Genomic DNA, 72,089 nt, shown 5'->3' on the forward strand with positions numbered 1-72,089 from the left:
GTAATATGATGTCCCCGAAAACCAGGGGCGCACCTAAATTATGTTTTCTGCACGTGCCAATAAGAGCTTTTGACCACTTCAGGGCACCTTGCATCTATTTATGCACCTCAGGTGCCTACTTGGTTTTCAGTTTCACTGCTATATTGTGCCTCGCAAAATACCAAATGCTAATTTGGTTCACCTGCCGTTCTAGCCAACTAGATCAACTGTGCTAACAGCTCGAATTTTTTAAATGACAGCAAGCCCATATCCCCCAAACTCAATGGCAGCGTCCTTTTTCCTTCTGCCAATCTATTTCATTTGTTAGCCCAGACTAGACCTCTCGTGAGTCATTAAAGCTCCTTGAAAAACCAATTGATTCAATATTACCAGGAGAGCCTGAAAAAATATAACTAGATGTGGCAATACCCACATCTTGGACATTACTACTCTGCCCAACGGGGAATGAAGGAGACCCTTCCGGTTTCACATTGATGATCAAATCGAGGCGACTGCTCGACCTAGATTGCCTTGTGTCAACTGTTCATCCCTGGGATATACCCGTACTACCAGGAATTTAAAAGAGTTGGGGGACTAATTTATCTCAGTATCCATGTCCACCAATGGATAGTCTACTGAAGACATATGCAGAGGAAAAAGGTTAGACTTATCCCAATTCACCTTCAAACCCAAAGCACCCCCAAAACAAAATCTGATAGTAATGACATTACTTCTGGGAGACTGATACTTGGAGCTCAGAGATATAGTAAAGCATCATCCACATATAGGGAAGAAATCTGTGATTCGTTCGATAATTCTCCATTGGTATGCTATTTTCTGGAGTACACATTCCAGCAGCTCTATTGCCAGGGAGAAAATGAGTGTGTAGAGCGGACAACACTGGTGTATGCCCCTGTAAACCTCTACCCCTCCCAAAAGGTCACTACAGTTTTAAACACTTGCAATGTGCTCGGTATGCAACAATTGTACTCATTTCAAAAAGCTTTCCCCCCAATACCATGTGATCTAGCACATCGAACAGGAAGGATGAGGATAAAATATCAAAGGCCTTTTTTTTATTTCCAATGATACACCCATTGGGACCAGCTGAGACCTAGGGGTCCTGTCCATTATGTGAAACAGGCGCTTCAGGTTCATGTGCGTTTGTCACCCAGGAATAAATTCACACTGGTCCAAGTGCACCAAGAAGTTGGCCAGGGGTGCCAGCCTATTGACCTGTAATTTACCTAGCATTTAGTTCTCTGTCTTGAGAAGGGACAGCGGTCCATATAACTGCGCGTCTAGTGTGTCACATCCTTGCTTCAGAGCACCACTATGACGTTTGAGTAGACTCAGGCAAGACCTTTCTTTGAACCCCATCCTGATATATTAGCAGTGATTTAGGAACTAACTGAGCCCCATATGTCAAATAGAATTCAATTGGTAAGCCATCTGTTCCAGATGACCCCCCCCCACCGGGCCAGAATTATCAATTACTGTGTTAATTTCTTGTGTTTTTATGGTAGAGTCTAATAATTCCCTCTGAATAGCATTTAGTGTGGGTAAGGTCAAGCCCAGCACAAAATCACTCACTCTTCCCTTAGCAATATCCATCAGAACAGAATATAATGATTTGTAGAAGGCCATGAGTGCTTCACTAATTAAGTTGTGTGAGTGTAGTATGTGACTGCCATCCATTCTTATGCAACAGAGCAGAGGTCTGTCTAAGGTCCAATGTAACAACCAGGCCAACTTCTTACCCGCTTTTTCACTTTCTGCTTGTTGACGAGTCAGGTATTCCTTGCACTTACCACAATTCAAGCTGTTTTGTGTATTCTTTTGGCATCTCAGCCTTATGCTTAATGAGGTCATGGTTACTTGATGAGGTCAGCGTAGTTCATCAATGTGTTTTCAAGATCCTTGAGTACCCCTACTGGATCCACTGTCTGGACCATAAAAGTCTGTTTACCCCCATATGCTGTTTTAAGGTACAGTCCTCTAATGACCACTTGAAATTAGTCTCACACCATGGAACCATTATTAATCAATCCTTTATTCTCCCAAAAGGAGTGCCTAACATGGGTACCCACCTATTCCATGAACACTACATCTAAAAGGTATTCAGAACCCCACTTTGGGCATTCTGGGTCAAAACCCTTTTAGGTTCAGGTTTAACAACAATGGGCTATGATCGGAGAGAATGCGGCCCAGATACTCTGCTTGGCACAGATCCCAATTACTGTGTAGCCAGAACAGAAATATGTCTAGCCGTGTATAAACAACATGCACCAGTGAATAAAAGGAGAACTCAATGCTCTGGGGATGTTAAGGGCCTCAAGAATTCATCTAAATTCCTCTCTTTTGTCCAGTGCCCAAAGTACAATGCCAAGGACCTAACATGTGAGCATTACAGCAGCGGAGTGAATCTGTCTGTTACCACAACCATAACCATGTTTTAAACCCCTCCTAACAGGGAATATGTGTCTCGCAACAAAAACATATGAGGATGACGGGTCTCCAGGAATAGTATCTGATTAACATTTGCTGCATTAAAACTCATCACTGTCCAGGTGTCCCCTCCAGCTCCCCAGCCGCAACAACAAACCTTCAGGGCCTCATTTATGAAAAGTGACGCATCGCTGCGAGAAAACAGCGATGCATCACTTTTCATTGCGCCCTCCTTGCGACACCAATGATGCGTCATATTTACAGTATGACGCATCATGTCGCAAGGAGTTACAGATGCGCTAGTATTTCTGACGTATCTGTAGGCGCAAAAATGAGGCATTGCTGAAGTGTGTCACAAAAGTGGCGCAACTCCAGCAATGGGTCATTACACATGGGCAAGTCCCATGTTCAATGTGCCTCCGTCAGTCTTATGCCTGCCATGAGGCAGGCGTTAGATATTGATGCATTTGCATCCTAGAAGTGGTGCAGTGAAATCTTATAGATTTCAATGCGTCACTTCTACGACCCTTTCTTGCGTTGGAATGACCCCCCTGCATAAATTATACCTGGTGCAGGTATAATATGGCGCAGGGGTTTACAAAGTGATGCCACTTTGTAAATATGGTCCAACAAGGCAAATTTTTTACACCACTGGTGCGTCACAAAAAGGGACGCACTTGCGGCGCAAAAGTGACGCAAGGGTTCATAAATAAGCCCTGCAGTGTTTATCTATGTAGGTTCCATTCTGAACATCACTTCTGATGAGATCCATATCAGTGCGTCTCTTGTAAACTACAAGTATGCAGTAAAATACAGCTGACTGTTCCATTTGCTATGCAATTTCATTAGCTCTGCAGATGTAAGATGTGTTGCCTGCAAACATGCAACCTGGAACTCCCTACAGCACAGAAAACTAACACTCTTTGATGTTTCAATGGTGTGCCCAACCCTCTAACATTCCAAGTTACATATATTGAGTATGCAGAGAAATGATCACCTAAGCTAAGTGTTGACGAATAGTGTGGTGTGTGTAGTCGCACTCAAAGTCTTATGAAATTATTTATCTGGATCCCTTTCTATTGAACAAAAATTACTAGCAGTTTATATTCTTAGATGCAAAATGTTCCCTCCCCCCTGGAAGGGGTTTGGAGAACTACCCCACCAACCCAAACAAACATCACAAGAAACTGCCCTCATCTCCTCTCGTATTGCAAGCATATTGTGTGTAGGTGCAAATGTAAGTATAATCTGCAGAACATGTGCTTCAGACCGGCACATAATTAATGTAGCAAGAAAGGCAAAATAATGAACTGTGAACTCCTCCCCTGGCACCAAGAGCCAGGACCCCCACCCACTCTAAAGTAGAAAATCAGCAGACCCTCCTATGGCAGACAGTGGTACATTATTGAAACATAGAAACCTGTGATATTTGCAGTTAGTGAGAAGTCTGTTAAGTCAATAGGTCAGCAGATATTGGAGTGAGGACCGGGGTACCAGCCCACTCCTCACCTAAAGACATCTCATCTGCATCCGACTCCATCACAGTCAAATGGTTTGCTGACATGGATTGGGTTCTGGACCCATCCTAAAGAACTTTTTCAAGAGACGGTCCCTTCTACTCACAGCGTGCTTAACTGTCGGCTTGCCATTGGAGTATTGCCTGGCTTGTTTTCTCTTAGAATCTATTCTGTGTCCCATTCTGGAGCACAAATTACAGATACCATGATCAATACCCTTGGCATCCAGCTAGGAACACACTTCTTCCAGGGCATTAAAGAAAAACATGTTGTCATTGTCTGTTATTCTGACCCTAGCAGGGAACAACAAAGCAAATTGAATGTCATGGTTATGTTATAGTGCCTTGACGTTTTGAAATGCAATACGCTGCCGCTGAACCAATGGGGTAAAGTGAGGGAAAAATGGATTATTATGTTTTCATAGACCCACAGACCTTGTTCACGGCCCCTCTACAATAGGTGGTCTTGGTCCCTGTAATTCAGTAATTTTACCATCAATGGATGAGGAGATGCTCCAGGAAGCAATTGTCGGACAGAAATTCTGTGTGTCCATTCCGCCACAAAATGCAGAGGTGTAACTCTCTCGTAAACCTTTTGAAGCAGCAATTGTTGTGTGAAAGTCTCAGGGGCAGTAGTTTCAGCCTTTAACCAAAACCCAACCAAGCACATATTACTGCGGCAAGAGCATCCTTCGGTGTCTTCAACTTTGCTGTGTAGTTATTCTACCTCTTGTGAGAGATTCTTAACCTAAGACTGCAACTCCAAGATGGTTGGGCACAATGAGGATAAGATGATTTATTCACCGTCACTCTTTCAGTGATATTTTTATGATCCATGCGTATCAATTTGGCGTAAATGGCTAAACCATCAATTTTGCCTTTTAGCACTGATTTAGTGTCCCTTAATCGTTTGGTGAATGTCACTGAATTTATTTTAATATACTTTGAGGGTGGTATCCACTGATCTTGGTGGTACATCTGCCAAAATAGGCGAATGGGACCATCCCTCCTTTGAACCATCAATTGGGTGAGATTTAGTGGACTTCAGCTTCAACTTGTGAAGGGCCAGCAAGAGTTAATCCACGAGGCAAATAAAGCCCTCATATTCGCACTTGTTTGGATTAAAGATCCATTAATCTGGCCCAATTTTCAAATCGAGCATAGGGCAAGGAAACAAGAATAAGAGGCAACAAAATGGAATTAACAGTTCCCGTAACAGGCATTCTCCCACATACCATCCAGACTCAGATGTGTACTATAACACATTCTTGTGCTTGGTAATTAATGCACCATTGGATCCATCTCTGTGCCTCAACAATACACCCTAAAAAGCTGAGCCACCAGTGTTCCAGCACCCATCCTCTGCGTTGACAAATTTTTGAGGTCTAGGATCACAAGCTGCCCCAGAGGGCAGTTACAAGGTCTCCTCAGGTTCCCCTAAGCCTTATGCACTGGGACAGACAAAGGTATTAACAGAGTGAGGGGAGGAGCATCTACAGCATTTAAACTCCTCACCTCAATTGCACCCTCGTGCAAATCAGGATCCGCTGTGTTGCAATATCGCGGACGTGCACAGCACCTCCAGGCTGAGTGCTAGGAATGGGCCTCAGGAAAGTCAGTCGGGCCACCACTAGGGGTCGACAACCCCAGTCAGCCATCAACAATGATTTGGGTTTAAGAATAACAGGCTCGAGCTTTGCGGTCAGTACTTTTTCCACAAGGTGCCTTAAACAAAGGGACCTTGTCAAGGAGGAAGAGTGTCTACTTAAGGGGAATAGGGACTTTTTTCTTTTATCCTTTCGGTACCTATGTGCAGATGCCCCCAGGTCTTCTTTGATCGTTATGATTATAGTGCCTTGATGCCTACTGGCCTTTGTCATGCTTTAGAAATTTCTATTCTATTCTATTCTATTCTAGGCAGAGGACAATGCAATGGGATGGGGGTAAGAGAGGGGAAGTACTGTGGTATAGCACGTGATAACTGTTTACCCACTGCCCCTTCTAGTCCTCCCACGAACCTTTATGGTTAAAAATGTACAACTTTTTGCACGAGCCATAGAAAACCATGGTAGGTGGTTGAAAATATAAAAAGTGAACAATTATCTAATATGAAAAATGAATAAAGGCAAAACAAAGAGGTGATCAGATGTTGCAGGACTGTTAATAAAAATTAAAACAAGAAAAAGAAAGACATTTAAGGAAAGACATTAGCAATAATTTGCAAAGCATCTACAAAAACAAATCCTGAGGAATTTTGTACTGATGTTGTGGCAGGAGCCAATGACTCCAAAAGAAACTTAGGAGCACATATCTTGACTGCCTTGTGGGCCAAACACTGGGAGATCAACACATCGTAGGTAAATTACACCTGGTCCAACAGTCAAGGTTTGGAACACTTCACAATTATTTACTCAATAAAGCCTGGATCTGAGCACCTTATCACAGGAATGTTTCTGAGACTTTCTAAATTGATAGCAACTACTTTAAAGCATGATATGGAAAAGCCTAGTTAGGAGCTCAGAATTTCCCTGAGCCAAAGCAGAACAGTGTATGATAGTCCCCATCTAAAAAAAGTGAAAAGAATACCAGAGTCCTTGCACCAAACAGGCCTCCTTGACATTGGCATGAAGATTTTCATTCTTTATAAGAAGAAGGAAATGTCATCATCTTTGGAAGCAAGAGTGAGCATGTAATTTAAAGTGACTACTGACATCAGTGTTAATAGCTACAGTTTGGAATCAAAACATATCCAAATTGTGTTTAGCATCGGAAATACTGTTTCATACATTTTAAAGGTGACAGATTTGCTTGATGTCTTACTCCTTCACAAATATATGTGTGTGAGCCAGTCTGTTTTTTGACAAATAATAGTGAGAGGCATACAGATTTTACTGAATCACAAACAGGAATGTGTATACATTGGTGATGGAGTGACACATAGCCTAAACAATTCCTCAATGTCCTTTGTCATGCCATATGATAAGCCTATGACATCATATGCCTACAAGAGATCTGGTGTGTTAGCCCGGTTCACGTGGAAGGATATTCCTCTCACTTCCTGGCAGCTACAAGATCACAAGCTGGGCGAGGAAAAGGGGGATTACAAACACTCATTTCTAATAAAAATGTTGCAACCGTGGGCCCCAACTCACAATTTTTGTGGTTAAGTAAAAAGGTGGTCAAAGACCTAATAATTGTACATTTTTACAAGAATGTTTTTTTGTTCTTCACGAGGTAATGCGGTAGCTGCTCTTGACCATGGTTTAGAATTATTTTTTATCTCCAATTCATACGGAGTATGTTTTAATATGGGCTGGCGATTATAATTTACAGGCATGTGGAGCACCCAACACCAAGCCATGTGGTCTCATTTATGAGGGAGAGGAAATTGATCACTTTTATCATATAAACTATGGGGAAGCACTTAACCAGATGATCGCCAAATATGATTTTCAACTTCCTAGGGGGGCTGTGGTCTAAATGGGGCTCTAGACCCAACATTTATAGGAAGAAATCTATACTCCATTATAGACAACTTGTTAGGATCTGCTCCTGCCATTTGTTTGTGTGGCAATCTTAGTGTTGTACCCTCTTTATTTAGTGATCATAATCTGCTAAAATTATCCTTTTTCTTCTGGGGCAAAAGGAATTATGTATCTGATTTAGTAAATTGCATTAACCCGGCTGGGACAAATGGTGTTAGAATTAAATGGTCGGGTGTTGACCCATGTCTGATAATGAGGAAAATAGTAGTTTCCAATCAAAGGGAAATAAAATACTGTCTCCAGGAAGAAATCATCCCACCATTAGTGACTGAGAATGTTTGCACCATTACAAAATCGATTAAATCAATTTTAACAAAGACCCCTGAGCCTGTATGTAATAAAAAGAAGGGGTGGTTCAACGGCCGCTTGCACTAAAGCCCTACAGGGTGTGAAGCAACCCCTGTCTAAATCACCACAAGACCTACTAACCATTTGAACCATACAGCGTGAGTACGAAATAGCTTTATCCTCCCGGAAGATGATACTTAAGGCTGAGGCATGGGAAAATGTGGTTATCGGTGCAAAAACTAAGAATAATAAACTTTTTTAGGAGACAGTAAATGCTCCCTACTTGATGAGTGATAACATTCCCGAATTTTATTCTTTTGTTTCTTCAGATTTATGGGTGAAACTCTTCTCAGAAATATTTAACAGTAATGGGGAGATGATGACAGTGCATGAAAGGGTGTTAGGAGGGGGAAGAAAATCCCTTTTGAACATCACGAATGAGGAAGTCATTGAGGTAATCCAGGCGAGTGCCAGGGGACGGGCCCCAGGGCCGGATGGTGTCCCAGCTGATGTGTTCAAGTCGGCCCCTATTTTATGGGGACCCATCCTAACTAAAGTGTGTAATTCAGCTGCTAAAGACACAATTCCTAAGACATGGTGGGAAGCGATCATCATACCCATATTTAAAAAAGGGGATAAAGCGGACCCTAGAAATTATTGCCCAATTTCACTTTTAGATACTGCCTTGAAAGTGATGAGCAGGGTCCCGCTGCTAAGACTTGAGGAATGGGCAATTGAATACTCGGTTTTAACCCTGGCGCAGTTTGGGGTCAGAAAGCGAATAGGGACCATTAAGCAATGCACACACTTAGCGTTACTTATCGGCAAATGTACCAGGGCAAAGGCAGGCACCATATATTTGTGCTTTGCCGATCTAAGCAGTGCATTTGACCTGGTGGACCATAATTTGCTCCTGCCAACCCTAATCTCGATGGGAGCACCAAGGGCGATTGTTGGGCTTCTCTCTCTCATTTGTATGAGAACCTAATTAGCCACGTCAGTTTTTTGCCCCCTGGGGGGAATGTTCCAATATTATTCTCCATATTTATTAATGGAAAAGATAATCATTTGCAGACAGTACAGGCCAATGTTCTCATGGTGGAAGGTTGTCCGATACCTGTTTTATTATATGCAGACAACGCTGTACTCTTAGCCAGGACTCTGGTAGTTCTCCAGAGATTGATGGACGCTTTCTCAGCCTTCATGATACAAAGGAAAATGGTTATAAATAAATCTAAAACATATACTATGATTTGTGGGCCCAAACCTTAACCTCCCAAAACCTTTTTTTAATGAAAATAGCTCTATCAATACCGTTAATTTATTTTGCTATATTGGTATTTTATTCACCGATAACGGCTCTTGGTCCCAACACATTTTGAATACCAGAGCCAAATGGAGCAGGGCAACTCAGGACATTTTTAAATTTTCCTCCAAATTGGGGAATCGGCCAACTTACAAGATGGTAGCTATGTATAAAGTTAAAGGAGCAAGTACAGCTCTTTACGAGGCAGGGCTTTGGGGCCAGGCAAAAAGCAAGGACCTGCAAACACAAGAAAATTCTTTCCTGAAATGTTTGTTATATTTACCACCATCTGCTTCAAACTCTATTGCATACTATGAGGTGGGTCTTCCATTTTTAGAAGATCTCTTATTGGCCAGACCACTGTTACTGTGGGGCTCAATTTGGAAAAGGGAAGAAACTGCTTTTCCAAATCGAATATTTTCGATTGTCTTAAACTGAACTATGCATTAAAAATTCCATGGCTACTATATATCAATTCCAGCTTAGAAAATATGTACAAAATATCAGTATGGTCGGAAACATCAAAAACATTGTCCCATTCAAATAATGAGATCATAGACACCTACCTACAATATAGGTTGGATCTGAGATTTAAGGCTGAGAGGAATAAATCTACTGTTGCCTTGTACAAATCGTATAACCTAGAGGTGTGTGCCAATAATTATTTGTCATATGTGACCTACCCTTAGCACCGCTTGGTGCTAATAAGACTAAGATGTGGCCTCGTTCATCACCTCACAGCCTTCCCAAAAATGAGGACTCATCCATCTAAAGAGATACCATGCCAGTGCGATAACAAAAGTAAACAGAGCACATTGCACTTTGTGTTGTTTTGTATTTTTTATCAGAATTTTAGATGTTTTTATCTAAAACTATTTTTTGTCACCCATAATATTAGGTCACACAAAGTAGCTATGAAATTCTTGGTGACATTAGGTGACCCCCTGACATGTTATAGTGTTGCCCAGTTCATTTTGAAAGCAATTGACATGAGTAAACTATCAGAATATAGTAGAAAAGAACTGATATGATCTAATTAAACCTATAGTTGATTATTTTTTTATGCCATAATAATGTTTTGCTTATTTTGATGCCATTAATGTGAGAATGTCTCATGACTCATTAGGCAACCGTTGAAATGCATCAAGGTGTAATATGTTGCATATTGTGATCTATATGTGAATCCTTGAAGTAAGTATTTTATATGAATTAGTATATGTAATAATTACTGTGATGTTCTACTAATTTTTGACAGTGAAAGCCAGCATATAAAGTGAAACATTTTCACTAAGATACAATAAACGTCAAATAACGAATTCCGGATCTCCGGAAGACCCATGTCCCCCCGCCATTCTCAAAAACTTCCCCGAAATTATAAGCCCTAAACTCACCGATATTTTTAATACAATGTTCCGATCCACTACTTTTCCTTCCATCTGGAAAAAAGCCATTGTCAAACCTCTTATCAAAAAAAGCTCACTTGATCCGACGATAGTTGCCAATTATCGTCCTATCGCCTGTCTCCCACTCCCTGCCAAAATTGTGGAAAAAATAATGAATACACAAATTTCAGATTTTATAGATCAAAACAACTGCCTGGACGAAACACAATTTGGCTTCCGGAAGGGACACGGGACGGAAACTGCGCTTATTAAAGCCACAGAGGAAATCAGGAAGTCTCTGGACAGTGGAGGATCAGCAGTGCTCATTCTGCTGGACCTGTCTGCGGCCTTCGACACGGTCGATCACTCCACTTTGATCGACCGTGTCGAAACGGCAGGCATCACGGGTGCAGCGAAAGAACTCATTGCCTCATTCCTCACCGATCGAGTTCAATCCGTTGCCTTTGGCAACTTCAACTCACCTCCCTTCACTCTTCCTTGTGGTGTTCCCCAGGGGTCCTCGCTAAGTCCCACATTATTCAACATCTATGTGTCAGACTTAGCGAGGACCATAAAAATCCATCACCTGGCAGTTACATCCTACGCCGACGACACCCAGATTGTCCTAGCCATAAACAAAAACGGAGATGAAGTGTCCGCCAACTTTAATCTGGGAATGCTGGCAATAAGTAATTGGATGGCAAGAAACTGCCTGAAATTAAACTCCGATAAAACGGAGGTGATGCTGTTTGGCAATCTCTCCCCTGCTTGGTCTCCCACATGGTGGCCTGATGCCCTGGGACCCCCCCCTTCCCCTGTGACCAAGGCAAGAAATCTCGGAGTTATACTGGACACCAAACTCACCTTCATGCACCACGTCAACACGGTAGTATCCTCCTCATTCTACACCTTGAGAATGATAAAAAAACTCCTACCTTATCTTCCCATGAATATGACAAAAACGTTGATTAGCGCACTCATCATGGCCCGCATTGATTATTGTAATGGTCTGCTAGTCAATGCTCAAGAAGGTGTTCTAAAGAAATTACAACTGGTGCAAAATGCGGCGGCCAGATTGATTACGGGATGTCCTAAGTATGCCCCCATTTCTGGGACACTCCGAGAGCTTCACTGGCTGCCTGTAAAGAAGAGAACTAAGTTCAAGGCCCTCTGTATTGCCTTTAAAGCAATTCATGGTCAAGGTCCAGCGTATTTGAAAGATTCCTTCTGTCCTTACAAACCTGCTAGATCCCTAAGATCCTCAACCGCTGGACTCATGCAGGTTCCCAGGACTAAGAAAGTCTCCTGGGGAGACAGATCTTTCATAGTTACCACTTCTAAACTATGGAACAGTCTTCCACATTTCATCAAAGCCTCCACATCTCTTCTCTCTTTCCGCAAGCAGATTAAATCCTGGCTGTTCACGCAATAACTCCTCATGGACCAGTTCTCTCTCTCAGCGCCGAGACACCCACGGGTAATTGAGCGCTTAATAAATCGCCTAAAATAAATAAATAAATAACTAGAGGTATTTAGGAGTGAAATGCGGAAATGTGTTTTACTCTGTGCTGAAGTGTATTAGAAATGTTTCAAGGGCTATGGATTTCCAATCTACCCAAATATTTGTTTCAGATTGTCTTCAACACCATAGGTATCTACATAGTATGTGATACATTGCTAAGCTACTTCAGTGTAGACCTGGGAGAAATTTGCTGAGTCCGCGTAGCTAAGTGACAAAATAATCTGCTGCACTCTGTGGAGTTATGCAGGAGAGGCAGGTTTCTCAATGTGAGCTGTAGCAACCTGCCGTCACCGCCTGTGTTGGGAAATCTCACTGGGTGTGGCATTGGATTTTCCTCACTTGCACTCGCCAACTTAAACATTGGCGAGCCTCGAGAGAGGAAAAACTCCATTCCGCTCAACTCCCCTGAGTTTTTCTGAACATTGTGCCCTATGCGTAGCACAGAGTGGGAAAAACTTTGCAAACGGAGGGGAGTGCAATGAAGACAGCCAGTGACTCAACATCTTCTTTGGAGACCTCCTCCAGCGAGCACTCCCTAGTAGTGGCGGACCTTACTGCATCTGTTACACCTGTATCCTTTTCCGCCACCCAGAGTACCATCTCCACCCTCCCTCTTGGTCCCCCCCTCCCAAGTTAGCTAAACCCACCATCTATGACAGGGGTGATATTTCCTTAGTTCAAGACACCTCACCCCCTGACCCTGTCCCCCCAGCTGTGCTGAGTGAGGAGGCTATTGACCACCTCAAGAACATCTCTGTAGGCCGGACTGCACTACTGAATGTCATTCAGGGGTTAGTTGCCAATTGCAACAAATAGTAGTCCACCTGGAAGGCATTCACAGTGCTATGTCTGTCCTACAGAGGTATTTTCAAGGGCTAGTCTTCTCACTGACCACAGCATCCCAACCATCCCAATCTTGTGCCCAACCTCCTGCCTTGTCCCCATCCAAATTCATCGAGACACAAGCAGCACACCCACACAGAAACACAAATACCACAAAAAACACAGGTGTCCATCTGAATAGACAGACACTCATCCAAACAGATAGACTCCACCACCAGCACAACCACAGACACTACAGCTACACCCATATGCACTACCTCCACCACCACGCTTGGAGCACGGAGTTCAACGTGTGACAGATCCTTGGGAGTCTGCTGCTCTTTGATACTGATTTACCAGCTGCAAAGGTGGACAAAATGCCTGTGTGCACATAGCATGGAATATTAATTCATACGAGAGCCACTGAGTGCCGAGCGCGTAGTTTCAAATACACAAGATGAGGGAGGGCTCCATACACCATGGCACCCAACACGGAGGTGAGAAAGAGAGAGGCTGTGTATCCACACTTTGCGGCACAGTGCATGAAAGCGCAATGGGACTGACCCTTCCAATAAGAAGATTTACACTTCAAACATATGCCTTACTCTGTAAGTAACCCTTGACCACTGTGTGACTTCTGTAGTTCTATGACAGCAGCATGGCAATGGGAGTAAGAGGAGAGAGAGTCTATGGCAATGTTGCTGCAACAATTATTTGCATTTTTCACATGGCTCACAAGAAATATCTATCCGTGAAAAAAGGTGTTATTATCTCATCAAGACGAAGCCATAGCAGACTCATATATGATTCCATTAACACTATCCCCAGCCAGCAAATCTGATGGCTGCAGGAATTGTGGGATGATTTCCAAGTCGAACTTGTATATAGAATAAAATCGACCTGAATGTCCTTTCTGGGTTTTGATTAACTGCCCTCTTCAAAGTAATTAGAAGATATTGTATGTATTGTCAACTACCGAAGGCTTAGATACTCACTGATTTTTGTGGCTTGACAACATTGTTTCCTTATAAACCTGTGCCTTCTAGCATAGGGGATTACTTAAGGTTTTGGCGAGGACAATGTGCATTTACACAAATGGGATTATCCTGGGTAAAGATTTACTCTGTCCACTTGCTAAACTCTGTAGAATTTGTAAGAGTTTTTCAGCAACTCTGCAAAGTTCTGTGGAGTGAAAATCTGCGAGCTCTGCCCAGACCAAACCACCACCAGCACACCCCCAGACACTCCACCTACCATCACAGCCATATCCACCTCCACAAGCACACCCATATACTCTGCAGCCACTACCACACTCACATGCACTACCACCACAAGCACACCTCCAGACACTGCACTCACCACCACAGTCATATCCACCATCACAAGCATAGCCCAAACAACGCACCCACCACCTCCACATCAATCACCACAAGCACACCTTCAGACACTGCACCCACCACCATAGCCACGTGCAACACAAGCACACCCAGCACCTCCACAGCATACACACCCACAAAACAGAAATGCCCACACTCACCCAAACAACACACACCAACAAAGCAATCTCCACTTAAATGTGCTTGAGGTACACCAAACCCACAGACACATGGACACTCAACAGACACATACACAACAGACACTTCAAATCCCTCTACCCCCCAACCACAACTCCCTCCTAAACATCCTACCAATTTTCCCTGTGAGAGTCCTCTGTTTGCCCTTGCCCTGACCCCTGCCACATCCAACCCCACTCCTCCCAAATGCACACCTACCCCTTCCACCCCAACCCATCCATATCTCAGCCCTCAAAATACGGGAACCCCCCCTACTACCCCCAAGGTATCCCTAAAACATGCAAAGGCCCCATCCCAAAACCAAGACCACCCCTCACAAACCCACCCATTCCAAAACCCAAGACCACCTCTGCCTAACCCAACCCACCTTCTTTGAGGTGCCTGCTCTAGCTACCCCTTACCGGGGAGGTTCCCCTGGAAATGCAATTGGAGGCAAGCTGAATGCATTGGCACACCTGTGCACAGGACTTGCTGGACTGGCATTTGCCTTGTTTTAAAAAAGTGGAGAGAATTATCTCATTGTAAATAAATCACAATTTTTCTTTTCTCCAAGTTTGTACTGGTATTCATTTTCCTTTGTAAATTTTTGATTCCTAGCAATATTTCAGTGTAAAAGTGCTACATATTTTTCTTTTGCATGATAGCAAGAACTACCATAATACTATTTTAATGTCTACTATGTTAAGTGCATACACTGGTTCACATGGTATGTGATGATCATTTGAATTTAGGTGCAGCCATTCAAAATAGTAGTGGACACTTGCACCAACAAATAGATGTTGACACATTATTTAAGAATATTTTAATACAGGTGTGTTTGTTTTTCAGTATGTACACACAAGCATTGCACCTTCAAATATAATGTGCAAATTGAAATTGCATACAACACAGTAATTGTGCTAGGCAAGGGGAAATGGTACATGAATGATTATGTGGAGTAATTCAAATTTGGGACTGTCAATGATTTTTCAGGTAATCTATGAGGTGAGGGGTTACAGCGTGTCTAGTGCAATTTCTACATGATGTTACATTGCACCAATTCCAATGATGCTTGATGCCTATGTTTTTATTGTGACAATTTTCGAATTTATTTAAACACACATGTATGGTGAGTTTTTGATTGTTGATTTGACATCCTTTTTTGTACAAGGGTCCTTTTTTGGAAGGCAGCAGGCACCAAATTTATGAACACAATGTGGTTATACAGGTATGTTGCTTTAAATTTCTAAAACGTCAACATTAGAGTCATATGCATTGCACAATGGTTTGCTATTTTTTGTGTGAGTAATTTAAAAATGCACAAGTCCTGAGCAAATGTGAACATCCAAGTGTAAAGGTAACAGGTAATGGGGGAGGTTATCTTTGGTTCCGGTGACAACAGTGTTGATTTGCATCATTATGAGCAAGCAGAGGCAGGATGTGTAGGATCAGGCCCAAAGTGGTACAGTAAGTGGGAAGGTGTGTAAAGGAGAGTTTGTGCCTTATATGCGTTCCATCCCACCAACTCAGGTGTGGAGCCTTTCCCGCCACATTTGCGTCGGCAGGAAAGCACATCGTCACTGGCCCAGCAGACAAAGTGGCTGTACCACCACCCAAAAAAAACAAATGTCCTTTTCCAAATTTTCGCCAGAACTCCTTAGGAATCACTATATTATATAGGAACAGGCGGACCAATCTAGAATGAGTGTTTGCGCAGGTTACCAAATGTACACAACTTCTTATTTGAGTCCAATTTATATACAAAGGCTAAGTCACATATAACCCAATACCAAAATTCGATATATATTATATTTTATTGTTATTATTGATTGTTGAATTACTAATACATTTCTGAAAACAATTGATGCGGTTAAAAACACATGGTCACATTATTTATAAAAGCATATTTACTAAAAGTTCAGAAATCACAAAACGTATATGCACAAATTATTACACTTAAAACATAAAAATGTATTAACAAACAAATTGTTTACATTAAACCAAGAATTCAAAACCTGAATTTTAATATAACAACACTAAAGTGAAACCTAATTTAAAAAAAAAGCATAAATATTAAAATTTCAATAATTTTACATTCAGAAATACTTTATTAAAAAGGATAAAATTAAAACAAATTACACATGAACAATATTACACATAACAAACTTAAACAATTAAAAACTTTAAATTACTCCCCTCTCTATTAGGTATTAATCCAACTTCCTGCTCCTGAAAGAATTATGCAATAAATACAAACAATTTTAAAACAAATCCAATAGACCAAAACAAAAACAATACATAAACTACACTTAAAAAATGTGACATTATAATAATATAAAACACAAAGATTTTTCACAACAATATTAAAAAATACTAACAAAATGATAGTCTGAAATATAATTTTGACATCATAACACTCGTAATTCATGATCTTCTTTCCACAATAACCTATTACATTGAAATGCTAGCAGTATGGTACCAATAATTCACGTTTTGTCTGTACCTGCCCTTACCTTAGATTCCCTTTCATTGCACTCTGTTTTCATGCTTCATAGGGCTGAAGTGATAAATTCACTTAAATACAAAAAAAGGATATTTATATGATGAAATATCTCTAAAGATGATAGGTTTTCCATACTGTTTAGCTACCTATAACATCCCTGTTTCTCTTTGCCACTTGACGCTTCGGTTACAGGTCCTTCATATATCTGTGATCCTTGCACAGTAGCTCATTAACCAAGTTGGTGCAATTAAGAATGTTCATATTACAATACATCGGTTTCTACAGGCTTCTTAAATTATCTGCAATGAATGCATATTTGACTCTGGCCTTTACTTTTGTTTTGTGGTTTACCTCAATTGTGCTGTTTTCTGGTCTCTTGTTGCATGTATATGGTTGTTATGTCTACTGAAATAAGTGACCTGGCCTTGAAGTATCACTCAATCTTGTCTTTCTTTTGCCAGGTGTAACTGTGAGGGTTTGAAATGGCGGGACTACTAGCGTAGATAAAAATGCTCCTCTTTCAGGTAAGTATGGCAGCTCATACTCAACAAATGTCTTTCCATTTGGTCATAACTATCTGTAAAGGTATGTGGGGATTGAGTATGTTATTTATATAATAGGATTCAAAAAAGGCATATATTACATTTAAAAACTCACGCACAATACCAGGAAGAAACTAAGATGAGCACAAAATCTCTCCTGGGAGATATTTGCTGTGCACTCTAGTCTTCTTTGTGGCAAACTTTGTGTGAAATTTCACTCTAGTGAAATATACTAAATTTACCATAATCTGTATAGGTCGCTATTTGCAAATGTAAGTGTTAAAACATAAAAATCACACAGAGATTTACTGATAAAGTGCATTTGAAATTGAAATTACCAGCTTCACAGACAAGGAACATGTTTCACCTACCTCAAGATTTGTTTATCAGTTACCGTATTTATATATTTGTATGTCCATTCCTCCTTGTACAGAATGTAATGTAAATGACACAGCATGACTCCTTTATAAGTCATTCAATATTAAAAGCCAAATAACAAAGTTGACAAGAGTAAAGGTTCTTGGCCAGGATGCATCCAGAGTCCCAAACATTGTGGGTTTGGCAAAACATATTTTGAGACGTATTCACATTCATCCTAGAAAGATCCTAAAACCATTGGGCCCGATTCACAGAACTAATCTGAGACAAAATCCTAAACTTACTACTTTTCGTATTCACAGAATGACTTACTACTTTTCGTATACACAGAATGCACTTACTACTTTTGGTTAAACTTACTACTTTTGGTTAAACCTACTAGTTTTGGTATTCACAGAAGGCATTTAGTAGTAGTACAGTTAGTTTACTACTACTAAATGCCTTCTGTGAATACCAAATGTAGTAAATTTAACCAAAAGTAGTAAGTTTAACCAAAAGTAATAGGTGCATTCTGTGAATACCAAAATTAGTAAATGTAGGATTTTGTCTCAGATTAGTTTTGTGAAATGGGCCCGTTGCAGTTATCTCATGGGCAAATGTTGGCCAGACTGCCCTTGATCCAGGACTGGGTATCAGCTCTGTTTCTCAAGCTCAACATTTCTAAGTTTGAATTCCTCTTCTTGGTTCCTCCCTCTCACAAACGGATTACCAATCATTTTACACAAATGACAGTGCCTCACAGTTTTCTGCTCTTACCAGGTTCCTTATCACTGCACACAAGCCTTACCTCCGTCTCAATGCACACCTCAATATACCATACCAATCGGTCTCACACAAACCATGGGTCTCATTTACAAGAGGCCAGCGCCACCGGAGCGTCACTTTTTATGACGCACCTGTGTCACAGGCCTCTCAATCATATCTATGAGGCAACGCAAAGCCACCCTGTGTGGTTTCACATGGCCTCATAGATATTGAGTAAGGCAAGGCTGCGTTAAGAGCTACCATGCCTTATTCTGCGTCAAAGAGACGTTCCATGGGAGTTGCTGTTGTTTTTCCCATGCAACACTCATGGGTTTTGACACATTGCCAGATTTACAAGGAGCTGGAAATGCATCAAAACAGTGCGCCTCTGCAGGAGAGGCGTTACGAGAAGAAATAACTTTATTTCTCCTCGTTTTTTCCTCTTTCTATGTGTGTTGCATAGAGAGAGGAAAACACCTCTTTTGATGTGATGTGAAGGTGTCCCGTCCTGCACAAAAACAATCACGCTGACAATGCAAGCACCCTTGCATCGTGCTGCAACAGTGGCTGCGTTTGCGCACAACACCAATTTGAGCACTGGCACAGGCAGAGAGGACAGAAATGCATTGTATTTAATGCATATGGTACATTCCTGCCCTTTCCTTTTGACGCAGGGCAGTGCAGCAAGGAGACATGGGGTGCTGCCCTACACTAACATGTAGTAAATGAGGCCCTTAATTTGTAACAAAATGACCTTGACTTTTGTATTATCTAGTGATTGGCAACTTTATTCATTTAAAAGATATCATCACTCAGAGTTACTCACATCCATATGACAACTCACTTCTACCACTTGTTCAAGCAATCAGACACCACACTCTGTGGATGAGGTGTGGCTCAGCGGCGGGGGCGACTGAGGCTGGATGCTGGGGATCAAGGTTCGGTCCCGGCGGCAAGTGCCCAGCACCATGTGACTCTGGGCAATAGCTCTCTCAATTGTTTGCGCTTTACAAATACTTGACGTTTACATTTACACTCTCAAATGTATTACTTTATTCTGAGTGGCCTTATAAATGAGTCGCATTTTTCCCCAGAGTTGTCAAACTTGGAGGTACCAGAAAATACTGCCCATTACCAAGCTGGACCCGAAGGTCCACTAAGAAATGCAGAATCTGTAATTACGGGTCCAATTCCCTTGGTGATTCCTCATTTTGTGTCGAACTTTCTCTACGGGTGAAAGTTAGAAGACCTGCAGGGTTTCCCACAGATCTCCTAATTCCGATCGGGTTGTTAACTGTTGTTACTGTTACAGACCCCTTCAGAATTCAGAGGCCACTCGCAAAGAGGGCCGAAGCAGGTAATCCAGTCTCTTCTACTGGAACCAGTTCGCAGCTTGATTTATCTATGTCCTCCTTTCCTCACCAACCCTATTTCATTTTCCACCTCATTTTTTTAAAATTATTATTTCTATTGGTATTTGCAAGTTACATGGTACATCTACTGACAGACATATAAATTGCATTGCTTGGTTACGTTCCCGTTGTTATCTCTAAACAAAACGAACATAGAACAAGACATATAACATAAAACCCAAGACGTCAGGTGGTCGCGGTTGGTGTAGACAGAAGCTGTAGGTCTGTTATGTGGGTAAGCGGAGCTTTGTTCTCATTGTGATCCATTGTTGGTACTGGGACCTTTGTGTCTATGGTGGTAATCGTTTGATTTGAAAAGTCTCTGCTCCTTAAGGGTGTCACAAAATCTTCGAATATTTCACAATTTTTATGGCAACCATAAGCTTCAGTATTTCCTCTAACTACAAAGTAAGTCGTTTTGTTTTTTCAGTTTGTACCATCTGTCAGGGGTGAGATTTGACCAATACAGCGAGAAGTGAAAAGTGCAGATTGGTGTCTCATCACTGGGTACTGGGCCTTTAAAAAAAATTCTCTTTGTGGCAAGTTTTCAGCAGTTCTAAATAGGAATCAAAATAACATTCAGGAAATACAGGTTGTATCCGGTTTCGCCTATGATTTAAATTACCTCCTAGCAGGTAGTGTTAGTTACTGAAAATTCAACTTTTTTACAGCTGCTGAAATGAAGTGCATTGCTGTTTCACATAAACATTAAATTGCACTGCAGAGACGATGCGTCTGTCAAGATAAGAATCATGTGTAGTAAGATTGGGAGCATTATAGATTTATGTATTTGAAGTACGGGATACATCTTCCATATTAAGTGGTAAATTTAATCAGAGCGTTTGTCACCATCCTAATTTCCATGCAAATATGTTCCATAATATTTTATAGCTTATAATGGCAGTAAAGAATACTCCTATATATGGATGGATATGCTTTCACACTAACAGAACACTGATTATTACTAATAGATTTCAAATGAAGTCTCCCAAACCCTACAATTTTGTTTTTTCCATATATTCAGCATACTGTAATCTTCCTAGTCCATTAGCACCCTTGGTAAATCTATGGGGTTCAAGACACACATTACCAACTCGATTATTTTGATAACAGGGACCAATTCATGTTTGTGCTATAAGCAGATGTAGATTAGTAATAACTGACGAGTTAAAGGAGGTTCCAGAGGTGACAGGTGGTGGGCAAGAATACAGTATTGCTCCCCTCTTGGATATTTCATAGGGTATTCTATATAAGTGTGTAATTATGTGACACACAACACAAACCTTTCTACAAGTAATAGAGCACTATACAGGACTGGAAGTGCATAAGGAAGCAGTAAGAGTTGGTGGGAATACAATGTGAAGGGCACAGGTTTGCATTGGAGAGGAGAAGGGTCCTCGGGGGAGGCGTACAGCGTGGTTTGTCACAAGGTGAGTAGCAGAGCTTGGGGTCAAGAGGGGTTGGGACAAGGAGGGAAAGAAGTGGGAACTCATGTGGGGTGGTCTGTAATCTGGTTAGTTAGTCTGAAAAGTGCTTCTTCAGGAGTCTTTCATGACTGTACATTTTATTAGCATTATTACCTAAGCTATTCGTTATAATAATTTAATCAAGTTTTTGGGAAACACTCCATATAATTTGAGTCGCAAAAACATGGTGGACTGCTGATGCAGTGTATGAATTCTAAGACCCTTACATGTACCCTTCTGGTTTAGGAAATGGTAAAGTCTTGGTAACAGGGAGCTGAGAAGAATCCTATAACTCTAACTGGGTGTAATATGAACTGCTTTCATCACATTACTTTTGAAAAGTCGGTGCAACCTGTTGCCTTGAGGAACCTGTTAGTTCTAGTTAGCTCGACCTTTTATGATTGGATCCTCCATGTTACATTGACTTCTTAGCGAGGAATCTGTGTTGTGCAAGGAATCAATGTGCCTATTGGACTCAAATCAAAATTGAAAAGTGTTGTAGAAAATAGTGATTTTTGGTATTCATTGGTTCAATTACTCTCCTTAACCCCTTCCGTGTGGAGGATGAAACGGTTCTGTCCTCCGCCAAGGGGGCCGTGTGCGGAGTATAGAACTGTTCCTTCCTCTGCACATGTCCAGGAAATCCCTCTGCTGTCTCCAGTCGAGGGATTTCCTTTTTGATTTTTCTGCCTCTGGAGCAGGGGAAAAAATTCTCCTGCCGCCCAAGGCATTTTTTTGGTGTAAAAACAAACTGCATTTATGTCATTACATTGAAAGTGAAATGAACCAAACGGCTCATTGGAAAAAAAAGGGTTCATTTTCGGTGGAAAAATGAGATGCATCCATGTTGCATTTTGGCCCGTTTACTGTTGTGGGCTCTAAGTTTACCCACACAAGTGAGGATCAATTTTTATTGGGAGACTTCTTGGGGGAATGCTGGGTGGAAGGAAGTTAAAGTTCCCTAGAGATTGCAGAATTTGTCATCACAGAAACATGAGGGAAATGTTTTTTGTTTTTTTGTAGTCAAGGTTTGAGATTTGCAAGGGATTCTGGGTAATAAATGTGGTTAGAGCCATATAAGTCAGCCCACCCTGGATAGCACTAGATGTCGAGTTTAAAAAAAATGTGCAGGTTGGCTAGGTTTCTATAGATGCCGGGTGAGCTAGGGTCCACAATCTAATACGTTTTATTACCAATTGTCTTTCTGTGCATTTGTGCCTTCCAAATGTAAGACAGTGTGTAAGAAAGACGTAATTTTGAGAAACACCCTCTAATTCACATGCTAGTATGGGTAAACAAAATTTCAGAGATGTGCAAATAACCACTGCTTCTAATCTACTTGACCAAACTGTAATGTACTTGACCTGTAAACTGGTCTCAAATTGTGTGATCATTGTCAATTTACCAGAATGGTCGATTAGGCCCTAAATATACCACGACCTGACAAAATCTGATTCCCCCTAGCAATGGGTGAGTAGATTTTTTGAGATCTGCTTCCAGCACCCCACACTGCGAAGGGAACGGGAGGGAGCCCCCATCCTGGGCTCCGTCCTCCGGCCCGCCATATGGCAAAGCACCCTGGACGGTGGTCCATTGGGCCCAGGGAGGCTTCCCTTGTATGGCCGGGGTCAGAAGCTCTGACAGGGTTCCTGGCAGGCCTTTGGTGAAGACCCCCCATCCTGGGGTCCATTCTCTGTACTACCATGCGGCAATGCTCCCGGTATGAGGTTCGTCGGGCCTAGGGAGGCTCCCCCTGCTTTGCCAAGGTAAAAAGCTCTGACCGGGGCCCCGGCAGGTGCTGGGATGGTGGCCCACAATCCTGGGCTCCTTCCTCAGGCCCGTCACATTGTAAAGCACCCGGTATGGGGTCCTGCAGGCCCAGGAGGCCTCCTCTGCGCTGCTGTGTCAAGGAGCTCCAACCAGGCCCCGGGCCCACTTGGCCCTAGGGTGGGCTCTACTACCCTGGGCTCCATCCTCTGCCCTGCTGCACCAGCAAAGGCCCAGAACAGGGGTCTATTGGGCTCGGGAAGGCCTCCCCGCTTCAACACCATGTTAAGGATGCTAAGGTGCAAGCAGGACCCGGATCGGAGCACCCCTCAGGCTCCGCTTGCAGCCCTGTGCCTGAGGTCCACCTGAGGCTCCGAGCACCCGGGCCTCAGAGTACCCTTCCCCTCCGAAGAGAAGCAGAAGCTCTTTTGCTAAGGCACAGCACAACCAGATGGCCATCCTACGAGCCCGGCCCTCTCGTAGCTCCAATCCCTTAGGGCATCTGGATCTGCACCATGTTTTCCAATGGGACGACCAGATGACCAATGCTTCTTTGAGCCCGTATAGGGTTCTAGGAGGTCAAGAATGTTTAAGCCTTTGGTCCCATCTGTCACACGGTGCGCAGGGATTGCAAGAAAGCAGTTATAGTTCCTCGGGCTTAATAAGGACAGGGTACTCTGAACCCCCTTGCAGTCTAGCCATTCTTAGCTAGGTGCCACCAGGGCCTGGCCAGTATGATGGGCTTGGATTCATACCTGCCTTCCAGAGAGCAGGCTGGGACCTGAAGCCGACATCCCCCCACAGAGCGGTCTGCCCCGGGAGAGTCCAGCCAACATCATATACCCCGATCGATTTGGCTTGCTTGGTCCATTTAGGGATGGAATGCTAAGCCAGACCCAGCTGTTGTTTTAAGAAAAGAGCTTCCACCTGGTCAGGTACAGACCTGTTTGAGGGCCTGACATTCACGGAGGCCCTTTCCCTACCCAGCAGAGGGAAGGCCGAGCAACCTTGACACCTTGTACCCCCAATGATCCGACCAGAGTGGAAGGGGTCGGGTGGTGCCTGGTCCAAGATGCTGCCAGGTGGTCTGGCCCCCTGCATGCCTCACCATTACCCTCCTCTGCCTAGCACACTTCTGCAGCAGCTCGGAATGACTGTTCTGTGGGGTGCCACCCAACCCAGCATCCCTGTGTCTCGCTCAGGCTGCACCTTGGCCCACCTTTCCCTTCTGCGGAGACAGCCGGTGCCCATGCAACTGCACCTATTACCCCAGCAAGCCGCCCAGGTGGATGGACTTTCCCATCAGGCTCCCGAGGGATGCAAAGGTCAGTGTGGGATTGGCATGTGGCTCCCAACCATGTCCAGCATGTGCAGATACCTGGTTGATCCTGCTAGTAGCATATGCTTGTTTCAAAGATTAAGCCATGAATGTGTGAGTACACACAGTCGGTACTTTAAAAATGCGAATGTCTCATTAAATCAGTTTTGTAAATACTTTTTTGCTTTCTTTATTAAGTATTTAATTGAAGATTCAAAACTAAAATCATCTTTTCACCTAAACTGGAAATAAAAGAACATTGCAAAACAAAAAGTTATGATTTATTTGATTGCTTCATCTGTTACTTGGAATACTGTGGTAATTCTACAGATAATGCATGCCGATGAACGCTGACCTCCTGGGATACATGCATTTATCAGACCAAGACCAATCCGGGCTCACACGGCCACTTTGGTGACTCTAGATAACCTCGGGCAAATCACACATCCCAGTTACGGCAACTATACATTCAGATGTCTGCTATATCAACTTTTGAAACACATTCCAAGTCTAAAACCTGCATGAGTCAGAGGGCTGAGTGAAACCCTGTAGAGCAATGAAGGTGAGGGCCAGCGCGTGCGGACTGAGGTGGGATCCCACTGCGAAGCCAGCTGTGGGTGCACCATCAGCCCATCTTGCCTGCTCTATCGAGGAGGTGGAACATGAACATGTGTGATAGGACCCGAAAGATGGTGAACTCTACCTGAGCTGGTCGAAGCTAGAAAAAACTGTGGTTGAGGTCCGTAGACGTCCTGACAAGCAAATCAGTTGCCCGATCTGGGTTTAGGGGTGAAAGACTAATCAAACTATCTAGTAGCTGGTTCCCTCTTAAATTTCCCTCAGTATAGCTGGCACATGGGGCCCCCAGTTTTATCTGGTAAAATGAATGATTCATGGTCTTGGGTGAAATTATCTCAACCTATTCTCAAACATTAAATGGGTAAGAAGCCCTGCTCCTTGGGGTGGAGCCGGGCATGAAATGCAAGTGCCGAGTGGGCCACTCCAGGTTAGCAGAACTGGTGCTGCTGGATGAACCAAACGGCGCGTTAAGGTGCCCAATGTCTTTGCACATCAGACTCCAGAAAATCTGTTGGTTGATAGAGACAGCAGGACGGTGGCCATAGAAGTCAGAATCCAATAAGGAGTTTGTAACAGCTCACCTGCTGAATCAACTAGCCCTGAAAATGGAGGTCGCTGGAGCGTTGGGCCCATTCCCAGCTGTTGTGGACACAGAGCTGTGGGGGCTAAGCTGAGAAGAATAGAAGGGCTGCTCCAGTACAAACGCCGCAGGTGCAGACTTTGGTGGTAGAGGCAAGTATGGGTCATCCCAGGCTATTTGGTCGCTGGGTAATTCCAGGTTATCTGGTCGCTGGGCTATCTGACAAGATGGCCAGTGAGCTGGCTGACCAGATGGACAGTGGGCCGGCCTGCAGGGCTAACTCCAACTTTTGTCTCCTCCCCGGGGTTCTGTAAGTCCCTACTTTGTGGGGGCTTAATACTCAAGGAAAATGGGCTTCCTTGGAAGGCCCATGGGAAGATGGTGTGGAATGGGCTGGACTTAATCCTCCTGGGCTCCAGGAAGGTGGAATGTACCCACCCAAGGCAGCACTGTATGGTGGTGACAGTCACTATCCAACCTATAAGTATCCGTTCTTAAATGTCGGGTGTGATCAGTTAGTAGAGAAAGGGGTTGTGGTCTTCACAATGACTCTGCACTGTTAAGTGCAGGGAAGTAAAAGTATCCTTTTCTTTAAATAGCCCTCACACACTCTAATAGTGCCTTGATTCATCATCGGGGTCACCCTGATTTCTAAAGGTCACGGTGGGCTCAACCATCTTCCTGGGAGCTCTTACAGTGAAAAGACCAGGGGGCTTAACTAGGGATTAAAAACCCTGCAACTTCTTCAAGGTATCTCTTTATTGATGGAGTATTCTGGGATGCTTAAAAAATACAATAGTTGTGGGTTTTTAGGATTTGATGATCCTATGAGCCTATGTCATACCAACATGTTTAGCCCTCCTCTAAGGCCTAGATAGATCTGGGACTTTAATCAGGGTAATGCAGTAATGCCTCCCTGGTTTGTTCAGCATATTACGCTACCCTTTAAATACACATCATGCATGCAGGCTTGTGAATGCTAGGAAAAAAAGTATACTTGCCCTCTTATTGTCCCATTGGGGTCCAACCCGTACGTATCTGATTTTTTGTGTCATGGGAGCAGGAGGGAGAGGGTTGCCATGTAGTAATACTTTAGTCAAGAAGCTTACCCTGGCTCTTTACCTATCCTGTTCCACGTTTCCCAACATGTGACTACAGGGCGACCCTCTCCCTCCAGCTCCCATACTACAATGAACAGACTGCTGTATTTCAAATAACCGGTAATGAATCAACAATTAGCCCACTCTACTTGAAGTCTTACATGAATGTTTATAGAAATAGGGCACTTCCCTTGAGTAGAGTACCACCTGGAAGAATGAATAATGCTATGATTACTTACTGGTACTCTACATTACTCCAGTATCTACTTCTTCATCCCATACCTTGCCTAAGGTGAACGCCACTTGAATATGGGTCTTATTTAGAATTTCATGGACTGGATACTCTGTCAAAATGTGACAGATATAATGATTGCCACATTACATGTACCATAAGGTATAATGCACTTAAAATAGAGTGGCTCGGACATCTACCACATTTGCGATGGTTACTCCATCAACCAAGCAATAATTAAGGTTCTATGTCAGTGAGTAGGCAAAGAAAAGGAGGTTTAGAGGGTAACAACAGTCTGTGACTGAAGTTGATGAGTACAGCAGTTCACTTTTAATCATATTTGGGAGCATGAACCCTTCATCTTACAGTTTAATGCAGCACAGTATGTAAAGAATGACCAGTTATTAATAGCCAAAGCAATTTCTCTCTGGAAGAATTCAGAATGTAGGTTAGCAATAAATCAACCCATTTAAGTTTGACCTCTCCATTGACTTTTAAAAAGAAACAACTAAAACATATCACCTTAACATTTGGTAAATTGAATTCTGGGAATTCATGGATTTATTATAACTGTTAAAAAATGTGTTAAGGAACTCCTTGTGAGTTTGCTGAAGAGGAAGCACAAATTTGTATAATTAAAAAAGTGGGAGGGTTCCAACCCATGAAGCTGTATACTACGTAGATTGTATCTCATACAAGCTGTATTAAACAAACATAGAAACTGTCTAATTCCAATTGCACTTGGCTGATCTAACAGACAATAAAACGGATTAGGACATGTGCACAAAGACCTTTTGTGATTGCAAACTCTACGATTTGCAAAGTTGCAGAGTTTGTAATTGCAAAAGGGCTTTGTACACCAGACAGATGGCCTTTTGCAGTAGGTACTGAATTTAATATAGTAAAGGTGGTGAAAGGGTCATCCTCTTGGTTCTATGACTTAACAATGCATGGATTTACAGCGCATGCCTTTACCACACATCCATTACCACACAATGCCTTTACCAGGCATTGACTTTACAATGTAACCATCACCATGTATATACCTTTACCAAGCATGCCTTTACAATGCAAAGTAAGTATATATATCAGCAAATTCAGATGTCGCTGGTGATGTAGGGTGCTCTATACAGGAGCTGCTCTCCACCTACACTTGGATACTACCCAGAGTTCTCTGCTACTTTTTTACATAATTTATGCAGCACTCTATGTCTGAAAGGGTATTGTTTTGATTTAGACTGGGTGCTCCCTTAAGTCTGGGTAAAGCTAACCCTCTCTGAAGAGCTATAATGCTAGCGAAACATGTGTCAGGGGTTGCTTTTATTCATCCCAGGTCAGCTTAGATGGTATTTTACCAATCTAAAGCTTTAATACTGTGCCTGGAGTGGTAAAAGTCTCTTGTCATTTTAAAGCTCTGCATGGATGGCACTATGGTAATCCAATACTTAAAGACTTTGCTGTAGAAATGGCAAAATTCTTTGTCCTTTCTATCTCAACGTGATGGCAATGTACAAATCCTATGCTTAAAAACTTTGATAGAAAAGCAGACATTTGAGGTGAGCACATACAGAGTGTAGCTGGTGTTATAGGGAGCCGAATACAGGAGCCGATCTTCATCTAAACTTGGGACTATCTGGATTTCTCTGCTTCTTTTTTGCAGATTTTATGCAGCACTCTATGCTTGAAATGTTATTGCTTTGACCTATATTGGGAGCTAAACCTCTCTGAATGGCTAGAATGATAGCAAAGGGAAACAGATGATGAGGCTAGGAAAGCCTCCAACCTGAGGTTGTAGGCTTTCCAACACTCATCATAATAAGGTCCTAAGTGTGTGAGTGACTACATGAGTGTCTCAGTGGGTGTATGTGTAGGTTTGTAAGTGGGTGTAAGAGAGGATAAGTGGTGCTATAAGTGGGTATAAGAGTGAGTATGTGAGTAGTTGTGTTAGTCTCTGATAGGGGTGGTCAGTAAACTCTCATCCGCTGTGAGAGTTTGCGAGTTTTGCCACTCCACGCTTTGCTTGGAATGAGGAGTTCGACAAAAACTCTGCCAACCGATCGCAAACCTGAGTTTACCGGTGCTCTCACCCCAAGACTTAATCCCCCAAGCAGTAGTGTGCCAGGAGGACTCTTTGCAGGGTTTTGAGGAAAGGGAAGGGGCTTCCGATGAGGTCTGAGCAGTCACGCTGTGAGGGACTTACTTGTGGCAACAATAGGATTTCTTGGCCCCCAACCACCCTCAGCAGCCAAGGGGACTTCATCCCCCAGCTAGTAGTACGCCAGGAGGCCCCTTTGCAGAGTGGTTGAGCAAGCGGGTGCGGCCTCCATTGAGATCCCAGCAAATCTGCTGTGTGGGACTTACTCTTGGCTACAACATATGGTACCTGGACCCCCAACGACCATCAGCAGTCAAGGGAACTTCTTCCCCCAACCAGTAGGCCCCTTTTAGGAGTTTTAGAAAGGGGGAGAGACCACCACCAAGGTCTCAGCAATCCTGTTGGGGGACTTACTTGTGGAAACAATAGGGGTTCTGGGCCCCGAATGACCTGCAGCTTTCAAGAAGACTTCATCCCCCAACCAGTAGTGGACCATGAGGCCCGTTTGCAGAGTGGTTGAGAAAGGGATTGGGGTCTCCCATGAGGCCTCAGCAATCCCACTGTGGCGGACTTTCTTGTGGCAACAATAGGGGTTCTTGACCTCCAATGACCCTCAGCAGTCAAGGGGACTCCAACCTGCAACCAGTGGTGCGCGATGAGCATCGGGAGGGGGCCCCATACGCCCCCCTCCTTTACATTTTACATGAGCTACCACGTCCACCCGGGACCGGGCCCTCATGGGGGCTAAATTGTAAAGAAACACAAGAGCCTTCATTTCTTTTTAAAAAACATTTCATCAGGAGCTGCGGATCCAGCACAACTCCCGCAGAAAAATCAAATGCTCTTTTGCTCCAAGCAGGGTCCCTGTTGGACCCCCCTCAGCTCATAGACCTAGGGGTCAGGGTATTTCTACCCTGGCCCTTCTATTTTTATTTTGCATTTTTTTTGTGGGACTTGTCTTCCTCAAAGGATCCGCATCCCCATATTCAATTTCTTGTTTTATTTCTCAAAATCTACAAAATGGATTTACGCCAAATACAAACAGGATTGATTCTGGACTAAGACTAATGTTTCTGCCAAATTTGGAGTAATTCCAAACAGCGGTTCTGGCTGTAGTTGTGTCTGAAAATCTCAATGGACATGAACATTGGAAAAACACTTTTTTTATCCTCCTTGTTCTCTGCCCCTGCTTGACAAAATAACCCTGAAACATTAGATGAGCAACAAGAATCACTGGGACACTATTTTTTTAAAACAATTGGTGAAGATTCGTCAAATGTTGCCAAAGATATAGGCAGGTCAAAAAAGGCTTTCCTTTGGAAACATGGTCCTAACTATAACTACCTGCTGGCAATCACCAGTAGGATATATATATATATATATATATATATATATATATATATATATATATATATATATATATATATATACAATCACTGGTTGCCTGCTATGGACGAGTCCACACAAGGAAGTAAGTATGCCATTTCTTTTATTGAAGGAAGCAGCAGGATAAACAGCAAAGTACCTCGCTGGAAAATGTTGCGCCGACCGACGCGTTTCGTGCTGGATTAGCACTTCATCATGGGCTCAGGCAAAACACACTGTGAGAAGGCACAGCTTTTTAAATGCAAATGTCCAAGTACCCACCCCAGTGGGCGCGGCCAAAGACCGTTGAATCCTGGTACTTGTGGTGCCTCATTGTTTACCAAGTGGGTTGTGCGCCTTCTCCACAGTCATTAAAATAAAGTTTTACCCCAGTGGGTTGCAGAGTACATCAGGGCTGCCACCCGCATCCGTTTGGACATTTGCATTTTAAAAGCTGTGCCTTCTCACAGTGTGTTTTGCCTGAGCCCATGATGAAGTGCTAATCCAGCACGAAACGCGTCGGGCGGCGCAACATTTTCCAGCGAGGCACTTTGCTGTTTATCCTGCTGCTTCCTTCAATAAAAGAAATGGCATACTTACTTCCTTGTGTGGACTCGTCCATAGCAGGCAACCAGTGATTGTATGTTTAGCGGCCCCGCCTGAGCCGCGGACGACGTCCCGCTGCACTCCATGCGGCCCTGCTGCCCCGCCCAAACGACGAGGCGGCGTTAAGGACAAGGAACCTGAATTGAAGGAGTAAACGGATGCGGGTGGCAGCCCTGATGTACTCTGCAACCCACTGGGGTAAAACTTTATTTTAATGACTGTGGAGAAGGCGCACAACCCACTTGGTAAACAATGAGGCACCACAAGTACCAGGATTCAACGGTCTTTGGCCGCGCCCACTGGGGTGGGTACTTGGACATTTGCATTTAAAAAGCTGTGCCTTCTCACAGTGTGTTTTGCCTGAGCCCATGATGAAGTGCTAATCCAGCACGAAACGCGTCGGGCGGCGCAACATTTTCCAGCGAGGCACTTTGCTGTTTATCCTGCTGCTTCCTTCAATAAAAGAAATGGCATACTTACTTCCTTGTGTGGACTCGTCCATAGCAGGCAACCAGTGATTGTATGTTTAGCGGCCCCGCCTGAGCCGCGGACGACGTCCCGCTGCACTCCATGCGGCCCTGCTGCCCCGCCCAAACGACGAGGCGGAGTTAAGGACAAGGAACCTGAATTGAAGGAGTAAACGGATGCGGGTGGCAGCCCTGATGTACTCTGCAACCCACTGGGGTAAAACTTTATTTTAATGACTGTGGAGAAGGCGCACAACCCACTTGGTAAACAATGAGGCACCACAAGTACCAGGATTCAACGGTCTTTGGCCGCGCCCACTGGGGTGGGTACTTGGACATTTGCATTTAAAAAGCTGTGCCTTCTCACAGTGTGTTTTGCCTGAGCCCATGATGAAGTGCTAATCCAGCACGAAACGCGTCGGGCGGCGCAACATTTTCCAGCGAGGCACTTTGCTGTTTATCCTGCTGCTTCCTTCAAGAAAAGAAATGGCATACTTACTTCCTTGTGTGAACTCGTCCATAGCAGGCAACCAGTGATTGTATATTTAGCGGCCTCGCCTGAGTCGCGGACGACGTCCCGCTGCACTCCATGCGGCCCTGCTGTCCCGCCCAAACGACGAGGCGGCGTTAAGGACAAGGAACCTGAATTGAAGGAGTAAACGGATGCGGGTGGCAGCCCTGATGTACTCTGCAACCCACTGGGGTAAAACTTTATTTTAATGACTGTGGAGAAGGCGCACAACCCACTTGGTAAACAATGAGGCACCACAAGTACCAGGATTCAACGGTCTTTGGCCGCGCCCACTGGGGTGGGTACTTGGACATTTGCATTTAAAAAGCTGTGCCTTCTCACAGTGTGTTTTGCCTGAGCCCATGATGAAGTGCTAATCCAGCACGAAACGCGTCGGGCGGCGCAACATTTTCCAGCGAGGCACTTTGCTGTTTATCCTGCTGCTTCCTTCAATAAAAGAAATGGCATACTTACTTCCTTGTGTGGACTCGTCCATAGCAGGCAACCAGTGATTGTATGTTTAGCGGCCCCGCCTGAGCCGCGGACGACGTCCCGCTGCACTCCATGCGGCCCTGCTGCCCCGCCCAAACGATGAGGCGGCGTTAAGGACAAGGAACCTGAATTGAAGGAGTAAACGGATGCGGGTGGCAGCCCTGATGTACTCTGCAACCCACTGGGGTAAAACTTTATTTTAATGACTGTGGAGAAGGCGCACAACCCACTTGGTAAACAATGAGGCACCACAAGTACCAGGATTCAACGGTCTTTGGCCGCGCCCACTGGGGTGGGTACTTGGACATTTGCATTTAAAAAGCTGTGCCTTCTCACAGTGTGTTTTGCCTGAGCCCATGATGAAGTGCTAATCCAGCACGAAACGCGTCGGGCGGCGCAACATTTTCCAGCGAGGCACTTTGCTGTTTATCCTGCTGCTTCCTTCAATAAAAGAAATGGCATACTTACTTCCTTGTGTGGACTCGTCCATAGCAGGCAACCAGTGATTGTATATATATATATATATATATATATATATATATATATATATATATATATATATATATATATATATATATATATACATATATATATATATATATATATATATATCTATATCTATCTATATATATATATATATATATATATATATAGATATAGATATATATATATAATTTTGCAAGTGCGCTCCTGAGCTTTCGGCAGGCAGCCTCAATCTTCCTCAGCCATCCAGCGATTCTAGCCTCAAGTGTTGCTCTGCAACCTGCATTTTCCTTAAATGTTCATCATGAGCCCGACGCGTTTCGAGGCAAATGCCTCCTCTTCATGGGGTCTTTGTCAACTGCAGCGAGCAGCACAGCCTCCCATATTCTGTCAAACTAGGTTGCGTTTGAGAGATGCCGCCTTGAGTAGGCGTGGTTTCAATGATTCACCATCAGGGTTGATGGTAGTTGTAGTTCGTAGGGTGACTGTTATGTATACCTTGAGTAGGTTGCCGGCTTTGTTGAGTGTTTTAAAACCAATTTTTATAGCCCTTGAGTAGGGGGAGAACGCAGGGAGCAGAGCAGTCGTGATACAGGAAGGTTGAACCAAGCAGCGATGCATGTGCGTCGCCGCGCTCTCTCCGCGTTGTTTGCCGTTTCTTCTTCAACCGGAGATGGTGCTCTGCCGCACGGCCAGGAACAGCCGTGTCCAATATCAAATTTAGCAAGTGCGCTCCTGCGCTTTCGGCAGGCAGCCTCAATCTTCCTCAGCCATGCAGAAATTCTTGCCTCAAGTGTTGCTCTGCAACCTGCATTTTCCTTAAATGTTCATCATGAGCCCGACGCGTTTCGAGGCAAACGCCTTCTCTTCATGGGGTCTTTGTCAACTGCAGCGAGCAGCACAGCCTCCCTTATTCTGTCAAACTGGGTTGCGTTTGAGAGATGCCGCCTTGAGTAGGCGTGGTTTCATTGATTCACCATCAGTGTTAATGGTAGTTGTAGTTCGTAGGGTGACTGTTATGTATACCTTGAGTAGGTTGCCGGCTTTGTTGAGTGTTTTAAAACCAATTTGTATAGCCCTTGAGTAGGGGGAGAACGCAGGGAGCAGAGCAGTCATGATACAGGAAGGTTGAACCAAGCAGCGATGCATGTGCGTCGCCGCGGTCTCACCGCGTTGTTTGCCATTTCTTCTTCAACTGGAGATGGTGCTCTGCCGCACGGCCAGGAACAGCCGTGTCCAATATTAAATTTAGCAAGTGCGCTCCTGCGCTTTCGGCAGGCAGCCTCAATCTTCCTCAGCCATCCAGCAATTCTTGCCTCAAGTGTTGCTCTACAACCTGCATTTTCCTTAAATGTTCATCATGAGCCCGACGCGTTTCGAGGCAAACGCCTCCTCTTCATGGGGTCTTTGTCAACTGCAGCGAGCAGCACAGCCTCCCTTATTCTGTCAAACTGGGTTGCGTTTGAGAGATGCTATAAAAATTGGTTTTAAAACACTCAACAAAGCCGGCAAGCTACTCAAGGTATACATAACAGTCACCCTACGAACTACAACTACCATCAACCCTGATGGTGAATCAATGAAACCACGCCTACTCAAGGCGGCATCTCTCAAACGCAACCCAGTTTGACAGAATAAGGGAGGCTGTGCTGCTAGCTGCAGTTGACAAAGACCCCATGAAGAGGAGGCGTTTGCCTCGAAACCCGTCGGGTATTTGCAAATCATGGCAAATTAGAGCAATGTTTCTTGCGCATCTTTTATTTCCAATCACCTGCCTTAGTGGGCGTGGCCTTTCCCAAAGCCTTCTGGTGAACGTAGTGCGCTAAGGTAATCCCATGTGGGTCTGCTCGCATCACTCATGCAGTTAAAACAAGGTTTTACCCATGTGGGTTTGTGCATTCACTTGCCGGTGTGCCTGCTCCGCTTTACAGAAGTCCAATGTGAACATCAGCTGGCACCCGTCCTGCACAAGCGCCAGCTCCTTCTTCCGTTAGTTGCAGCACCGGAATGGCGCCAGCACGGACCTGCTTTCAGGCAGTGGGCTTTAACTCCGCGGCTGGGCAACAGCCGATTATATTACAAACACGAGCAGGTTTAGCCCCAAGGAGAAACCACCAGAAGGTACGTCGTTCACGATTATTTATTGAACAACTTGCAAGCAGGCAGCCTTCAAATGTCATGCATCAATAGTTCAAATGCCAAACGCGTTTCGGGAGTCCTATTCTTCCCTTCATCAGTGGCAAATCATGGCGAATTAGAGCAATGTTTCTTGCGCATCTTCCAATCACCTGCCTTAGTGGGCGTGGCCTTTCCCAAAGCCTTCTGGTGAACGTAGTGCGCTAAGGTAATCCCATGTGGGTCTGCTCGCATCACTCATGCAGTTAAAACAAGGTTTTACCCATGTGGGTTTGTGCATTCACTTGCCGGTGTGCCTGCTCCGCTTTACAGAAGTCCAATGTGAACATCAGCTGGCACCCGTCCTGCACAAGCGCCAGCTCCTTCTTCCGTTAGTTGCAGCACCGGAATGGCGCCAGCACGGACCTGCTTTCAGGCAGTGGGCTTTAACTCCGCGGCTGGGCAACAGCCGATTATATTACAAACACGAGCAGGTTTAGCCCCAAGGAGAAACCACCAGAAGGTACGTCGTTCACGATTATTTATTGAACAACTTGCAAGCAGGCAGCCTTCAAATGTCATGCATCAATAGTTCAAATGCCAAACGCGTTTCGGGAGTCCTATTCTTCCCTTCATCAGTGGCAAATCATGGCGAATTAGAGCAATGTTTCTTGCGCATCTTTTATTTCCAATCACCTGCCTTAGTGGGCGTGGCCTTTCCCAAAGCCTTCTGGTGAACGTAGTGCGCTAAGGTAATCCCATGTGGGTCTGCTCGCATCACTCATGCAGTTAAAACAAGGTTTTACCCATGTGGGTTTGTGCATTCACTTGCCGGTGTGCCTGCTCCGCTTTAAAGAAGTCCAATGTGAATATCAGCTGGCACCCGTCCTGCACAAGCGCCAGCTCCTTCTTCCGTTAGTTGCAGCACCGGAATGGCGCCAGCACGGACCTGCTTTCAGGCAGTGGGCTTTAACTCCGCGGCTGGGCAACAGCCGATTATATTACAAACACGAGCAGGTTTAGCCCCAAGGAGAAACCACCAGAAGGTACGTCGTTCACGATTATTTATTGAACAACTTGCAAGCAGGCAGCCTTCAAATGTCATGCATCAATAGTTCAAATGCCAAACGCGTTTCGGGAGTCCTATTCTTCCCTTCATCAGTGGCAAATCATGGCGAATTAGAGCAATGTTTCTTGCGCATCTTTTATTTCCAATCACCTGCCTTAGTGGGCGTAGCCTTTCCCAAAGCCTTCTGGTGAACGTAGTGCGCTAAGGTAATCCCATGTGGGTCTGCTCGCATCACTCATGCAGTTAAAACAAGGTTTTACCCATGTGGGTTTGTGCATTCGTCTGTTGCCCAGCCGCGGAGTTAAAGCCCACTGCCTGAAAGCAGGTCCGTGCTGGCGCCATTCCGGTGCTGCAACTAACGGAAGAAGGAGCTGGCGCTTGTGCAGGACGGGTGCCAGCTGATGTTCACATTGGACTTCTGTAAAGCGGAGCAGGCACACCGGCAAGTGAATGCACAAACCCACATGGATAAAACCTTGTTTTAACTGCATGAGTGATGCGAGCAGACCCACATGGGATTACCTTAGCGCACTACGTTCACCAGAAGGCTTTGGGAAAGGCCACGCCCACTAAGGCAGGTGATTGGAAATAAAAGATGCGCAAGAAACATTGCTCTAATTCGCCATGATTTGCCACTGATGAAGGGAAGAATAGGACTCCCGAAACGCGTTTGGCATTTGAACTATTGATGCATGACATTTGAAGGCTGCCTGCTTGCAAGTTGTTCAATAAATAATCGTGAACGACGTACCTTCTGGTGGTTTCTCCTTGGGGCTAAACCTGCTCGTGTTTGTAATATAATCGGCTGTTGCCCAGCCACGGAGTTAAAGCCCACTGCCTGAAAGCAGGTCCGTGCTGGCGCCATTCCGGTGCTGTAACTAACGGAAGAAGGAGCTGGCGCTTGTGCAGGACGGGTGCCAGCTGATGTTCACATTGGACTTCTGTAAAGCGGAGCAGGCACACCGGCAAGTGAATGCACAAACCCACATGGGTAAAACCTTGTTTTAACTGCATGAGTGATGCGAGCAGACCCACATGGGATTACCTTAGCGCACTACGTTCACCAGAAGGCTTTGGGAAAAGCCACGCCCACTAAGGCAGGTGATTGGAAATAAAAGATGCGCAAGAAACATTGCTCTAATTCGCCATGATTTGCCACTGATGAAGGGAAGAATAGGACTCCCGAAACGCGTTTGGCATTTGAACTATTGATGCATGACATTTGAAGGCTGCCTGCTTGCAAGTTGTTCAATAAATAATCGTGAACGACGTACCTTCTGGTGGTTTCTCCTTGGGGCTAAACCTGCTCGTGTTTGTAATATAATCGGCTGTTGCCCAGCCGCGGAGTTAAAGCCCACTGCCTGAAAGCAGGTCCGTGCTGGCGCCATTCCGGTGCTGTAACTAACGGAAGAAGGAGCTGGCGCTTGTGCAGGACGGGTGCCAGCTGATGTTCACATTGGACTTCTGTAAAGCGGAGCAGGCACACCGGCAAGTGAATGCACAAACCCACATGGGTAAAACCTTGTTTTAACTGCATGAGTGATGCGAGCAGACCCACATGGGATTACCTTAGCGCACTACGTTCACCAGAAGGCTTTGGGAAAAGCCACGCCCACTAAGGCAGGTGATTGGAAATAAAAGATGCGCAAGAAACATTGCTCTAATTCGCCATGATTTGCCACTGATGAAGGGAAGAATAGGACTCCCGAAACGCGTTTGGCATTTGAACTATTGATGCATGACATTTGAAGGCTGCCTGCTTGCAAGTTGTTCAATAAATAATCGTGAACGACGTACCTTCTGGTGGTTTCTCCTTGGGGCTAAACCTGCTCGTGTTTGTAATATAATCGGCTGTTGCCCAGCCGCGGAGTTAAAGCCCACTGCCTGAAAGCAGGTCCGTGCTGGCGCCATTCCGGTGCTGCAACTAACGGAAGAAGGAGCTGGCGCTTGTGCAGGACGGGTGCCAGCTGATGTTCACATTGGACTTCTGTAAAGCGGAGCAGGCACACCGGCAAGTGAATGCACAAACCCACATGGGTAAAACCTTGTTTTAACTGCATGAGTGATGCGAGCAGACCCACATGGGATTACCTTAGCGCACTACGTTCACCAGAAGGCTTTGGGTAAGGCCACGCCCACTAAGGCAGGTGATTGGAAATAAAAGATGCGCAAGAAACATTGCTCTAATTCGCCATGATTTGCCACTGATGAAGGGAAGAATAGGACTCCCGAAACGCGTTTGGCATTTGAACTATTGATGCATGACATTTGAAGGCTGCCTGCTTGCAAGTTGTTCAATAAATAATCGTGAACGACGTACCTTCTGGTGGTTTCTCCTTGGGGCTAAACCTGCTCGTGTTTGTAATATATATATATATATATATATATATATATATATATATATATATATATATATATATATATATATATATATATATATATATATATATATATATATATATATATATATATCCCAACACAACAGTTGAGCCCTCAGTGGGAAGCAGCAACTTAGTCGGAAAATTTGCATCCATTTCATTTCGGAGCAGATGCAGCAGGAGACGCATTCGGGCACAGACATCTCGCCTTCATCTTGCCAGACCGGTTTCGGGATCATCATCCCTTTATCAATGGCAGCTGTTCACTCTGAAAACCTTACGTGCACTCCAATATTAAGAGCCTGCCCCTGTGGGCGTGTCCGAAAAACGGCATTCTGGTTCTTGTGGTGCTTTTGATAATTTCTCAGGTGAGTAGGTTCAAAGTGGCAGTGAAATTAAAAGTTAATAAAACCCCTGTGGGCTGATGCACTGTGGCGTTGGGCATCCTGTTGTACTTATTCATCTGTTCACAGGACTCCGACCTCCCGACGAGGTGAAACCGGTTAGCGCCATCACGTGTCCGCTCTGAAGCAGCTTGCTTGATCCCCGCGGCTGGACTCGAGCCGCAAACATCCCGAACACAACAGTTGAGCCCTCAGTGGGAAGCAGCAACTTACTCGGAAAATTTCCATCCATTTCATTTCGGAACAGATGCAGCAGGAGACGCATTCGGGCACAGACATCTCGCCTTCATCTTGCCAGACGGGTTTCGGGATCATCATCCCTTTATCAATGGCAGCTGTTCAGTCTGAAAACCTTACGTGCACTCCAATATTAAGAGCCTGCCCCTGTGGGCGTGTCCGAAAAACAGCATTCTGGTTCTTGTGGTGCTTTTGATAATTTCTCAGGTGAGTGGGTTCAAAGTGGCAGCTAAATTAAAAGTTAATAAAACCCCTGTGGGCTGATGCACTTTGGCGTTGGGCATCCTGTTGTACTTATTCATCTGTTCACAGGACTCCGACCTCCCGTCGAGGTGACATCGGTTGGCGCCATCACGGGTCCGCCCTGAAGCGGCTTTCTTGATCCCCGCGGCTGGACTCGAGCCGCAAACATCCCAACACAACAGTTGAGCCCTCAGTGGGAAGCAGCAACTTAGTCGGAAAATTTGCATCCATTTCATTTCGGAGCAGATGCAGCAGGAGACGCATTCGGGCACAGACATCTCGCCTTCATCTTGCCCGACCGGTTTCGGGATCATCATCCCTTTATCAATGGCAGCTGTTCACTCTGAAAGCCTTAAGTGCACTCCAATATTAAGAGCCTGCCCCTGTGGGTGTGTCCGAAAAACGGCATTCTGGTTCTTGTGGTGCTTTTGATAATTTCTCAGGTGAGTAGGTTCAAAGTGGCAGCAAAATTAAAAGTTAATAAAACCCCTGTGGTCTGATGCACTGTGGCATTGGGCATCCTGTTGTACTTATTCATCTGTTCACAGGACTCCGACCTCCCGTTGAGGTGACACCGGTTGGCGCCATCACGGGTCCGCCCTGAAGCGGCTTGCTTGATCCCCGCGGCTGGACTCGAGCCACAAACATCCCAACACAACAGTTGAGCCCTCAGTGGGAAGCAGCAACTTAGTCGGAAAATTGGCATCCATTTCATTTCGGAGCAGATACAGCAGGAGACGCATTCGGGCACAGACATCTCGCCTTCATCTTGCCAGACCGGTTTCGGGATCATCATCCCTTTATCAATGGCAGCTGTTCACTCTGAAAACCTTAGGTGCACTCCAATATTAAGAGCCTGCCCCTGTGGGCGTGTCTGAAAAACGGCATTCTGGTTCTTGTGGTGCTTTTGATAATTTCTCAGCTGAGTAGGTTCAAAGTGGCAGCGAAATTAAAAGTTAATAAAACCCCTGTGGGCTGATGCACTGTGGCGTTGGGCATCCTGTTGTACTTATTCATCTGTTCACAGGACTCCGACCTCCCGTCGAGGTGAGACCGGTTGGCGCCATCACGGGTCCGCCCTGAAGCGGCTTGCTTGATCCCCGTGGCTGGACTCGAGCCGCAAACATCCCAACACAACAGTTGAGCCCTCAGTGGGAAGCAGCAACTTAGTCGGAAAATTTGCATCCATTTCATGTCGGAGCAGATGCAGCAGGAGACGCATTCGGGCACAGACATCTCGCCTTCATCTTGCCAGACCGATTTCAGGATCATCATCCCTTTATCAATGGCAGCTGTTCGCTCTGAAAACCTTAGGTGCACTCCAATATTAAGAGCCTGCCCCTGTGGGCGTGTTTAAAAAACGGCATTCTGGTTCTTGTGGTGTTTTTGATAATTTCTCAGGTGAGTAGGTTCAAAGTGGCAGCGAAATTAAAAGTTAATAAAACCCCTGTGGGCTGATGCACTGTGGCATTGGGCATCCTGTTGTACTTATTCATCTGTTCACAGGACTCCGACCTCCCGTCGAGGTGACACCGGTTGGCGCCATCACGGGTCCGCCCTGAAGCGGCTTGCTTGATCCCCGCGGCTGGACTCGAGCCGCAAACATCCCAACACAACAGTTGAGCCCTCAGTGGGAAGCAGCAACTTAGTCGGAAAATTTGCATCCATTTCATTTCGGAGCAGATGCAGCAGGAGACGCATTCGGGCACAGACATCTCGCCTTCATCTTGCCAGACCGGTTTCGGGATCATATCCCTTTATCAATGGCAGCTGTTCACTCTGAAAACCTTACGTGCACTCCAATATTAAGAGCCTGCCCCTGTGGGCGTGTCAGAAAAACGGCATTCTGGTTCTTGTGGTGCTTTTGATAATTTCTCAGGTGAGTAGGTTCAAAGTGGCAGCGAAATTAAAAGTTAATAAAACCCCTGTGGGCTGATGCACTGTGGCGTTGGGCATCCTGTTGTACTTATTCATCTGTTCACAGGACTCCGACCTCCCGTCGAGGTGACACCGGTTGGCGCCATCACGGGTCCGCCCTGAAGTGGCTTGCTTGATCCCCGCGGCTGGACTCGAGCCGCAAACATCCCAACACAACAGTTGAGCCCTCAGTTGGGAAGCAGCAACTTAGTCGGAAAATTTGCATCCATTTCATTTCGGAGCAGATGCAGCAGGAGACGCATTCGGGCACAGACATCTTGCCTTCATCTTGCCAGACCGGTTTCGGGATCATCATCCCTTTATCAATGGCAGCTGTTCACTCTGAAAACCTTACGTGCACTCCAAAATTAAGAGCCTGCCCCTGTGGGCGTGTCCGAAAAACGGCATTCTGGTTCTTGTGGTGCTTTTGATAATTTCTCAGGTGAGTAGGTTCAAAGTGGCAGCGAAATTAAAAGTTAATAAAACCCCTGTGGGCTGATGCACTGTGGCGTTGGGCCTCCTGTTGTACTTATTCATCTGTTCACAGGACTCCGACCTCCCGTCGAGGTGACACCGGTTGGCGCCATCACGGGTCCGCCCTGAAGGGGCTTGCTTGATCCCCGCGGCTGAACTCGAGCCGCAAACATCCCAACACAACAGTTGAGACCTCAGTGGGAAGCAGCAACTTAGTCGGAAAATTTGCATCCATTTCATTTCGGAGCAGATGCAGCAGGAGACGCATTCGGGCACAGACATCTCGCCTTCATCTTGCCAGACCGGTTTCGGGATCATCATCCCTTTATCAATGGCAGCTGTTCACTCTGAAAACCTTAGGTGCACTCCAATATTAAGAGCCTGCCCCTGTGGGCGTGTCTGAAAAACAGCATTCTGGTTCTTGTGGTGCTTTTGATAATTTCTCAGGTGAGTAGGTTCAAAGTGGCAGCGAAATTAAAAGTTAATAAAACCCCTGTGGGCTGATGCACTGTGGCGTAGGGCATCCTGTTGTACTTATTCATCTGTTCACATTGATCCCTTTATCAATGGCAGCTGTTCACTCTGAAAACCTTATGTGCACTCCAGTATTAAGAGCCTGCCCCTGTGGGCGTGTCCGAAAAACGGCATTCTGGTTCTTGTGGTGCTTTTGATAATTTCTCAGGTGAGTAGGTTCAAAGTGGCAGCGAAATTAAAAGTAAAAAAAAACCCTGTGGGCTGATGCACTGTGTCATTGGGCATCCTGTTGTACTTATTCATCTGTTCACAGGACTCCGACCTCCCGTCGAGGTGACACCGGTTGGCGCCATCACGGGTCCGCCCTGAAACGGCTTGCTTGATCCCCGCGGCTGGACTCGAGCCGCAAACATCCCAACACAACAGTTGAGCCCTCAGTGGGAAGCAGCAACTTAGTCGGAAAATTTGCATCCATTTCATTTCGGAGCAGATGCAGCAGGAGACGCATTTGGGCACAGACATCTCGCCTTCATCTTGCCAGACCGGTTTCGGGATCATATCCCTTTATCAATGGCAGCTGTTCACTCTGAAAACCTTACGTGCACTCCAATATTAAGAGCCTGCCCCTGTGGGCGTGTCCGAAAAACGGCATTCTGGTTCTTGTGGTGCTTTTGATAATTTTTCAGGTGAGTAGGTTCAAAGTGGCAGCGAAATTAAAAGTTAATAAAACCCCTGTGGGCTGATGCACTGTGGCGTTGGGCATCCTGTTGTACTTATTCATCTGTTCACAGGACTCCGACCTCCCGACGAGGTGAAACCGGTTAGCGCCATCACGGGTCCGCCCTGAAGCGGCTTGCTTGATCCCCGCGGCTGGACTCGAGCCGCAAACATCCCAACACAACAGTTGAGCCCTCAGTGGGAAGCAGCAACTTAGTCGAAAAATTTCCATCCATTTCATTTCGGAGCAGATGCAGCAGGAGACGCATTCGGGCACAGACATCTTGCCTTCATCTTGCCAGACCGGTTTCGGGATCATCATCCCTTTATCAATGGCAGCTGTTCAGTCTGAAAACCTTACGTGCACTCCAATATTAAGAGCCTGCCCCTGTGGGCGTGTCCGAAAAACGGCATTCTGGTTCTTGTGGTGCTTTTGATAATTTCTCAGGTGAGTGGGTTCAAAGTGGCAGCGAAATTAAATGTTAATAAAACCCCTGTGGGCTGATGCACTGTGGCGTTGGGCATCCTGTTGTACTTATTCATCTGTGCACAGGACTCCGACCTCCCGTCGAGGTGACACCGGTTGGCGCCATCACGGGTCCGCCCTGAAGCGGCTTGCTTGATCCCCGCGGCTGGACTCGAGCCGCACACATCCCAACACAACAGTTGAGCCCTCAGTGGGAAGCAGCAACTTAGTCGGAAAATTTGCATCCATTTCATTTCGGAGCAGATGCAGCAGGAGACGCATTCGGGCACAGACATCTCGCCTTCATCTTGCCAGACCGGTTTCGGGATCATCATCCCTTTATTAATGGCAGCTGTTCACTCTGAAAACCTTAGGTGCACTCCAATATTAAGAGCCTGCCCCTGTGGGCGTGTCTGAAAAACGGCATTCTGGTTCTTGTGGTGCTTTTGATAATTTCTCAGGTGAGTAGGTTCAAAGTGGCAGCGAAATTAAAAGTTAATAAAACCCCTGTGGGCTGATGCACTGTGGCGTAGGGCATCCTGTTGTACTTATTCATCTGTTCACATTGATCCCTTTATCAATGGCAGCTGTTCACTCTGAAAACCTTATGTGCACTCCAGTATTAAGAGCCTGCCCCTGTGGGCGTGTCCGAAAAACGGCATTCTGGTTCTTGTGGTGCTTTTGATAATTTCTCAGGTGAGTAGGTTCAAAGTGGCAGCGAAATTAAAATTAAAAAAAAACCCTGTGGGCTGATGCACTGTGTCATTGGGCATCCTGTTGTACTTTTTCATCTGTTCACAGGACTCCGACCTCCCGTCGAGGTGACACCGGTTGGCGCCATCACGGGTCCGCCCTGAAACGGCTTGCTTGATCCCCGTGGCTGGACTCGAGCCACAAACATCCCAACACAACAGTTGAGCCCTCAGTGGGAAGCAGCAACTTAGTCGGAAAATTTGCATCCATTTAATTTCGGAGCAGATGCAGCAGGAGACGCATTTGGGCACAGACATCTCGCCTTCATCTTGCCAGACCGGTTTCGGGATCATATCCCTTTATCAATGGCAGCTGTTCACTCTGAAAACCTTACGTGCACTCCAATATTAAGAGCCTGCCCCTGTGGGCGTGTCCGAAAAACGGCATTCTGGTTCTTGTGGTGCTTTTGATAATTTCTCAGGTGAGTAGGTTCAAAGTGGCAGCGAAATTAAAAGTTAATAAAACCCCTGTGGGCTGATGCACTGTGGCGTTGGGCATCCTGTTGTACTTATTCATCTGTTCACAGGACTCCGACCTCCCGACGAGGTGAAACCGGTTAGCGCCATCAATGGTCCGCCCTGAAGCGGCTTGCTTGATCCCCGCGGCTGGACTCGAGCCGCAAACATCCCAACACAATAGTTGAGCCCTCAGTGGGAAGCAGCAACTTAGTCGGAAAATTTGCATCCATTTCATTTCGTAGCAGATGCAGCAGGAGAAGCATTCGGGCACAGACATCTCGCCTTCATCTTGCCAGATCGGTTTCGGGATCATCATCCCTTTATCAATGGCAGCTGTTCACTCTGAAAACCTTACGTGCACTCCAATATTAAGAGCCTGCCCCTGTGGGTGTGTCCGAAAAACGGCATTCTGTTTCTTGTGGTGCTTTTGATCATTTCTCAGGTTAGTAGGTTCAAAGTGGCAGCAAAATTAAAAGTTAATAAAACCCCTGTGGGCTGATGCACTGTGGCGTTGGGCATCCTGTTGTACTTATTCATCTGTTCACAGGACTCCGACCTCCCATCGAGGTGACACCGGTTGGTGCCATCACGGGTCCGCCCTGAAGCGGCTTGCTTGATCCCCGCGGCTGGACTCGAGCCGCAAACGTCCCAACACAACAGTTGAGCCCTCAGTGGGAAGCAGCAACTTAGTCGGGAAATTTGCGTCCATTTCATTTCGGAGCAGATGCACCAGGAGACGCATTTGGGCACAGACATCTCGCCTTCATCTTGCCCGACCATTTTCGGGATCATCATCCCTTTATCACTGGCAGCTGTTCACTCTGAAAACCTTATGTGCACTCCAATATTAAGAGCCTGCCCCTGTGGGCGTGTCCGAAAAACGGCATTCTGGTTCTTGTGGTGCTTTTGATAATTTCTCAGGTGAGTAGGTTCAAAGTGGCAGCAAAATTAAAAGTTAATAAAACCCCTGTGGGCTGATGCACTGTGGCGTTGGGCATTCTGTTGTACTTATTCATCTGTTCACAGGACTCCGACCTCCCGTCGAGGTGACACCGGTTGGCGCCATCACGGTTCCGCCCTGAAGCGGCTTGCTTGATCCCCGCGGCTGGACTTGAGCTGCAAACATCCCAACACAACAGTTGAGCCCTCAGTGGGAAGCAGCAACTTAGGCGGAAAATTTGCATCCATTTCATTTCGGAGCAGATGCAGCAGGAGACGCATTCGGGCACAGACATCTCGCCTTCATCTTGCCAGACCGGTTTCGGGATCATCATCCCTTTCTCAATGGCAGCTGTTCACTCTAAAAATCTTACGTGCATTCCAATATTAAGAGCCTGCCCCTGTGGGCGTGTCCGAAAAACGGCATTCAGGTTCTTGTGGTGCTTTTGATAATTTCTCAGGTGAGTAGGTGCAAAGTGGCAGCGAAATTAAAAGTTAATAAAACCCCTGTGGGCTGATGCACTGTGGCGTTGGGCATCCTGTTGTACTTATTCATCTGTTCACAGGACTCCGACCTCCCGTCGAGGTGACACCGGTTGGCGCCATCACGGGTCCGCCCTGAAGCGGCTTTCTTGATCCCGCGGCTGGACTCGAGCCGCAAACATCCCAACACAACAGTTGAGCCCTCAGTGGGAAGCAGCAACTTAATCAGAAAATTTGCATCCATTTCATTTCGGAGCAGATGCAGAAGGAGACGCATTCGGGCACAGACATCTCGCCTTCATCTTGCCCGACCGGTTTCGGGATCATCATCCCTTTATCGATGGCAGCTGTTCACTCTGAAAGCCTTACGTGCACTCCAATATTACGAGCCTGCCCCTGTGGGCTGTCCGAAAAACGGCATTCTGGTTCTTGTGGTGCTTTTGATAATTTCTCAGGTGAGTAGGTTCAAAGTGGCAGCGAAATTAAAAGTTAATAAAACCCCTGTGGGCTGATGCACCGTGGCGTTGGGCATCCTGTTGTACTTATTCATCTGTTCACAGGACACCGACCTCCCGTCGAGGTGACACCGGTTGGCGCCATCACGGGTCCGCCCTGAAGAGGCTTGCTTGATCCCCGCGACTGGACTCGAGCCGCAAACATCCCAACACAACAGTTGAGCCCTCAGTGGGAAGCAGCAACTTAGTCAGAAAATTTGCATCCATTTCATTTCGGAGCAGATGCAGCAGGAGACGCATTCGGGCACAGACATCTCGCCTTCATCTTGCCAGACCGGTTTCGGGATCATCATCCCTTTATCATGGGCAGCTGTTCTCTCTGAAAACCTTAGGTGCACTCCAATATTAAGAGCCTGCCCCTGTGGGTGTGTCTGAAAAACGGCATTCTGGTTCTTGTGGTGCTTTTGATAATTTCTCAGGTGAGTAGGTTCAAAGTGGCAGCAAAATTAAAAGTTAATAAAACCCCTGTGGGCTGATGCACTGAGGCATTGGGCATCCCGTTGTACTTATTCATCTGTTCACAGGACTCCGACCTCCCGTCGAGGTGACACCGGTTGGCGCCATCACGGGTCCGCCCTGAAGCGGCTTGCTTGATCCCCGCGGCTGGACTCGAGCCGCAAACATCCCAACACAACAGTTGAGCCCTCAGTGGGAAGCAGCAACTTAGTCGGAAAATTTGCATCCATTTCATTTTGGAGCAGATGCAGCAGGAGACGCATTCGGGCACAGACATCTCGCCTTCATCTTGCCAGACCGGTTTCGGGATCATCATCCCTTTCTCAATGGCAGCTGTTCACTCTGAAAACCTTACGTGCACTCCAATATTAAGAGCCTGCCCCTGTGGGCGTGTCCGAAAAACGGCATTCAGGTTCTTGTGGTGCTTTTGATAATTTCTCAGGTGAGTAGGTTCAAAGTGGCAGCGAAATTAAAAGTTAATAAAACCCCTGTGGGCTGATGCACTGTGGCGTTGGGCATCCTGTTGTACTTATACATCTGTTCACAGGACTCCGACCTCCCGTCGAGGTGACACCGGTTGGCGCCATCACGGGTCCGCCCTGAAGCAGCTTGCTTGATCCCCGCGGCTGGACTCGAGCCGCAAACATCCCAACACAACAGTTGAGCCCTCAGTGGGAAGCAGCAACTTAGTCGGAAAATTTGCATCCATTTCATTTTGGAGCAGATGCAGCAGGAGACGCATTCGGGCACAGACATCTCGCCTTCATCTTGCCAGACCGGTTTCGGGATCATCATCCCTTTCTCAATGGCAGCTGTTCACTCTGAAAACCTTACGTGCACTCCAATATTAAGAGCCTGCCCCTGTGGGCGTGTCCGAAAAACGGCATTCTGGTTCTTGTGGTGCTTTTGATAACTTCTCAGGTGAGTAGGTTCAAAGTGGCAGAGAAATTAAAAGTTAATAAAACCCCTGTGGGCTGATGCACTGTGGCGTTGGGCATCCTGTTGTACTTATTCATCTGTTCACAGGACTCCGACCTCCCGTCGAGGTGACACCGGTTGGCGCCATCACGGGTCCGCCCTGAAGCGGCTTGCTTGATCCCCGCGGCTGGACTCGAGCCGCAAACATCCCAAAACAACAGTTGAGCCCTCAGTGGGAAGCAGCAACTTAGTCGGAAAATTTGCATCCATTTCATTTCGGAGCAGATGCAGCAGGAGACGCATTCGGGCACAGACATCTCGCCTTCATCTTGCCAGACCGGTTTCGGGATCATCATCCCTTTATCAATGGCAGTTGTTCACTCTGAAAACCTTACGTGCACTCCAATATTAAGAGCCTGCCCCTGTGGGCGTGTCTGAAAAACGGCATTCTGGTTCTTGTGGTGCTTTTGATAATTTCTCAGGTGAGTAGGTTCAAAGTGGCAGCGAAATTTAAAGTTAATAAAACCCCTGTGGGCTGATGCACTGTGGCATTGGGCATCCTGTTGTACTTATTCATCTGTTCACAGGACTCCGACCTCCTGTCGAGGTGACACCGGTTGGCGCCATCATGGGTCCGCCCTGAATCGGCTTGCGTGATCCCCGCGGCTGGACTCGAGCCGCAAACATCCCAACACAACAGTTGAGCCCTCAGTGGGAAGCAGCAACTTAGTCAAAAAATTTCCATCCATTTCATTTCGGAGCAGATGCAGCAGGAGACGCATTCGGGCACAGACATCTCGCCTTCATCTTGCCAGACCGGTTTCGGGATCATCATCCCTTTATCAATGGCAGCTGTTCAGTCTGAAAACCTTACGTGCACTCCAATATTAAGAGCCTGCCCCTGTGGGCGTGTCCGAAAAACGGCATTCTGGTTCTTGTGGTGCTTTTGATAATTTCTCAGGTGAGTGGGTTCAAAGTGGCAGCGAAATTAAAAGTTAATAAAACCCCTGTGGGCTGATGCACTGTGGCGTTGGGCATCCTGTTGTACTTATTCATCTGTTCACAGGACTCCGACCTCCCGTCGAGGTGACACCGGTTGGGGCTATCACGGGTCCACCCTGAAGCGGCTTGCTTGATCTCCGCGGCTGGACTCGAGCCGCAAACATCCCAACACAACAGTTGAGCCCTCAGTGGGAAGCAGTAACTTAGTCGGAAAATTTGCATCAATTTAATTTCGGAGCAGATGCAGCAGGAGACGCATTCGGGCACAGACATCTCGCCTTCATCTTGCCAGACCGGTTTCGGGATCATCATCCCTTTATCAATGGCAGCTGTTCACTCTGAAAATCTTACGTGCACTCCAATATTAAGAGCCTGCCCCTGTGGGCGTGTCCGAAAAACGGCATTCTGGTTCTTGTGGTGCTTTTGATAATTTCTCAGGTGAGTAGGTTCAAAGTGGCAGCGAAATTAAAAGTTAATAAAACCCCTGTGGGCTGATGCACTGTGGCGTTGGGCATCCTGTTGTACTTATTCATCTGTTCACAGGACTCCGACCTCCCGTCGAGGTGACACCGGTTGGCGCCATCACGGGTCTGCCCTGAAGCGGCTTGCTTGATCCCCGCGGCTGGACTCTAGCTGCAAACATCCCAACACAACAGTTGAGCCCTCAGTGGGAAGCAGCAACTTAGTCGGAAAATTTGCATCCATTTCATTTCGGAGCAGATGCAGCAGGAGACGCATTCGGGCACAGACATCTCGCCTTCATCTTGCCCGACCGGTTTCGGGATCATCATCCCTTTATCAATGGCAGCTGTTCACTCTGAAAGCCTTACGTGCACTCCAATATTAAGAGCCTGCCCGAAAAACGGCATTCTGGTTCTTGTGGTGCTTTTGATAATTTCTCAGGTGAGTAGGTTCAAAGTGGCAGCGAAATTAAAAGTTAATAAAACCCCTGTGGGCTGATGCACTGTGGCGTTGGGCATCCAGTTGTACTTATTCATCTGTTCACAGGACTCCGACCTCCCGTCGAGGTGACACCGGTTGGCGCCATCACGGGTCCGCCCTGAAGAGGCTTGCTTGATCCCCGCAGCTGGACTCGAGCCGCAAACATCCCAACACAACAGTTGAGCCCTCAGTGGGAAGCAGCAACTTAGTCAGAAAATTTGCATCCATTTCATTTCGGAGCAGATGCAGCAGGAGACGCATTCGGGCACAGACATCTCGCCTTCATCTTGCCAGACCGGTTTCAGGATCATCATCCCTTTATCATGGGCAGCTGTTCACTCTGAAAACCTTAGGTGCACTCCAATATTAAGAGCCTGCCCCTGTGGGCGTGTCCGAAAAACGGCATTCTGGTTCTTGTGGTGCTTTTGATAATTTCTCAGGTGAGTAGGTTCAAAGTGGCAGCGAAATTAAAAGTTAATAAAACCCCTGTGGGCTGATGCACTGTGGCGTTGGGCATCCTGTTGTACTTATTCATCTGTTCACAGGACTCCGACCTCCCGTCGAGGTGACACCGGTTGGCGCCATCACGGGTCCGCCCTGAAGCGGCTTGCTTGATCCCCGCGGCTGGACTCTAGCTGCAAACATCCCAACACAACAGTTGAGCCCTCAGTGGGAAGCAGCAACTTAGTCGGAAAATTTGCATCCATTTCATTTCGGAGCAGATGCAGCAGGAGACGCATTCGGGCACAGACATCTCGCCTTCATCTTGCCCGACCGGTTTCGGGATCATCATCCCTTTATCAATGGCAGCTGTTCACTCTGAAAGCCTTACGTGCACTCCAATATTAAGAGCCTGCCCGAAAAACGGCATTCTGGTTCTTGTGGTGCTTTTGATAATTTCTCAGGTGAGTAGGTTCAAAGTGGCAGCGAAATTAAAAGTTAATAAAACCCCTGTGGGCTGATGCACTGTGGCGTTGGGCATCCTGTTGTACTTATTCATCTGTTCACAGGACTCCGACCTCCCGTCGAGGTGACACCGGTTGGCGCCATCACGGGTCCGCCCTGAAGAGGCTTGCTTGATCCCCGCGGCTGGACTCGAGCCGCAAACATCCCAACACAACAGTTGAGCCCTCAGTGGGAAGCAGCAACTTAGTCAGAAAATTTGCATCCATTTCATTTCGGAGCAGATGCAGCAGGAGACGCATTCGGGCACAGACATCTCGCCTTCATCTTGCCAGACCGGTTTCGGGATCATCGTCCCTTTATCATGGGCAGCTGTTCACTCTGAAAACCTTAGGTGCACTCCAATATTAAGAGCCTGCCCCTGTGGGCGTGTCTGAAAAACGGCATTCTGGTTCTTGTGGTGCTTTTGATAATTTCTCAGGTGAGTAGGTTCAAAGTGGCAGCGAAATTAAAAGTTAATAAAACCCCTGTGGGCTGATGCACTGAGGCATTGGGCATCCTGTTGTACTTATTCATCTGTTCACAGGACTCCGACCTCCCGTCGAGGTGACACCGGTTGGCGCAATCACGGGTCCGCCCTGAAGCGGCTTGCTTGATCCCCGCGGGCTGGACTCGAGCCGCAAACATCCCAACACAACAGTTGAGCCCTCAGTGGGAAGCAGCAACTTAGTCGGAAAATTTGCATCCATTTCATTTTGGAGCAGATGCAGCAGGAGACGCATTCGGGCACAGACATCTCGCCTTCATCTTGCCAGACCGGTTTCGGGATCATCATCCCTTTCTCAGTGGCAGCTGTTCACTCTGAAAACCTTACGTGCACTCCAATATTAAGAGCCTGCCCCTGTGGGCGTGTCCGAAAAACGGCATTCTGGTTCTTGTGGTGCTTTTGATAATTTCTCAGGTGAGTAGGTTCAAAGTGGCAGCGAAATTAAAAGTAAAAAAAAACCCTGTGGGCTGATGCACTGTGTCATTGGGCATCCTGTTGTACTTATTCATCTGTTCACAGGACTCCGACCTCCCGTCGAGGTGACACCGGTTGGCGCCATCACGGGTCCGCCCTGAAACGGCTTGCTTGATCCCCGCGGCTGGACTCGAGCCGCAAACATCCCAACACAACAGTTGAGCCCTCAGTGGGAAGCAGCAACTTAGTCGGAAAATTTGCATCCATTTCATTTCGGAGCAGATGCAGCAGGAGACGCATTTGGGCACAGACATCTCGCCTTCATCTTGCCAGACCGGTTTCGGGATCATATCCCTTTATCAATGGCAGCTGTTCACTCTGAAAACCTTACGTGCACTCCAATATTAAGAGCCTGCCCCTGTGGGCGTGTCCGAAAAACGGCATTCTGGTTCTTGTGGTGCTTTTGATAATTTTTCAGGTGAGTAGGTTCAAAGTGGCAGCGAAATTAAAAGTTAATAAAACCCCTGTGGGCTGATGCACTGTGGCGTTGGGCATCCTGTTGTACTTATTCATCTGTTCACAGGACTCCGACCTCCCGACGAGGTGAAACCGGTTAGCGCCATCACGGGTCCGCCCTGAAGCGGCTTGCTTGATCCCCGCGGCTGGACTCGAGCCGCAAACATCCCAACACAACAGTTGAGCCCTCAGTGGGAAGCAGCAACTTAGTCGAAAAATTTCCATCCATTTCATTTCGGAGCAGATGCAGCAGGAGACGCATTCGGGCACAGACATCTTGCCTTCATCTTGCCAGACCGGTTTCGGGATCATCATCCCTTTATCAATGGCAGCTGTTCAGTCTGAAAACCTTACGTGCACTCCAATATTAAGAGCCTGCCCCTGTGGGCGTGTCCGAAAAACGGCATTCTGGTTCTTGTGGTGCTTTTGATAATTTCTCAGGTGAGTGGGTTCAAAGTGGCAGCGAAATTAAATGTTAATAAAACCCCTGTGGGCTGATGCACTGTGGCGTTGGGCATCCTGTTGTACTTATTCATCTGTGCACAGGACTCCGACCTCCCGTCGAGGTGACACCGGTTGGCGCCATCACGGGTCCGCCCTGAAGCGGCTTGCTTGATCCCCGCGGCTGGACTCGAGCCGCACACATCCCAACACAACAGTTGAGCCCTCAGTGGGAAGCAGCAACTTAGTCGGAAAATTTGCATCCATTTCATTTCGGAGCAGATGCAGCAGGAGACGCATTCGGGCACAGACATCTCGCCTTCATCTTGCCAGACCGGTTTCGGGATCATCATCCCTTTATTAATGGCAGCTGTTCACTCTGAAAACCTTAGGTGCACTCCAATATTAAGAGCCTGCCCCTGTGGGCGTGTCTGAAAAACGGCATTCTGGTTCTTGTGGTGCTTTTGATAATTTCTCAGGTGAGTAGGTTCAAAGTGGCAGCGAAATTAAAAGTTAATAAAACCCCTGTGGGCTGATGCACTGTGGCGTAGGGCATCCTGTTGTACTTATTCATCTGTTCACATTGATCCCTTTATCAATGGCAGCTGTTCACTCTGAAAACCTTATGTGCACTCCAGTATTAAGAGCCTGCCCCTGTGGGCGTGTCCGAAAAACGGCATTCTGGTTCTTGTGGTGCTTTTGATAATTTCTCAGGTGAGTAGGTTCAAAGTGGCAGCGAAATTAAAATTAAAAAAAAACCCTGTGGGCTGATGCACTGTGTCATTGGGCATCCTGTTGTACTTTTTCATCTGTTCACAGGACTCCGACCTCCCGTCGAGGTGACACCGGTTGGCGCCATCACGGGTCCGCCCTGAAACGGCTTGCTTGATCCCCGTGGCTGGACTCGAGCCACAAACATCCCAACACAACAGTTGAGCCCTCAGTGGGAAGCAGCAACTTAGTCGGAAAATTTGCATCCATTTAATTTCGGAGCAGATGCAGCAGGAGACGCATTTGGGCACAGACATCTCGCCTTCATCTTGCCAGACCGGTTTCGGGATCATATCCCTTTATCAATGGCAGCTGTTCACTCTGAAAACCTTACGTGCACTCCAATATTAAGAGCCTGCCCCTGTGGGCGTGTCCGAAAAACGGCATTCTGGTTCTTGTGGTGCTTTTGATAATTTCTCAGGTGAGTAGGTTCAAAGTGGCAGCGAAATTAAAAGTTAATAAAACCCCTGTGGGCTGATGCACTGTGGCGTTGGGCATCCTGTTGTACTTATTCATCTGTTCACAGGACTCCGACCTCCCGACGAGGTGAAACCGGTTAGCGCCATCAATGGTCCGCCCTGAAGCGGCTTGCTTGATCCCCGCGGCTGGACTCGAGCCGCAAACATCCCAACACAATAGTTGAGCCCTCAGTGGGAAGCAGCAACTTAGTCGGAAAATTTGCATCCATTTCATTTCGTAGCAGATGCAGCAGGAGAAGCATTCGGGCACAGACATCTCGCCTTCATCTTGCCAGATCGGTTTCGGGATCATCATCCCTTTATCAATGGCAGCTGTTCACTCTGAAAACCTTACGTGCACTCCAATATTAAGAGCCTGCCCCTGTGGGTGTGTCCGAAAAACGGCATTCTGTTTCTTGTGGTGCTTTTGATCATTTCTCAGGTTAGTAGGTTCAAAGTGGCAGCAAAATTAAAAGTTAATAAAACCCCTGTGGGCTGATGCACTGTGGCGTTGGGCATCCTGTTGTACTTATTCATCTGTTCACAGGACTCCGACCTCCCATCGAGGTGACACCGGTTGGTGCCATCACGGGTCCGCCCTGAAGCGGCTTGCTTGATCCCCGCGGCTGGACTCGAGCCGCAAACGTCCCAACACAACAGTTGAGCCCTCAGTGGGAAGCAGCAACTTAGTCGGGAAATTTGCGTCCATTTCATTTCGGAGCAGATGCACCAGGAGACGCATTTGGGCACAGACATCTCGCCTTCATCTTGCCCGACCATTTTCGGGATCATCATCCCTTTATCACTGGCAGCTGTTCACTCTGAAAACCTTATGTGCACTCCAATATTAAGAGCCTGCCCCTGTGGGCGTGTCCGAAAAACGGCATTCTGGTTCTTGTGGTGCTTTTGATAATTTCTCAGGTGAGTAGGTTCAAAGTGGCAGCAAAATTAAAAGTTAATAAAACCCCTGTGGGCTGATGCACTGTGGCGTTGGGCATTCTGTTGTACTTATTCATCTGTTCACAGGACTCCGACCTCCCGTCGAGGTGACACCGGTTGGCGCCATCACGGTTCCGCCCTGAAGCGGCTTGCTTGATCCCCGCGGCTGGACTTGAGCTGCAAACATCCCAACACAACAGTTGAGCCCTCAGTGGGAAGCAGCAACTTAGGCGGAAAATTTGCATCCATTTCATTTCGGAGCAGATGCAGCAGGAGACGCATTCGGGCACAGACATCTCGCCTTCATCTTGCCAGACCGGTTTCGGGATCATCATCCCTTTCTCAATGGCAGCTGTTCACTCTAAAAATCTTACGTGCATTCCAATATTAAGAGCCTGCCCCTGTGGGCGTGTCCGAAAAACGGCATTCAGGTTCTTGTGGTGCTTTTGATAATTTCTCAGGTGAGTAGGTGCAAAGTGGCAGCGAAATTAAAAGTTAATAAAACCCCTGTGGGCTGATGCACTGTGGCGTTGGGCATCCTGTTGTACTTATTCATCTGTTCACAGGACTCCGACCTCCCGTCGAGGTGACACCGGTTGGCGCCATCACGGGTCCGCCCTGAAGCGGCTTTCTTGATCCCGCGGCTGGACTCGAGCCGCAAACATCCCAACACAACAGTTGAGCCCTCAGTGGGAAGCAGCAACTTAATCAGAAAATTTGCATCCATTTCATTTCGGAGCAGATGCAGAAGGAGACGCATTCGGGCACAGACATCTCGCCTTCATCTTGCCCGACCGGTTTCGGGATCATCATCCCTTTATCGATGGCAGCTGTTCACTCTGAAAGCCTTACGTGCACTCCAATATTACGAGCCTGCCCCTGTGGGCTGTCCGAAAAACGGCATTCTGGTTCTTGTGGTGCTTTTGATAATTTCTCAGGTGAGTAGGTTCAAAGTGGCAGCGAAATTAAAAGTTAATAAAACCCCTGTGGGCTGATGCACCGTGGCGTTGGGCATCCTGTTGTACTTATTCATCTGTTCACAGGACACCGACCTCCCGTCGAGGTGACACCGGTTGGCGCCATCACGGGTCCGCCCTGAAGAGGCTTGCTTGATCCCCGCGACTGGACTCGAGCCGCAAACATCCCAACACAACAGTTGAGCCCTCAGTGGGAAGCAGCAACTTAGTCAGAAAATTTGCATCCATTTCATTTCGGAGCAGATGCAGCAGGAGACGCATTCGGGCACAGACATCTCGCCTTCATCTTGCCAGACCGGTTTCGGGATCATCATCCCTTTATCATGGGCAGCTGTTCTCTCTGAAAACCTTAGGTGCACTCCAATATTAAGAGCCTGCCCCTGTGGGTGTGTCTGAAAAACGGCATTCTGGTTCTTGTGGTGCTTTTGATAATTTCTCAGGTGAGTAGGTTCAAAGTGGCAGCAAAATTAAAAGTTAATAAAACCCCTGTGGGCTGATGCACTGAGGCATTGGGCATCCCGTTGTACTTATTCATCTGTTCACAGGACTCCGACCTCCCGTCGAGGTGACACCGGTTGGCGCCATCACGGGTCCGCCCTGAAGCGGCTTGCTTGATCCCCGCGGCTGGACTCGAGCCGCAAACATCCCAACACAACAGTTGAGCCCTCAGTGGGAAGCAGCAACTTAGTCGGAAAATTTGCATCCATTTCATTTTGGAGCAGATGCAGCAGGAGACGCATTCGGGCACAGACATCTCGCCTTCATCTTGCCAGACCGGTTTCGGGATCATCATCCCTTTCTCAATGGCAGCTGTTCACTCTGAAAACCTTACGTGCACTCCAATATTAAGAGCCTGCCCCTGTGGGCGTGTCCGAAAAACGGCATTCAGGTTCTTGTGGTGCTTTTGATAATTTCTCAGGTGAGTAGGTTCAAAGTGGCAGCGAAATTAAAAGTTAATAAAACCCCTGTGGGCTGATGCACTGTGGCGTTGGGCATCCTGTTGTACTTATACATCTGTTCACAGGACTCCGACCTCCCGTCGAGGTGACACCGGTTGGCGCCATCACGGGTCCGCCCTGAAGCAGCTTGCTTGATCCCCGCGGCTGGACTCGAGCCGCAAACATCCCAACACAACAGTTGAGCCCTCAGTGGGAAGCAGCAACTTAGTCGGAAAATTTGCATCCATTTCATTTTGGAGCAGATGCAGCAGGAGACGCATTCGGGCACAGACATCTCGCCTTCATCTTGCCAGACCGGTTTCGGGATCATCATCCCTTTCTCAATGGCAGCTGTTCACTCTGAAAACCTTACGTGCACTCCAATATTAAGAGCCTGCCCCTGTGGGCGTGTCCGAAAAACGGCATTCTGGTTCTTGTGGTGCTTTTGATAACTTCTCAGGTGAGTAGGTTCAAAGTGGCAGAGAAATTAAAAGTTAATAAAACCCCTGTGGGCTGATGCACTGTGGCGTTGGGCATCCTGTTGTACTTATTCATCTGTTCACAGGACTCCGACCTCCCGTCGAGGTGACACCGGTTGGCGCCATCACGGGTCCGCCCTGAAGCGGCTTGCTTGATCCCCGCGGCTGGACTCGAGCCGCAAACATCCCAAAACAACAGTTGAGCCCTCAGTGGGAAGCAGCAACTTAGTCGGAAAATTTGCATCCATTTCATTTCGGAGCAGATGCAGCAGGAGACGCATTCGGGCACAGACATCTCGCCTTCATCTTGCCAGACCGGTTTCGGGATCATCATCCCTTTATCAATGGCAGTTGTTCACTCTGAAAACCTTACGTGCACTCCAATATTAAGAGCCTGCCCCTGTGGGCGTGTCTGAAAAACGGCATTCTGGTTCTTGTGGTGCTTTTGATAATTTCTCAGGTGAGTAGGTTCAAAGTGGCAGCGAAATTTAAAGTTAATAAAACCCCTGTGGGCTGATGCACTGTGGCATTGGGCATCCTGTTGTACTTATTCATCTGTTCACAGGACTCCGACCTCCTGTCGAGGTGACACCGGTTGGCGCCATCATGGGTCCGCCCTGAATCGGCTTGCGTGATCCCCGCGGCTGGACTCGAGCCGCAAACATCCCAACACAACAGTTGAGCCCTCAGTGGGAAGCAGCAACTTAGTCAAAAAATTTCCATCCATTTCATTTCGGAGCAGATGCAGCAGGAGACGCATTCGGGCACAGACATCTCGCCTTCATCTTGCCAGACCGGTTTCGGGATCATCATCCCTTTATCAATGGCAGCTGTTCAGTCTGAAAACCTTACGTGCACTCCAATATTAAGAGCCTGCCCCTGTGGGCGTGTCCGAAAAACGGCATTCTGGTTCTTGTGGTGCTTTTGATAATTTCTCAGGTGAGTGGGTTCAAAGTGGCAGCGAAATTAAAAGTTAATAAAACCCCTGTGGGCTGATGCACTGTGGCGTTGGGCATCCTGTTGTACTTATTCATCTGTTCACAGGACTCCGACCTCCCGTCGAGGTGACACCGGTTGGGGCTATCACGGGTCCACCCTGAAGCGGCTTGCTTGATCTCCGCGGCTGGACTCGAGCCGCACACATCCCAACACAACAGTTGAGCCCTCAGTGGGAAGCAGTAACTTAGTCGGAAAATTTGCATCAATTTAATTTCGGAGCAGATGCAGCAGGAGACGCATTCGGGCACAGACATCTCGCCTTCATCTTGCCAGACCGGTTTCGGGATCATCATCCCTTTATCAATGGCAGCTGTTCACTCTGAAAATCTTACGTGCACTCCAATATTAAGAGCCTGCCCCTGTGGGCGTGTCCGAAAAACGGCATTCTGGTTCTTGTGGTGCTTTTGATAATTTCTCAGGTGAGTAGGTTCAAAGTGGCAGCGAAATTAAAAGTTAATAAAACCCCTGTGGGCTGATGCACTGTGGCGTTGGGCATCCTGTTGTACTTATTCATCTGTTCACAGGACTCCGACCTCCCGTCGAGGTGACACCGGTTGGCGCCATCACGGGTCTGCCCTGAAGCGGCTTGCTTGATCCCCGCGGCTGGACTCTAGCTGCAAACATCCCAACACAACAGTTGAGCCCTCAGTGGGAAGCAGCAACTTAGTCGGAAAATTTGCATCCATTTCATTTCGGAGCAGATGCAGCAGGAGACGCATTCGGGCACAGACATCTCGCCTTCATCTTGCCCGACCGGTTTCGGGATCATCATCCCTTTATCAATGGCAGCTGTTCACTCTGAAAGCCTTACGTGCACTCCAATATTAAGAGCCTGCCCGAAAAACGGCATTCTGGTTCTTGTGGTGCTTTTGATAATTTCTCAGGTGAGTAGGTTCAAAGTGGCAGCGAAATTAAAAGTTAATAAAACCCCTGTGGGCTGATGCACTGTGGCGTTGGGCATCCAGTTGTACTTATTCATCTGTTCACAGGACTCCGACCTCCCGTCGAGGTGACACCGGTTGGCGCCATCACGGGTCCGCCCTGAAGAGGCTTGCTTGATCCCCGCAGCTGGACTCGAGCCGCAAACATCCCAACACAACAGTTGAGCCCTCAGTGGGAAGCAGCAACTTAGTCAGAAAATTTGCATCCATTTCATTTCGGAGCAGATGCAGCAGGAGACGCATTCGGGCACAGACATCTCGCCTTCATCTTGCCAGACCGGTTTCAGGATCATCATCCCTTTATCATGGGCAGCTGTTCACTCTGAAAACCTTAGGTGCACTCCAATATTAAGAGCCTGCCCCTGTGGGCGTGTCCGAAAAACGGCATTCTGGTTCTTGTGGTGCTTTTGATAATTTCTCAGGTGAGTAGGTTCAAAGTGGCAGCGAAATTAAAAGTTAATAAAACCCCTGTGGGCTGATGCACTGTGGCGTTGGGCATCCTGTTGTACTTATTCATCTGTTCACAGGACTCCGACCTCCCGTCGAGGTGACACCGGTTGGCGCCATCACGGGTCCGCCCTGAAGCGGCTTGCTTGATCCCCGCGGCTGGACTCTAGCTGCAAACATCCCAACACAACAGTTGAGCCCTCAGTGGGAAGCAGCAACTTAGTCAGAAAATTTGCATCCATTTCATTTCGGAGCAGATGCAGCAGGAGACGCATTCGGGCACAGACATCTCGCCTTCATCTTGCCCGACCGGTTTCGGGATCATCATCCCTTTATCAATGGCAGCTGTTCACTCTGAAAGCCTTACGTGCACTCCAATATTAAGAGCCTGCCCGAAAAACGGCATTCTGGTTCTTGTGGTGCTTTTGATAATTTCTCAGGTGAGTAGGTTCAAAGTGGCAGCGAAATTAAAAGTTAATAAAACCCCTGTGGGCTGATGCACTGTGGCGTTGGGCATCCTGTTGTACTTATTCATCTGTTCACAGGACTCCGACCTCCCGTCGAGGTGACACCGGTTGGCGCCATCACGGGTCCGCCCTGAAGAGGCTTGCTTGATCCCCGCGGCTGGACTCGAGCCGCAAACATCCCAACACAACAGTTGAGCCCTCAGTGGGAAGCAGCAACTTAGTCAGAAAATTTGCATCCATTTCATTTCGGAGCAGATGCAGCAGGAGACGCATTCGGGCACAGACATCTCGCCTTCATCTTGCCAGACCGGTTTCGGGATCATCGTCCCTTTATCATGGGCAGCTGTTCACTCTGAAAACCTTAGGTGCACTCCAATATTAAGAGCCTGCCCCTGTGGGCGTGTCTGAAAAACGGCATTCTGGTTCTTGTGGTGCTTTTGATAATTTCTCAGGTGAGTAGGTTCAAAGTGGCAGCGAAATTAAAAGTTAATAAAACCCCTGTGGGCTGATGCACTGAGGCATTGGGCATCCTGTTGTACTTATTCATCTGTTCACAGGACTCCGACCTCCCGTCGAGGTGACACCGGTTGGCGCAATCACGGGTCCGCCCTGAAGCGGCTTGCTTGATCCCCGCGGGCTGGACTCGAGCCGCAAACATCCCAACACAACAGTTGAGCCCTCAGTGGGAAGCAGCAACTTAGTCGGAAAATTTGCATCCATTTCATTTTGGAGCAGATGCAGCAGGAGACGCATTCGGGCACAGACATCTCGCCTTCATCTTGCCAGACCGGTTTCGGGATCATCATCCCTTTCTCAGTGGCAGCTGTTCACTCTGAAAACCTTACGTGCACTCCAATATTAAGAGCCTGCCCCTGTGGGCGTGTCCGAAAAACGGCATTCTGGTTCTTGTGGTGCTTTTGATAATTTCTCAGGTGAGTAGGTTCAAAGTGGCAGCGAAATTAAAAGTTAATAAAACCCCTGTGGGCTGATGCACTGTGGCGTGGAGTATCCTGTTGTACTTATTCATCTGTTCACAGGACTCCGACCTCCCGACGAGGTGAAACCTGTTAGCGCCATTGAGGGTCCGCCCTGAAGCGGCTTGCTTGATCCCCGCGGCTGGACTCGAGCCGCAAACATCCCAACACAACAGTTGAGCCCTCAGGGGGAAGCAGCAACTTAGTCGAAAAATTTCCATCCATTTCATTTTGGAGCAGATGCAGCAGGAGATGCATTCGGGCACAGACATCTCGCCTTCATCTTGCCAGACCGGTTTCGGGATCATCATCCCTTTATCACTGGCAGCTGTTCAGTCTGAAAACCTTACGTGCACTCCAATATTAAGAGCCTGCCCCTGTGGGCGTGTCCGAAAAACGGCATTCTGGTTCTTGTGGTGCTTTTGATAATTTCTCAGGTGAGTGGGCTCAAAGTGGCAGCGAAATTAAAAGTTAATAAAACCCCTGTGGGCTGATGCACTGTGGCGTTGGGCATCCTGTTGTACTTATTCATCTGTTCACAGGAGTCCGATCTCCCGTCGAGGTGACACCGGTTGGCGCCATCACGGGTCCGCCCTGAAGCGGCTTGCTTGATCCCCGCGGCTGGACTCGAGCCGCAAACATCCCAACACAACAGTTGAGCCCTCAGTGGGAAGCAGCAACTTAGTCGGAAAATTTGCATCCATTTCATTTCGGAGCAGATGCAGCAGGAGACGCATTCGGGCACAGACATCTCGCCTTCATCTTGCCAGACCGGTTTCGGGATCATCATCCCTTCATCAATGGCAGTTGTTCACTCTGAAAACCTTAGGTGCACTCCAATATTAAGAGCCTGCCCCTGTGGGCGTGTCTGAAAAACGGCATTCTGGTTCTTGTGGTGCTTTTGATAATTTCTCAGGTGAGTAGGTTCAAAGTGGCAGCGAAATTAAAAGTTAATAAAACCCCTGTGGGCTGATGCTCTGTAGCATTGGGCATCCTGTTGTACTTATTCATCTGTTCACAGGACTCCGACCTCCCGTCGAGGTGACACCGGTTGGCGCCATCATGGGTCCGCCCTGAATCGGCTTGCGTGATCCCCGCGGCTGGACTCGAGCCGCAAACATCCCAACACAACAGTTGAGCCCTCAGTGGGAAGCAGCAACTTAGTCAGAAAATTTGCATCCATTTCATTTCGGAGCAGATGCAGCAGGAGACGCATTAGGGCACAGACATCTCGCCTTCATCTTGCCAGACCGGTTTCGGGATCATCATCCCTTTATCAATGGCAGCTGTTCACTCTGAAAACCTTACGTGCACTCCAATATTAAGAGCCTGCCCCTGTGGGCGTGTCCGAAAAACGGCATTCTGGTTCTTGTGGTGCTTTTGATAATTTTCTCAGGTGAGTAGGTTCAAAGTGGCAGCGAAATTAAAAGTTAATAAAACCCCTGTGGGCTGATGCACTGTGGCGTTGGGCATCCTGTTGTACTTATTCATCTGTTCACAGGACTCCGACCTCCCGTCGAGGTGATACCGGTTGGCGCCATCACGGGTCCGCCCTGAAGCGGCTTGCTTGATCCCCGCGGCTGGACTCGAGCCGCAAACATCCCAACACAACAGTTGAGCCCTCAGTGGGAAGCAGCAACTTAGTCGGAAAATTTGCATCCATTTCATTTCGGAGCAGTTGCAGCAGGAGACGCATTCGGGCACAGACATCTTGCCTTCATCTTGCCAGACCGGTTTCGGGATCATCATCCCTTTATCAATGGCAGCTGTTCACTCTGAAAACCTTACGTGCACTCCAATGTTAAGAGCCTGCCCCTGTGGGCGTGTCCGAAAAACGGCATTCTGGTTCTTGTGGTGCTTTTGATAATTTCTCAGGTGAGTAGGTTAAAAGTGGCAGCGAAATTAAAAGTTAATAAAACCCCTGTGGGCTGATGCACTGTGGCGTTGGGCATCCTGTTGTACTTATTCATCTGTTCACAGGACTCCGACCTCCCGTCGAGGTGACACCGGTTGGCGCCATCACGGGTCCGCCCTGAAGCGGCTTGCTTGATCCCCGCGGCTGGACTCTAGCTGCTAACATCCCAACACAACAGTTGAGCCCTCAGTGGGAAGCAGCAACTTAGTCGGAAAATTTGCATCCATTTCATTTCGGAGCAGATGCAGCAGGAGACGCATTCGGGCACAGACATCTCGCCTTCATCTTGCCCGACCGGTTTCGGGATCATCATCCCTTTATCAATGGCAGCTGTTCACTCTGAAAGCCTTACGTGCACTCCAATATTAAGAGCCTGCCCCTGTGGGCGTGTCCGAAAAACGGCATTCTGGTTCTTGTGGTGCTTTTGATAATTTCTCAGGTGAGTAGGTTCAAAGTGGCAGCGAAATTAAAAGTTAATAAAACCCCTGTGGGCTGATGCACTGTGGCGTTGGGCATCCTGTTATACTTATTCATCTGTTCACAGGACTCCGACCTCCCGTCGAGGTGACACCGTTTGGCGCCATCACGGGTCCGCCCTGAAGAGGCTTGCTTGATCCCCGCGGCTGGACTCGAGCCGCAAACATCCCAACACAACAGTTGAGCCCTCAGTGGGAAGCAGCAACTTAGTCAGAAAATTTGCATCCATTTCATTTCGGAGCAGATGCAGCAGGAGACGCATTAGGGCACAGACATCTCGCCTTCATCTTGCCAGACCGGTTTCGGGATCATCATCCCTTTATCAATGGCAGCTGTTCAGTCTGAAAACCTTACGTGCACTCCAATATTAAGAGCCTGCCCCTGTGGGCGTGTCCGAAAAACGGCATTCTGGTTCTTGTGGTGCTTTTGATAATTTCTCAGGTGAGTGGGTTCAAAGTGGCAGCGAAATTAAAAGTTAATAAAACCCCTGTGGGCTGATGCACTGTGGCGTTGGGCATCCTGTTGTACTTATTCATCTGTTCACAGGACTCCGACCTCCCGTTGAGTTGACACCAGTTGGGGCCATCACGGGTCCGCCCTGAAGCGGCTTGCTTGATCCCCGCGGCTGGACTGTAGCTGCAAACATCCCAACACAACAGTTGAGCCCTCAGTGGGAAGCAGCAACTTAGTCGGAAAATTTGCATCCATTTCATTTCGGAGCAGATGCAGCAGGAGATGCATTCGGGCACAGACATCTCGCCTTCATCTTGCCCGACCGGTTTCGGGATCATCATCCCTTTATCAATGGCAGCTGTTCACTCTGAAAGCCTTACGTGCACTCCAATATTAAGAGCCTGCCCGAAAAACGGCATTCTGGTTCTTGTGGTGCTTTTGATAATTTCTCAGGTGAGTAGGTTCAAAGTGGCAGCGAAATTAAAAGTTAATAAAACCCCTGTTGGCTGATGCACTGTGGCGTTGGGCATCCTGTTGTACTTATTCATCTGTTCACAGGACTCCGACCTCCCGTCGAGGTGACACCGGTTGGCGCCATCACGGGTCCGCCCTGAAGAGGCTTGCTTGATCCCCGCGGCTGGACTCGAGCCGCAAACATCCCAACACAACAGTTGAGCCCTCAGTTGGAAGCAGCAACTTAGTCAGAAAATTTGCATCCATTTCATTTCGGAGCAGATGCAGCAGGAGACGCATTCGGGCACAGACATCTCGCCTTCATCTTGCCAGACCGGTTTCGGGATCATCATCCCTTTATCATGGGCAGCTGTTCACTCTGAAAACCTTAGGTGCACTCCAATATTAAGAGCCTGCCCCTGTGGGCGTGTCTGAAAAACGGCATTCTGGTTCTTGTGGTGCTTTAGATCATTTCTCAGGTGAGTAGGTTCAAAGTGGCAGCGAAATTAAAAGTTAATAAAACCCCTGTGGGCTGATGCACTGTGGCGTTGGGCATCCTGTTGTACTTATTCATCTGTTCACAGGACTCCGACCTCCCGTCGAGGTGACACCGGTTGGCGCCATCACGGGTCCGCCCTGAAGAGGCTTGCTTGATCCCCGCGGCTGGACTCGAGCCGCAAACATCCCAACACAACAGTTGAGCCCTCAGTGGGAAGCAGCAACTTAGTCGGAAAATTTGCATCCATTTCATTTTGGAGCAGATGCAGCAGGAGACGCATTCGGGCACAGACATCTCGCCTTCATCTTGCCAGACCGGTTTCGGGATCATCATCCCTTTCTCAATGGCAGCTGTTCACTCTGAAAACCTTACGTGAACTCCAATATTAAGAGCCTGCCCCTGTGGGCGTGTCCTAAAAACGGCCTTCTGGTTCTTGTGGTGCTTTTGATAATTTCTCAGGTGAGTGGGTTCAAAGTGGCAGCGAAATTAAAAGTTAATAAAACCCCTCTGGGCTGATGCACTGTGGCGTTGGGCATCCTGTTGTACTTATTCATCTGTTCACAGGACTCCGACCTCCAGTCGAGTTGACACCAGTTGGGGCCATCACGGGTCCGCCCTGAAGCGGCTTGCTTGATCCCCGCGGCTGGACTCGAGCCGCAAACATCCCAACACAACAGTTGAGCCCTCAGTGGGAAGCAGCAACTTAGTCAGAAAATTTGCATTCATTTCATTTCGGAGCAGATGCAGCAGGAGACGCATTCGGGCACAGACATCTTGCCTTCATCTTGCCAGACCGGTTTCGGGATCATCATCCCTTTATCAATGGCAGCTGTTCACTCTGAAAACCTTACGTGCACTCCAATATTAAGAGCCTGCCCCTGTGGGCGTGTCCGAAAAACGGCATTCTGGTTCTTGTGGTGCTTTTGATAATTTCTCAGGTGAGTAGGTTCAAACTGGCAGCGAAATTAAAAGTTAATAAAACCCCTGTGGGCTGATGCACTGTGGCGTTGGGCATCCTGTTGTACTTATTCATCTGTTCACAGGACTCCAACCTCCCGTCGAGGTGACACCGGTTGGCGCCATCACGGGTCCGCCCTGAAGCGGCTTACTTGATCCCCGCGGCTGGACTCTAGCTGCAAACATCCCAACACAACAGTTGAGCCCTCAGTGGGAAGCAGCAACTTAGTCGGAAAATTTGCATCCATTTCATTTCGGAGCAGATGCAGCAGGAGATGCATTCGGGCACAGACATCTCGCCTTCATCTTGCCAGACCGGTTTCGGGATCATCATCCCTTTATCATGGGCAGCTGTTCACTCTGAAAACCTTAGGTGCACTCCAATATTAAGAGCCTGCCCCTGTGGGCGTGTCTGAAAAACGGCATTCTGGTTCTTGTGGTGCTTTTGATAATTTCTCAGGTGAGTAGGTTCAAAGTGGCAGCGAAATTAAAAGTTAATAAAACCCCTGTGGGCTGATGCACTGAGGCATTGGGCATCCTGTTGTACTTATTCATCTGTTCACAGGACTCCGACCTCCCGTCGAGGTGACACCGGTTGGCGCCATCACGGGTCCGCCCTGAAGCGGCTTGCTTGATCCCCGCGGCTGGACTCGAGCCGCAAACATCCCAACACAACAGTTGAGCCCTCAGTGGGAAGCAGCAACTTAGTCGGAAAATTTGCATCCATTTCATTTTAGAGCAGATGCAGCAGGAGACGCATTCGGGCACAGACATCTCGCCTTCATCTTGCCAGACCGGTTTCGGGATCATCATCCCTTTCTCAATGGCAGCTGTTCACTCTGAAAACCTTACGTGCACTCCAATATTAAGAGCCTGCCCCTGTGGGCGTGTCCGAAAAACGGCATTCTGGTTCTTGTGGTGCTTTTGATAATTTCTCAGGTGAGTAGGTTCAAAGTGGCAGCGAAATTAAAAGTTAATAAAACCCCTGTGGGCTGATGCACTGTGGCGTTGGGCATCCTGTTGTACTTATTCATCTGTTCACAGGACTCCGACCTCCCGATGAGGTGAAACCTGTTAGCGCCATTGGGGGTCTGCCCTGAAGCGGCTTGCTTGATCCCCGCGGCTGGACTCGAGCCGCAAACATCCCAACACAACAGTTGAGCCCTCAGTGGGAAGCAGCAACTTAGTCAGAAAATTTGCATCCATTTCATTTCGGAGCAGATGCAGCAGGAGACGCATTCAGGCACAGACATCTCGCCTTCATCTTGCCAGACCGGTTTCGGGATCATCATCCCTTTATCAATGGCAGCTGTTCAGTCTGAAAACCTTACGTGCACTCCAATATTAAGAGCCTGCCCCTGTGGGCGTGTCAGAAAAATGGCATTCTGGTTCCTGTGGTGCTTTTGATAATTTCTCAGGTGAGTAGGTTCAAAGTGGCAGCGAAATTAAAAGTTAATAAAACCCCTGTGGGCTGATGCACTGTGGCGTTGGGCATCCTGTTGTACTTATTCATCTGTTCACAGGACTCCGACCTCCCGACGAGGTGAAACCTGTTAGCGCCATTGGGGGTCCGCCCTGAAGCGGCTTGCTTGAACCCCGCGGCTGGACTCGAGCCGCAAACATCCCAACACAACAGTTGAGCCCTCAGTGGGAAGCAGCAACTTAGTTGAAAAATTTCCATCCATTTCATTTTGGAGCAGATGCAGCAGGAGATGCATTCGGGCACAGACATCTCGCCTTCATCTTGCCAGACCGGTTTCGGGATCATCATCCCTTTATCAATGGCAGTTGTTCACTCTGAAAACCTTAGGTGCACTCCAATATTAAGAGCCTGCCCCTGTGGGCGTGTCTGAAAAACGGCATTCTGGTCCTTGTGGTGCTTTTGATAATTTCTCAGGTGAGTAGGTTCAAAGTGGCAGCGAAATTAAAAGTTAATAAAACCCCCGTGGGCTGATGCACTGTGGCATTCGGCATCCTGTTGTACTTATTCATCTGTTCACAGGACTCCGACCTCCCGACGAGGTGAAACCGGTTAGCGCCATCACGGGTCCGCCCTGAAGCGGCTTGCTTGATCCCCGCGGCTGGACTCGAGCCGCAAACATCCCAACACAACAGTTGAGCCCTCAGTGGGAAGCAGCAACTTAGTCGGAAAATTTGCATCCATTTCATTTCGGAGCAGATGCAGCAGGAGACGCATTCGGGCACAGACATCTTGCCTTCATCTTGCCAGACCGGTTTCGGGATCATCATCCCTTTATCAATGGCAGCTGTTCACTCTGAAAACCTTACGTGCACTCCAATATTAAGAGCCTGCCCCTGTGGGCGTGTCCGAAAAACGGCATTCTGGTTCTTGTGGTGCTTTTGATAATTTCTCAGGTGAGTAGGTTCAAACTGGCAGCGAAATTAAAAGTTAATAAAACCCCTGTGGGCTGATGCACTGTGGCGTTGGGCATCCTGTTGTACTTATTCATCTGTTCACAGGACTCTGACCTCCCGTCGAGGTGACACCGGTTGGCGCCATCACGGGTCCGCCCTGAAGCGGCTTGCTTGATCCCCGCGGCTGGACTCTAGCTGCAAACATCCCAACACAACAGTTGAGCCCTCAGTGGGAAGCAGCAACTTAGTCGGAAAATTTGCATCCATTTCATTTCGGAGCAGATGCAGCAGGAGATGCATTTGGGCACAGACATCTCGCCTTCATCTGCCCAGACCGGTTTCGGGGTCATCATCCCTTTATCATGGGCAGCTGTTCACTCTGAAAACCTTAGGTGCACTCCAATATTAAGAGCCTGCCCCTGTGGGCGTGTCTGAAAAACGGCATTCTGGTTTTTGTGGTGCTTTTGATAATTTCTCAGGTGAGTAGGTTCAAAGTGGCAGCGAAATTAAAAGTTAATAAAACCCCTGTGGGCTGATGCACTGAGGCATTGGGCATCCTGTTGTACTTATTCATCTGTTCACAGGACTCCGACCTCCCGTCGAGGTGACACCGGTTGGCGCCATTACGGGTCCGCCCTGAAGCGGCTTGCTTGATCCCCGCGGCTGGACTCGAGCCGCAAACATCCCAACACAACAGTTGAGCCCTCAGTGGGAAGCAGCAACTTAGTCGGAAAATTTGCATCCATTTCATTTTGGAGCAGATGCAGCAGGAGACGCATTCGGGCACAGACATCTCGCCTTCATCTTGCCAGACCGGTTTCGGGATCATCATCCCTTTCTCAATGGCAGCTGTTCACTCTGAAAACCTTACGTGCACTCCAATATTAAGAGCCTGCCCCTGTGGGCGTGTCCGAAAAACGGCATTCTGGTTCTTGTGGTGCTTTTGATAATTTCTCAGGTGAGTAGGTTCAAAGTGGCAGCGAAATTAAAAGTTAATAAAACCCCTGTGGGCTGATGCACTGTGGCGTTGGGCATCCTGTTGTACTTATTCATCTGTTCACAGGACTCCGACCTCCCGACGAGGTGAAACCTGTTAGCGCCATTGGGGGTCTGCCCTGAAGCGGCTTGCTTGATCCCCGCGGCTGGACTCAAGCCGCAAACATCCCAACACAACAGTTGAGCCCTCAGTGGGAAGCAGCAACTTAGTCAAAAAATGTCCATCCATTTCATTTTGGAGCAGATGCAGCAGGAGATGCATTCGGGCACAGACATCTCGCCTTCATCTTGCCAGACCGGTTTCGGGATCATCATCCCTTTATCAATGGCAGTTGTTCACTCTGAAAACCTTAGGTGCACTCCAATATTAAGAGCCTGCCCCTGTGGGCGTGTCTGAAAAACGGCATTCTGGTCCTTGTGGTGCTTTTGATAATTTCTCAGGTGAGTAGGTTCAAAGTGGCAGCGAAATTAAAAGTTAATAAAACCCCTGTGGGCTGATGCACTGTGGCATTGGGCATCCTGTTGTACTTATTCATCTGTTCACAGGACTCCGACCTCCCGTCGAGGTGACACCGGTTGGCGCCATCATGGGTCCGCCCTGAATCGGCTTGCGTGATCCCCGAGGCTGGACTCGAGCCGCAAACATCCCAACACAACAGTTGAGCCCTCAGTGGGAAGCAGCAACTTAGTCAGAAAATTTGCATCCATTTCATTTCGGAGCAGATGCAGCAGGAGACGCATTCAGGCACAGACATCTCGCCTTCATCTTGCCAGACCGGTTTCGGGATCATCATCCCTTTATCAATGGCAGCTGTTCAGTCTGAAAACCTTACGTGCACTCCAATATTAAGAGCCTGCCCCTGTGGGCGTGTCCGAAAAACGGCATTCTGGTTCCTGTGGTGCTTTTGATAATTTCTCAGGTGAGTAGGTTCAAAGTGGCAGCGAAATTAAAAGTTAATAAAACCCCTGTGGGCTTATGCACTGTGGCGTTGGGCATCCTGTTGTACTTATTCATCTCTTCACAGGACTCCGACCTCCCGACGAGGTGAAACCTGTTAGCGCCATTGGGGGTCCGCCCTGAAGCGGCTTGCTTGATCCCCGCGGCTGGACTCGAGCCGCAAACATCCCAACACAACAGTTGAGCCCTCAGTGGGAAGCAGCAACTTAGTTGAAAAATTTCCATCCATTTCATTTTGGAGCAGATGCAGCAGGAGATGCATTCGGGCACAGACATCTCGCCTTCATCTTGCCAGACCGGTTTCGGGATCATCATCCCTTTATCAATGGCAGTTGTTCACTCTGAAAACCTTAGGTGCACTCCAATATTAAGAGCCTGCCCCTGTGGGCGTGTCTGAAAACGGCATTCTGGTCCTTGTGGTGCTTTTGATAATTTCTCAGGTGAGTAGGTTCAAAGTGGCAGCGAAATTAAAAGTTAATAAAACCCCCGTGGGCTGATGCACTGTGGCATTCGGCATCCTGTTGTACTTATTCATCTGTTCACAGGACTCCGACCTCCCGACGAGGTGAAACCGGTTAGCGCCATCACGGGTCCGCCCTGAAGCGGCTTGCTTGATCCCCGCGGCTGGACTCGAGCCGCAAACATCCCAACACAACAGTTGAGCCCTCAGTGGGAAGCAGCAACTTAGTCGGAAAATTTGCATCCATTTAATTTCGGAGCAGATGCAGCAGGAGACGCATTCGGGCACAGACATCTTGCCTTCATCTTGCCAGACCGGTTTCGGGATCATCATCCCTTTATCAATGGCAGCTGTTCACTCTGAAAACCTTACGTGCACTCCAATATTAAGAGCCTGCCCCTGTGGGCGTGTCCGAAAAACGGCATTTTGGTTCTTGTGGTGCTTTTGATAATTTCTCAGGTGAGTAGGTTCAAAGTGGCAGCGAAATTAAAAGTTAATAAAACCCCTGTGGGCTGATGCACTGTGGCGTTGGGCATCCTGTTGTACTTATTCATCTGTTCACAGGACCCCGACCTCCCGTCGAGGTGACACTGGTTGGCGCCATCACGGGTCTGCCCTGAAGCGGCTTGCTTGATCCCCGCGGCTGGACTCGAGCCGCAAACATCCCAACACAACAGTTGAGCCCTCAGTAGGAAGCAGCAACTTAGTCGGAAAATTTGCATCCATTTCATTTCGGAGCAGATGCAGCAGGAGATGCATTCGGGCACAGACATCTCGCCTTCATCTTGCCAGACCGGTTTCGGGATCATCATCCCTTTATCATGGGCAGCTGTTCACTCTGAAAACCTTAGGTGCACTCCAATATTAAGAGCCTGCCCCTGTGGGCGTGTCTGAAAAACGGCATTCTGGTTCTTGTGGTGCTTTTGATAATTTCTCAGGTGAGTAGGTTCAAAGTGGCAGCGAAATTAAAAGTTAATAAAACCCCTGTGGGCTGATGCACTGAGGCATTGGGCATCCTGTTGTACTTATTCATCTGTTCACAGGACTCCGACCTCCCGTCGAGGTGACACCGGTTGGCGCCATCACGGGTCCGCCCTGAAGCGGCTTGCTTGATCCCCGCGGCTGGACTCGAGCCGCAAACATCCCAACACAACAGTTGAGCCCTCAGTGGGAAGCAGCAACTTAGTCGGAAAATTTGCATCCATTTCATTTTGGAGCAGATGCAGCAGGAGACGCATTCGGGCACAGACATCTCGCCTTCATCTTGCCAGACCGGTTTCGGGATCATCATCCCTTTCTCAATGGCAGCTGTTCACTCTGAAAACCTTACGTGCACTCCAATATTAAGAGCCTGCCCCTGTGGGCGTGTCCGA

Source organism: Lissotriton helveticus, chromosome 10, assembly GCF_964261635.1.
Source record: "Lissotriton helveticus chromosome 10, aLisHel1.1, whole genome shotgun sequence".
Lineage (NCBI taxonomy): Eukaryota > Metazoa > Chordata > Amphibia > Caudata > Salamandridae > Lissotriton > Lissotriton helveticus.